The 72,089-nt window shown below is 38.6% G+C and overlaps 1 protein-coding gene across 3 annotated transcripts; it reads right to left on the bottom strand.

The window, feature by feature from the left end:
- Positions 1-17,684: 17,684 nt before the first annotated feature.
- Positions 17,685-70,272, bottom strand: LOC120539373. Of its 3 annotated transcripts, XM_039769375.1 has the most exons (16): positions 70,104-70,272; positions 66,646-66,702; positions 62,390-62,446; positions 52,841-52,870; positions 51,530-51,586; positions 48,584-48,613; positions 47,796-47,852; positions 38,399-38,428; positions 37,362-37,394; positions 36,182-36,211; positions 32,887-32,925; positions 30,637-30,669; positions 29,806-29,826; positions 20,832-20,864; positions 20,540-20,580; positions 17,685-17,816 (listed from the first exon to the last, which is right to left on the bottom strand). In XM_039769375.1, exons 1-15 carry the CDS (start codon positions 70,255-70,257, stop codon positions 20,543-20,545), a joined length of 699 nt encoding a protein of 232 aa, XP_039625309.1. In that variant the 5' UTR covers positions 70,258-70,272; the 3' UTR covers positions 17,685-17,816; positions 20,540-20,542. The 3 variants fall into 3 exon arrangements, with proteins under 3 accessions (XP_039625309.1, XP_039625310.1, XP_039625311.1); XM_039769376.1 differs by lacking the exon at positions 62,390-62,446; XM_039769377.1 differs by lacking the exons at positions 47,796-47,852; positions 48,584-48,613.
- Between the last annotated feature and the right edge of the window lie 1,817 nt (positions 70,273-72,089).

Raw genomic sequence — 72,089 nt, 5'->3', positions numbered from 1 at the left:
TGGAAGGGTAGATTGAGATCAGTTTGGTTGTAGCGAGTCAGGTGCCATAACATATTCCGACACCAGTTACAGTAGCTCACTCACAAAGGCACACTCATTGCAGCTTTTGTTTGCATCCTCATTTGCTGCAGTCACTGAAAGACAACAAACTGACACACACCTCGTAATAAAAAGGCAAGAGAGTCTGAACACTTAAGTCATCATCGCTATGTCCATGTGACCATACCATGTGCTCGAATCAAATACTTTCAAAATGTCAAGCAAGCCTTACAGCTGTTTCTTTCATAAACTGGTTCAATACAAGTAATCATTTATTTCAGCATTGGCACCAAGGAGCCAAATCCTTAGATGGCTGTGAAGAAGTAGGGCAGTAAGAGAGGCAGCCCAGCCACAGAGATATCATCTTCATCTGCTACAAGCGTCTATTTTCATTTGTGACCCATTTTGTAACATTGCCATTTATTAATGCCTTTGGCCTGCTGAGAACTTTCTACTGCTGTTTTAATTTCAAGTTGCTTTATTTGTCTCTCCTCACTATTATGTACACTTTTTGTCCATTTCTTGCATATGATGTGTTTATCTCTGACTACATTTCCCAGTAGCTAAAATTACCTGGTGGGTGTAATGAAATTAGCAGCTCCAAAAATGTCAAGCCAATCTGATAAGTGGACCAGGAAATGAACCTGGCTTTTTGGACAATCCAAAAGAGTAATCAAAACAGGCAGAAAGTCTAAACTGGAAGGAGCAAAAATGTAGCACATAAACTGAAAAGTGCAAAATCATTGTCAAAAACAAGCAGAGGTCTTGGCTAACTATTAATCCTTTCTGTAGCTAAATAAATCGATATCCGAAAAAATGTCTTGTTTGCTTTTAAATACTTAACAGTATAAACGTGTAGGCAAGACATGCCGTGTCGCCATTTCAATGTTGATTGTCCAGTGACATCCTGTGGGTACCCAGCAGACCATAAGTTTATCTACTTTGTATATATAACACGTTTTATTTATTAACATGTTGACAGCCGCAATATAAATTGTTCCTGACACCAATGTAAATTCAAGGTATTACTTTAAAATACTAATTAAATGCATTTTGTTATTTGCCAAAACTTGCAAACAAAAATGTACTTTCTCTAAAAAAAAAAAAATTCTATTTGAGTTACCTCATAGTTGGTACATGAAGCAGAAACGTCTTTGTGAGCTGCGTGATAACTCGGCAGGGTCTAACGAGAAGGACCTTCCTCAGTTTGCTGCACTCAGATGTCAGAGTTTCCATTTGAACTTCAAAGTGGTGAGATGCTAATTGCTGAGAGATATTTAAATGGTTGTGCTTCCACGGATTTCAATTATTTTTTGTGAAATAATAAGTGTTATCCAAAATATGGTGTAATAGATTAAGGCGCTTCTCGCACCCTTGTACCCTCAGACTATACGTCAGACACCAGGTAAAAGTCCAATGATGGTATTTATTATAATAATAAAGTGCACAAAGCACGCTCCTCTCCACAATTCTCAATACTCCAATAATAATAATAAACCAATCCTCCACTCCCAGACGCTTAGCCACCCTGCCTCCCAACTCAGCTCATCGTCTGGGAGCTCCCACAGTCCTTTTATATTCCCTGACCCGGAGGTGTTCCTGTTCAACAGTCCACAAGTCCTTATTCCTTCCGGGTCAGGGTAAATAGTCCTTTTCTTCAACCCGGGAGCACGTCGTTTCTTCCTGTCATGTGACCGTGACGCACTCCCGGGTTATAGGGTACATAAGAGCCTACAAGCCCCCCTACAGCGATGCCTGGTGGCCCCCAAGGTATCCAGCAGGGCTGTGTACAAACACTACATAGTCCATGATGCCCTGCTGGAACTCGGGCATGATCATGCTGTCGGGAGAGCTCCTCCTGGCGGCCTGGGGTTGAGGGCCGGAGTGAAATGCCGGCAATCCACCACAATGGCTAATAAGAAAAATGGAAAAGTGAAATATTCAGTTCTATGACGCCATGTGGATTTTTCTTTCTTATTTCAGATGGTCACTATCCTCTGATTACATCTGTTACCCATATGATCCTCTATTTGGCGCTACACCCTCAAAGACGATTTACAAGAGAACTTGTCCGTTATGTCCATCCATACAGGGTGGTCCAGATCGAATTATGCAATTTTCATTATGCTATAACTTATTAAGTTTATTACTCCGAGCCTGTTTCACACTAAATGGAGGACAAGTGGGACATTATATGGAAAATCACTGAATTAATTCAATGTAAGTCCATTTTCGTTACAAGATATTTTAAACAATTCTTTTGTCTTGCATTATTTTCCTGCATTGCATTAAAAGTTGCACAATTAGATCTGGACCACCCTATAGATTGCCTGTTGTGAGTTAACATGTTTTTAGCAGTCAACATGTGCATATCTTCATTTTGATTTTATTTCACGTTATGACAGTCATGTTTTTTCATTGCCATTTTGAATCTTGTTGTTTTTGTTGTTGTTCACCTGTTGCTAGGTTACTTCCTGTCATGTGACAGCATGAAGTGTGACCTCATCACTAAGCACTAATTTAAGATGGCAGTAGCCTTGTGATCATTTTGTTGCTGGACTGTATGGGTTCAGTTCTTTTTAGGGTGACTTCAGACTAGGGTTGCCAGATTTCCAAAATCACAGATTGGGAGGGACAGCCACCATTTCGAGCAACCAAAATAAAGATGTTAAGGAACAAAGGAAGCCAAAAAAATAGATCATTTTAATTAAATTATAATTATAGATGTATAAACCTGTATAATCTAAACATATACATATATAAGTACATATATAGAAGAGAACATATATAAAATAGTCACAGAAGTACAGGTATGTTTGATATAACATCTAACGTGTTTTATGTTTCATATAATATGACACAATATATGTAAATAGAATGCAGATTCAACCTGCCTTGTTAGTCGAAAAGTCTTTGTCAGTATCGCTTTACTTTCAAAACGAATTACACACTAGTGCAGTTAGCCATGATGAGCACGAGAAACGTACAATTGTACTCAATTCAAACACTCAGATTCTTCTGACAGTTAAAAATTGAATTAATAAAGCAGTACACCAGGCTGTCTACAAAAATTTAGCTAGCCCCTTTAACTTGATATTCAATATAAAAGTTGAATTAAGAATTTTTTATACGTACAATATTTGTTCAGTCGGGATTTTCAGAGGCAAGGTGGGACTTGGGATTTGTCTTGACTCAAATCAGGACGTCTGACAACCCTTCTTCAGACACTCTGCTGCATTCCTTTCATTTCAATTCTCTTTTGTTCCCAAAAGCTTGCTTGGTTCTTTCTGCTTCCTGACCCCACACATTATTTTACTTTGAGATCCATTTCAACTGCTTTTCTTCTTCTCATTCTTCTTTTCTCACAGATTTTCAGACTATACATAACATAAATAGGCAATGAAAGAGAAAATCATAGCCAAAAACCCAAAGCTCAAAAAAACAACAAAATCCATCCATCCAGCATCCAACCCGCTATATCCTACAAGGTCACGGGGGTCTGCTGGAGCCAATCCCAGCCCAGCACAGGGTGTGCACCACACACACACACACACGTGCACCAAGCACACGCTAGGGACAATTTAGAATCGTCAATGCACCTAACCTGCATGTCTTTGGACTGTGCGAGGAAACCCACGCAGACACGGGCAGAACATGCAAACCCCACGCAGGGAGGATCCAAGAAGCGAACCCGGGTCTCCTAACTGTGAGGCAGCAGTGCTACCCACTGCGCCACTGTGCCGTCCCCAACAACAAAATTAATCGTCAAAATAACAAGCAAGCCCGGTTCCCTACAAAGATTAGTACTAACCAACCACCCTGCAAAGTTTTGTGTTTCAATCCAGAAACTTAGATGTCATCTTAAACAAATAGTCGGCATTTTGCTGCAGCGCATGATGACTTCTGGTCACGTGATACAAATGGCTTAAAGAACTGTAAGCAATTTGGCTGTGGCCATGAAAAACCACTTTCTTAAAATACAAATGAAAATAACAATATAAATTCAAAATGCAAAGAAAATCATTAAATATTGCGTAAGTGCTCAAAAATTCAGACTGAAATGGTGGTGCGACAATGCAGTCATAATGATAAAATTAGTCATCATTAAGAAAAAACAAAAGACCATGTGTAACATAATGATATTAATATGCATGGAGAAATAAAGACACCTGGCCTTTTCCTAAGGCTTTTCAGCTTGTCTGTGTGTGCATTTATGTTTTATGATTGGTAATTTTCATACATTTTGTGCGCTTTGTCCTGAATTGATTCTGATATCTATGCATCTTTTCTGGAATTTTGAAACTCTGAGATTCTAATTTTAAAGTCACATGTAATGTACAAGGCATTTCTGAAGAACTTGTAACTTATTAGAATTTTGTCTTTTGTGTGGCTGCTGCAGTTTTGTGGCTATCGTTGTTGTGACGTGGGTCCCAGTTGCCAGGGCCATGACTATAAAGGTCAGTTAGGTGACTGGTTAAAGTGTCATACCGGTGGCTTTTCTGTATCCAAATATGCGTCTAAACCTCACATTCAAACTCTTTCTAAGCCTTTTGTTTTTCCCTTCTCTGTTTTTGATGTTTTGCTCTTGGTTCTGACTTCTGATTTTTGATGACTTTTCTTGTTTTTTGAACAGTAAGATTGACTTTCAGTTCCAACCCTGGTTTGCTTTTCAGCTACACGTCTCCCTGGCCCTTTAAAAATATTACTGTTGTCCTGTGGGGCAATGCATTATGGAGTTTTTTTTTTTTTTTCATTAAGTATTTCTAATTGCGTGTCACAGCTTTCAGAGCTGATTCATTTGGAGTTTATCTAAAATAAGGATATTCTGCTTATTACTTATTGAACCAAAGTCACCTAGTTTACTTTATGCTTACTGGCTAAATAGCAGGCAGTGGTCAGATAACACAGGCATGAATAATTGGCAAACCAAAGCTAAAGTCAGAGAGAAAACACAAATGGTCCAAGGCTAAGGTCTTCTCTGAAGCATCATTTAGTTTCTCTTACACTACAGCAGCGTTTCTCAACCTTTGAGTGTTTGCAACTCGAGTTTTCATAACAGTTTTAATCGCGCCCCCCCCCCATAACGTTTTTATGAAAGGAGCCCACTAATACTAATTTGTTCTTTTTTAATTAATGATATATCATAGATGCATATTTTATTATACCCACTTAACTTTTATCGACACTTATCTAACTCTAACTATATTTATTTTTCTAGTATCAGAATGTAGTTTAAGTTCATTTGTTTTGGTTTCAATAGATGTATTTTTCATATTTTCAATTCTTGTTTACTTTTTTTCACATCTTTGCGCCCCCCTTTTTGTTACTTCGTGCCCCCTAGAGGGGCCCGCCCCACAGATTGAGAACCACTGCACTACAGTTTAGCAAAAGGAGCCAGAGTCAGGATGATGGAATTTGTGCTCCACCATCCTATATAGGTGGAGTGTGATCACATAATGTGTCATGTGACTTCCCTTTCACGTGATCAGCAACAGGCATTACAAAGTGGCATCACCCCTTGACAAAACAGCACAAAATAGCAGTTAATAAAATAATAATTATAAAATAATTAATATAATATATATATAATATAATATAATAAATAATATAATAATAATAAAATAATAATTAATAATAAAAATAATAGCAATAAAAAAATAATCAGTCAGTCATTTTCTGACCCGCTCAATCTTGAATTGGGTTCAGGGGTTGTTACAGCCTATCCCAGCCAGCACAGGGGGCAAGGCAGGAATAAACCCTGGACAGGATGCTAGCTCGTCTATAGGTGCACACACACCAGGGCTACGTCTGTATTGCCATTCCACCTAACCTGCAGCATTTGGAGGAAACCTGCACAGACATGGGGAAAACATGCAAACTTCACACAGGGAGGACCCAAGACATGAACCCTATTCTCCTTACTGCGAGGCAGTAGCTCTACCACCGCACCACAAGGCCACTCATAAAAAATAATAAATTAATTTACTGTGTTCAGTTTTGGTCTCCATATTTCAAAAAGGACAAAGCAATGCTAGAGAAAGCCCAGCGAAGTGCGACCAGGCTGATTCCAGGACCGCAAGGTATGAGACTGAACGAGCTGAGACTTTTCAGTTTAAGCAAACAGAGTTACAGACGTGACAAGACTGAAGTGTTTAAAATGATGAAATTAATTAGTGCAGTGGATCCCTGTTGGTTTTCACAAAATCTTAAACAAAAATACGGGTTCACAGTTAGAAACTTGTTATGGATAAATTACATACACATTTTGGAGCATCTTTCTTCACACAAAGAACTGTAGACATGTGGAATAAATTAAAATCTAGTGTGGTAGATAATGAGACTTCAGGGACCTTCAAAACTGTTTTGCACAAACGAGGTGCAAGCTTGTTGGGCAGAATAGCATGTTCTTGTAACAATTGTTTTAATGTTCTAATTAAAAATAAAATGAACATAATAAAACTTACAAGAATACTCTAGGATTCTCAAGGATCTCCAGCCCACCACAGCAGTTTTGTAAGGTAATGTTATACCAGAATCTGCTCTCAAACAAAAGGCACATGGAGAGGAAAACTGGCTAAAGCAGGAAATGATTTGAAATTCATACTAAAAGGAGTCGACAAATGGTCAGGACAATTAGACAGAACAAAGGAAACAAAAATAACAAAGACTATTATGAATGATTCTCTTTTTTATTTGCTTATATGAACATTTTGAACTTGACTTTACCAATCCCCCTTCCTTTTATACCAAAACATTTTCTTGATTGTTCAGGACTGCACTCTAAATTTTTAATCCGTTGTTTATTAAGAGTCCTCCCTTTTTTTCAATTAAATGTTTCCCATAAATGAAGAAGAAAATGTAAAGATCTGTAGTATTGAATGTAGGTTGTCAGCTTCAGCTAAAATATATTGAAGTTGAGCTGAAAGATATTGAAGTGCTGGAAGAAACACAAATTTTTATAAAGTACTCAGTGGAGGGCGTAGTGTTCTTCACGGGTTTAAAAATACAAAACATTATGAAACACAGAAGGAAATCTGACCACAGGCCATACAGCTTAAGATGTCACGAAAAACTGACAGGCATGTTAAAAATGCAACATAAAATAATAGATAATTCTTAAAGCTGCTTAATCCAGTTTAGAATTATAGTAAGTTGGAACTTATCCTGGCAGCCCTGGCCGCAAAGCAGAAAACAGTCCATCTCAGGGTTTACACTCATGTGCACCCACAGGCCATCAGGATATGAGTTAATGAATGGTGATGGGATTGTTCCTGCCTTGCACCCATTGCTTGCTGGGATAGATTCCAGCTTCCCTGTGACCCTGCCCAGGATGAAGCACCTTTGGAAGATGAGTGAATGGATAGATGTAATGGGCTGTGTGAATTTATGTTAAAACGTCAACATGCGGTATACAGCAAGTCTTATTTCACCTATAGCCAGCTCAGCACAGTAACAAAATGACTTCCCATGATCTCACTGGAACGGTGAAGCACCTGAATTTCCCCCACCTCTGAAATATCACCTGAAATTTGACTTCTTACTTGCACAAAAATGGTGACAACTCTAAAGTCAGGTAAGTCACAGCCATGACAGCCATGCAGTGTCCTTGTCATCAGTGCACCGTACGGTGAGGTTAGGGAGAGTGGCTAAATGAGTCAGGTTAGGGTGAGTGGCATTTCAAGTGGGTGATGAATGAAAACGTAGCCATGCAGACATTCAAAACTGTGATGCAGCCTGACTGTATGTGCTGTCAGTGCAATTGGCAAAAGCAAGTTTAATAGGAGAAGTGCAGCCTCAGCTGTTTCTAAGCAGGGAGACACAACAGGAAGATGTCCTGCTGTGAAAGAATGTCATTTGTCACTATTGCAAAAAAAAAAAAAGACAGTGACAGAAGTTAATGTTTCTGTTGCCTCAGTGTGCTGTGCTCCAATGACAGGTTGAACTGGCAAGCCCTTGAAATTTCCTAGTGGGGTCTTGTCAAGTTCAAGTGGACAAGGCTGTTCCAGGTAACAGGCAGTAATTGTCCAGATCTAATGGCACTTGAGTGCATTTTCACATTGCTTTTAGTTTATTGACCACTCATTTGCATCGAACATGTTATAATTCCTGACACTCAAAAGTGTCATAAAGGGAACTCAAGTTTTAAAACAGTATTTCCCAACCTTATTGTTTTTTTCCTTGTAAGTTAGTTGATCAACTTCAATCATCTGAGTGTCAGAGCATGGAGTGAGAGGCAAATCAAGTGTAGTTATTGCATTGGGGGGTCCCCCTTAATGATTCAAGTGTGGTCATCAGAAATGAGGGGGATCATTGGAGTTGCAATAATAGCAACTCATGACCAACCAATGGAAGCCAGGAGCTTAAGTGGTCGAGAAACACTCCCTTAAAACATCCAAATGTGCCCTTTTCAGAGGTCTTCACATACTGAGTAAGTGTCACCCTGGGCAGCCTAGCCACAAAATCAAAACCTGCACAGGCCCAAAAATGTCACATTTTAAGAGAAGCCCCCTGACTCCCCTTCAAAATGTCTCATATTAGGCAGCCACCTGCATTCCTGTGGATCAGCAGCCAAATCCATATACTTCTGTTTCTTCCTCTCATACACTTCCTCTATTGCATCTTCAAATTGAACTGTTAACTTGATAAAATAACAAAAAGCAAAATGAATAGAAAAAGCCAAAGACGAGAATCAAAGAGGAAAACACAGTATTGAAGCTGCAATGACAAGTGCAAATCCTCCATTCATACTGCTGGAACAGTCACACAGCTTCATCATCAGGTGGCCCTGCCCCCTTAGGATCCACATAAAGGGGGCAGGGCAGGTAGTGAGAAAAACTAATACACATTGTATTACCACAATGCAAAATAATTACTAAACAGACCAATAATACTTAAATCTTACTCATCAGGCACAAAACCAAACACAGAATTAATAATACAATAAAAAAAATAATATTTGAAAGACAACACAGAAAGTAAATGGTAAAAAAAATATCTGAGCCAGGGATGAAGCCCTGCCTGATACATAACTACACGCCAAAGATGTCATCTGTCATAATTTTCTCAGGATATTTTTAATTATGTTTTAATTTATAGTTTCAAAATGTTATTAATTACTGTTTTTGTGCTGCCATTTTATTTTGTCACATGTTTGGCATTGGCACTAAATATTATTTTTATTTCTAGTGAGATCATCAAAATTTGCCAAAGCATGTTTGTTTTTGCAGAGAATTTGCTGAGTTCATCTTTGACCTTGGTTTGCCAGATTTTTCCCTGAAAATATGTTGTGTGTCCAACTTAACCCTTTCGGCCCTGGATTTTCTGTTTTTATGGGAAAAATTATTTCGTGAAATAGTCTAAATTTGGAGTGTCTAGGAAGCTCAAAAATGAAAAAAAAAAAAAGATCACTATTATTATACAATAGCTGCCAAATACTAGTTGTTTCAATTCCGTGTTTTGCAGACTGAATGCTAGTCTCTCCACTCTGCGCTAATAGTAGCACGCCTGGTTTCAATGGCTGTAACCATACCTGTACTTTACAATAACAGCTGCATATATTTACTAGTAATAGGATGTTAGGGCCGAAAGGGTTAAACTGTTTTTTCCCAGCGTCCCACGATGCCTTGCAAGGCCAGCATTATATCACAGAGCTGTACCAGCCATGTTGGATGGGGATAGTACTACACAAGCTTGTAATCTGTCCACTTTGTGTACTTATATATACAGAACTTTCATGCATGCATACTATAGTGTAAGCATACTCCACCTCACACTTTATGGCACTGCCCAATCTACTTGAATAATTTACATTGTATATGCACATGTATGATGTCACTATCTGATCTGCACTTCAGCTCGATTTCCACCCTGCATTGTTTTCTCAAAAAAAAAGGAAAGAAAAAACTTACAGTATTTTCATTTGAGAGGTATATTAGCTGATCAGATGGGGGCATCACTGAGCCCCAGATCCCAAACACAATCTGACAAACACAGTCCCAGGTTCAAACACAATTATTTATTTTATTACTCCCCCCCCCCCACCACCACCTTCTGTCTCTGTATAATACAACACAATACCAAAATGTATCTTCACTCTTCACTTTTCAGCTTCTTCCTGTTGAGTGTCATCCAGCTCCTCTTCCAACTCCAACTCCATTGTACTGAAGTAGAGGTGCTTCCTTTATCCAGGACCTGGGAGTACTTCCAGTTCCACGATACTGTCTCTCGGAAGCACTTCCTTTAAGGTGGAAGTCCCACAACCTAGGGGCCGCCCGCTGGCCACGCCTACGGGACCTAACAGGCCTGCAATAGCAGGCCCAAAGAAATATGCTGAGGGATTAGCTTGCTACTGTACATAACCACCTCTTTGTGCCTCCTTGTGTTCCTTGTAAGTTTTATTGATCTTTTGCCATTTCCACTTACTTTTTCTAGTGTTGATGTTTGGCTCCTGTTATTGAGTGTTGTTGTGCTCTTAATGTCTCGGTTGACCTTTGGTTTCCTTTCCAACTTATGCCAGTCTCCTGATCTGTCTCTTCATTAATTTACTTTCTTGTATAGCTTAACAATACTCTTGAATGTTGGTATCCTGGCAGCTTCAGACATAAAGTCAGTTCATCATAGGACTTGTTAACTCCATTACTTATACTAGGCTAGTATGGAGTCAACAATGACCTCACCTTCAATTCTCTGTGAAACAAATGAAAAACTTAAGAAGAGAGCAGTGAGACACCAGGAGAACTTGCAAAACCTCACATACACTCAAATGAGCTGTGAGGCAGACATGACTATACAGAGGTGCTAAAGAAAATATTATTCCTTTTTCCTTAGTCTGTTTATGCCATTATTCTGTGATCCGACTTGATTTATGTGTTTAATGCTTAATATATTTAATTATTTCTTAACTATTAATATGTTCCTTGGCTGTTAAAAATGTCAATTGTTATGAAAGGCTATGTGGCGTAATAGCTAAAGTACTGGATTTTAAATCTCAAAAAATGTATTGCTGTACTTCTTGCCTCTGATTCATTGTCAGGCCTGCCCAGGCTCCTGCTGTGGACAGCTTTATTATGTCTGTGGAACTGATCATCCATACAAGCCCACCGGGGGCTAAACCAGGGAGATTTTGGGAGAGGGATGCAGAAGAAGCCAGCTGGTTCACACGTCTCTTTGCTTTCTTTTTAATATAAAACTCATCGACCCCCATTCGGCACCAAAGTCATCTCAAATGATGTTGAAGAGCATCACGCTTGACTATTTCTGCCTTTCAAAAAGGCAGCATGTTACATTCCTGCATTAAACAGGCCTTACCTTCTTGGGACTCCAACAATGTGTTCTTTTTTTCACAGCATGTACAGTTCTTTGAGATGTCATTCCAAAAAGATACTGTATAAAAATTATAGTATCTGTTATTACATTAGATTAGATCAGGTTAGGTTAGGTTAGGTTAGATTCCATTAAATAAAGTGTATTAATCCCAAGGGACAATTTAGAAACATAAAAAGCAAGGATGCAGACTCATAGGACAAACAATACAATCAATCAATAGAAACATAAATAGATAAATAAAAAAATGTATGCTTTGCAGAAATTAGAAAGTGAGTTTAGAAAGAGTAAGCATTTTATTTGTCGAGAGGAAGCATTGAATTGCTTGATTGCAGCAGACAAAAAAGACAGAAAAGATACCTCTTAGCACACCGTGATGGAAGAGCCTGTGACTAAAAGTGCTCCAAGACAGCGCCTCCTGAAGGAGATGGAGGGGATTCTTCATGATGGCCTCCAATTTTGTCAAAGTGTGGCCTTTCACAACAAGCAAACACTTTAAAAAGCAAACATAATGACCACACGGCCACAGGGTGTGTGATTATGGATATAAGGAGAGCAAATTTTGATGGAGCTTTAAAATGAGACTGGTGTTCAGGCAAAGAAAATATGAATAAAGTCAGTATTTGCAAAGTCAGTACCCTATAGATGATTACAAATTAATTAAATGCAGAAATGATTTTTTGCCAGATATCTTCAACCAAGTTAACTTACAAGATCGGGACATATTCCAACTGTTTCAACATTTTTATTATATTGGAACTCAGACGGGTTAATCGCTTGTTCAGGGTCATACAGCTAGTCAGTGACGGGAACTGAACCAGCATCCTCAACGTCCAGCTTCTTCGGCTAATTACGCCTAGAAGATGAAAAATGTAAGAGATGGGCTTTCAGGTTTGACTTGTACATGGAGTGATTGGTTGAAGTGTACGTGATTGAGTACTTGCCTAGTGTTTGAGGTCAGGCAGGCAGAAGCATTGGTTGTTGTTATATTAAACTTACGGATCATCATAGCACCATGCATGTAAGAATTTCATGGTACCCTATGAAATTATTAACCATCATTAACTGGGAGCTTACAGTATGGAACTGTTCCAGCAGTCTTATGGCCTACATTCCTGTGTCTTAGCCAGCAGCGCACTTGAAGATCTTTCTGGAGTTCATATTCTAGTTGAAGCATAAATTTGGGAAACTTTAATACTGAAAAAGATGACCAGGCTGTGCCACTGTGTCTCTTGTCATTTCCTGCATTGGAACTCTGCATCTGAAAAGCTGAAGAATCTTCTTAATCAAGGAATCATACATCACTCCAAACTGCATGATCTCACTAGCTGCACAGCTCAGCCAACATTACTGCTCCTAGCACTTTTTCCCATAATTAAATTTCTTGAAGTAATGAAGTCGGACACATCTAGTTCAAAGTATGTTTCCCTAAGCAAATGTAAAACTGAAATGTTAGCAATTAGTTCAGTTTTAATTCCCTCACAAGGCTTTGCAGCTTTTATCAATATGAAGCCTCTCTCTACTCATAATCGCAAAATTTCCTGCAAACTCTGCACTGGCTAGCATTTTTACCCATGATGCAGAATGATGTGCTCAGACGCTGGTCAAGCCGGCAGTCCCAAAGTGCAATACCAGCTTTGCGCCAACGAGTCTGACAAACTGACCTTCGTGGCTCCCTTTTCTGCTTTTGTTTTGACTTCTGAAAGGTCATTCCAAGCGAGAGCTGCTTGTTCCTGAACTTCTGTCGCCGTCTGCTCGGGTGACGGTTGTAGGGTCATGCACTTTGCTGTTCTTTATTTCTTCTGTCTCATTTACATTTGTTTTTGTATGCCATTATCTCAACTGCTAAAGTTAAATAATTCTACTTACGCTTTAATTATGACCAACCTTCTCACAATGCAGCCATCTACTTTTCCCACTGTGAATGAGTCATTTCTAATTATTTGTATTATGATAAGATTCAGGGTACAAAGCATCTGTGGCAGCTCAGTCAAATGAGGCTGCTGGCCAAAGGCCTCTGAGGTGCACAGCTTTGTCTCTTAGCCGCCACTCTTCATTCCTGTTATGGTGGTTTCACACTGGAAATGAATGATTTCTTACTTAGAAACCTCTATCACTTAGTGACTCTAAATTGTGTAGAACGGCATCCCATCCAGGGTTGGTGGCCACGTTACTGAAACAGGTTTCAGACTTACAGCTCTGTGATAGAATAAGTGGGTTTAGAGAGCAGAGATCCTTTTATGGAATAAATGATGGTGTTGTGTTTAGTGCTGCCGCCTCACAGCACCTATGACCTGGGTTCAGTTATCAGGCTCTATGTGACGATTAATGTTAAGCTATGCTTGAAGTTCTCTCAGGTTTCAGGAAGTGGGCGCAGAGCTGAGCAAGTGGCATAGAAGGGTAGGGAGTACATCGGGTAAGCTGATATGTGTTTTCTATTAATTCAAATGAATTGATCTCTTTTAATACGTTTCTTGTTTATCATGGCTCTGAAGAGTTGGTTAGACGTGTAGGAATTTTAGCACACTCTGTATACATAACAATACAACTACTATTAGTAGTGCTACATCTAATCTTATAGTCATTTGTCTGCCTCCATTTTCCCCATGTACTGTGGATTCTTCCTGCATCCCAAGGACGTTCATATTCATTTTAATTGGTGCCTGACATTGTCGCAGTGGAAATTTCAACCATCGAGTCCTGCCAAGGACTGGTGCTGCATTTACGTTTGGCTTGGGCTTTGTACCCATCTTAAAATAATGGAAAAAGTGGCATCAGAATTAGGAGGCTTAGAAATGTTGACCATTTTTACCAAATTACCCATTTTATTGATGACATCCCTACTGCAGCACCAATGTTTTAGGTGACTGAAGTTAAGTCATTTTTCTTATGCTGTGCTTTAGTATTATATAATGAGCTGCGTGCTGGTATCTTACTAATCAGAGTTACATATCACAAAGATCAAGCACTCCGTGATTTCTTATCTTTTCTATGAATAGTTCATTTAAAGCACAGATTGCCTAACTGCTTTCTGTTGTTATCTTCCTGTCTTTTTCCCCAGCACTTACACCACGCACAATGTATTTCTCCAATTTTCATTTCTAACACACTGTCTTGTTTTCATATAAGCTTGCATATGGAGTGTCTTTCAGTATTGTATAGGCAGTTAATCTGAAGGTGGTGAAACGTTCGGAGTCCCCCAGTGCCAGACAGCATTCATTGCAATAAGTTTCACAACTAGAGGCCAATACCAGGCTGTACCCAAAAGTTCCCTTTAATGAGATGACTTGTGCCTGCTCCCAGTCTGCAAGTTTAAAATATCCCAGCAGCAAATATATGTGCAGCCTGTCAGTGAAGGAAAATTAGGTGTTTGTTATTATCCAGTAGCTTTTAGTACATAGAAATGCAATTTAATATTTTAGTTTCTATACAATCCTCCCACAGCAGAAAACCCACATGAATGAACAGAAAGATCCAGATAGATAGATAGATAGATAGATAGATAGATAGATAGATAGATAGATACAAAGTAGATAGATCCTATTAAATTTTCTGACACCACATTTTGGTTTTGTTTTGGTCTCCATTTCACTGTGTAAATTCACAAGACTTAACAGTATGGTTTAACCAACAGAACATTTTCCTTTATTTTTATTTGGCTATTGGGCATGGTAATATTAGCTTTAAATATATTGCAAAATTCTAAATAAAAGGATGATGCCATTTTTGCAGCACAGTGTCTCCATCACTGCACTGGAATCCATATCTAGACCACAGGGTACACCCCCTGTGCTGGCCTCACCAACACCTCTTCCACTAACAACCTAAGCTTTTCCTGGCTGGTCTCCCATCCAAGTACTGGCCAGGCCTGAACAAGTTTAGCTTCAGGTAGTTGACTTGTTCTGAAGTGCAGGTGGTATGGCTACTGGCTGGAGTTCAATTAGAGATCTGCCTCTCCCCCTCATTCATTGGTTAAGAATGCTGTCTTCAATTCAAATGTATTGTTTTATGCCAATGTAACTTTTCTGTTTATATTTTGTGCTGAGTTTTTCCAGTAATATTAATACCATGCATGTATTTTGCCAATTTGGAGCACACAATTTGATAACCGTCATTCGGACTACGCAATAATTTTTTTCTATGGACGTTTGTCACATCGTTTGTTGTTGTTGAGTTGATCACCTTAGGGTTATCATTCAAACTGCGTCTTCTTTGTGTTTTGTCTTCATGAAAAAAGTGAGATTATAATTTTTTTAGTGCCACTGCCTATTACAAACCAAATGGAGTAAGTAACATATAAAAATATAATTTTTGGATTTTTTTTTTTTTTTATATTTGTATTGTTTGTTTGCTGGCACTGATATGTGTTGTGATTCTTTTTTTTTTCATTTTTTTATAATCTATTTTGTGCCTTAATACATTTGTTTCATATTTATCATTATTCTGGCAACTTTATTTTGTGTTCTGCTTGTTGCCACCTTTTTGTTATATTTTGCAAAACATAGCCATAATCTTTGCATTTGCTATGCTTCTTGCCAGTCACATGACACTGTTATTATGTTTACACTGTTGGATTATTAATAAAGGCTTCGTGTTTTATCATTTTTATTAATTTCTTTTGACTTTATATGACATTTGCGCTGTCATGTTATGTTTTGTTTACTTCCACATTCTGCAGGCATTTTTCTTGTTTTCCAAGCAGCCGTGACTTCTTGTTATTAGATTAGATTAGATAAACCTTATTAGTCCCATGGGGAATTTCAAATGTATACGCAGAGCAGCATTCATATGGCCAACGTGTTTTCTGAATATGACGTTATCTTTGAGCACCTATATTGTGACAATGCCGGGACATCGTCATCCAAGTTTGTGGGCAAAGTATGACAATCATTTGAACAATTACTAAGTGCACTTCTTTTCTGGTTAAAACATGCCAAACGTAACTCTCAACTGCTAACCTTTGGGGGTTGACACTTTGGTTGGCCAGATCTTTTTGTTTCTGATTCAGGCATGGTGTTAAACTTTGTTTTCCTCTTCCATCTCCTGATCATCCACACAAGTAAACTGTGGGCATTTCTGTACAGACACAGGTTAATGTAATAGACTGTGTCATCATTCCCACCTATATAAGATGGTGGCACATAGAGTTCTTCTTCCAAGTCTGAGTGTTTAGGATTTTTGTTTTGTTAGTTTTGATTTTGACTTCTGCTTCACCTTTTCAGCTTAAATTTTTTGTAATTTGTTTTGGGTTAAGACACTACTAGTTTGGTGCCCCAGTTATGAACATTTCCTGATTCTTGACTATGATTCATCCTGCTTCTTTACCTAATTCATCTCCTGGTCTTTTATCACCCTTAATAATAAGTACACACATTTTAAACATCTCCAAAGCGAGCGCTACAATGTGTTACAAGCTGGGTAGTAAGTTAAACCACATCTACAGTATGGTATCAAGTCTGAATGGCAACTTGAAGGTTCCTGTGCAGCTGCTGTAAGTTTCAGCTGAGATTTTTTCCGTAAGTTTGGGTAGATAGCTATTGTCTTTACTCTCAGTTTTTTTTTGTGTGTAGTCAAAGGAAATGAGCACACTAGACAAATAAAATGCAGATCCGTTGTAGGTACTAGAAAGCAAAAGTATGGGTGAGGAAAAAACTTAGGATCACTTATGATCATTGTGAAATATAGGCCTGGACTCCAGCTCTCTTGTCCTTTCCTATGTTTCCCAATAGTCTCACTCCTTTTGGTCATGAGTTCCTGGTGTCAGCCTGTGATATCTTTCTGGTTCCTGAACCCTAAATGGCATCCTTGAGCATAATATACATTTAAAAACAAAATATAATAGATACAAATGTAAAACATAAGCATTTGAAACTTGAATGAAATTAAAATGAGCAGCCCCAGAAGACTATCAAGCTGAAATGGCCATCTTTTTGCATGTCTACTGTCGGCTTAAGAAATGCATGCAAGAGAGGAATGTTATCTTGTCATGTGATGCCTGAAACATAATTTCTGCTCTATAAATACCCTCAGTATCGTCTCCTTCCCGGCATTTGTTTCAGTCACATTCTTCCACCAAACCTATCATCGCCTTTGCAGCTGCCCCTCTTTTCTCATTGAGTGTAGGAGGAATTCCATAGCCAGACTCTCTTTCACCCAAAGGGAACGGCAGTACATTCCACTCCCATCTGTGAAGCGGGCCTGAGGCTCCGATTAAATATTTTTTTCTCCTACCTGGGAGGGAAGGATTTTTTTTTTCTTCTTCAACATGCAGAAAATACTGTAGAATGTCAGTAGCTTACATTATAAAAAAAAGTTTAATGATGTAAGTAAATGCAGAATTTATTCATAGTTTATTAATGTTAAGTTATTTATGGCAGCAGCCAATAGTACATTGTGCTTTCTTTCTTCTATTGCTCGAGGCAGACTCTTCAGATAGGAAGGCCCCCATAAAGCACCTGTGGATGAAATGTGCACGATGAAGTCTTTAACATCTCAAGGACCCACCATAGCTCAATATACTTGCATAATTAATTAATTATTTCCTGTGTTGTCTTGTACAGTGAGGTAAAGTGGTTACCTGATCTGACTTCTATCTGTCTCACTGCCCTTTCTAAAACTGCACTGACTTTGTTTTCTTTTTATTCAGAAGCAGCAAGTCAAAGTGTTTTGTTCTCTGAATGATTTAAGAGGAAGTTTAATAAAATCTAAGACGAGAACAAGCCAGTTTAGTCTGGTGCGGGTTGTCACTTCCTTTGTTACAATGCCTCTAAAAGGCACTTGGCTCTGCCTTAAAACAAAGATGTGAGTGACACAGCACTGCATGAAGTCATGTCATGTGGTTTTAAAGAAATGTCATTATAGATTTTTAAACAGGTTGGATGTGTTTTTGTCCCCTTTTTATTTGTAATCTATCCTCATCTCTCATATTCCAGGTTCTGCCACATCATAAAGACTTGTAAAGCTGGTTAACTGACAAGCTTAAATTAATTTAGTGTTGTCAAACAGACTAATGGACTTGTGCTATTGTCACACAGCTATATTTTCTTTGGCTTGATTCCTGGCCGAGTCACTATCTTCATGAGCTGTGCATGTTCTCCCCATGTCTGTGTGGCATTTCTTTGGGCACTGTGGTATCTTCACGCATTCCAGAAGACATGCACAACAGATTGTCTGTGGCTTTAAATGTGGCCTGGTGTGACTTAACTGTGCCCTGTCTTGGGCAGTTCCTTGCCTGTTCACTGACTCTGTTTGGTTTGGCTCCCTACAACTCTTGCACTGGACTTGATGAGTTTATAAAATTAATGGATGGATGATTTAAGCCCTACTCAGACAAAAGGTGCGGTGAAGTAATCTTTACTGGAGGACAACTATAACTTTTAAGTCCTGCTCTGACAGTTTTAGTTTAAACCAGGAGGTGGAGTATAGTTAGTGCTAGAGGTGGGCCTATACACACCAATATCTCCTGTCCTTGCCTTAAGTTGTTAATGCATGCATCAGTTCAGAACACAATAGCAACCATTATTTATAAAAACAATATGTCCATTCACACCCCTAGGTTTTCACTGTTATTTTTTTTACATCAGTACCCTTTCTAATATCTGAGTTTATTCCCATTGCCCCACTTCCACCCATCCATTTATTTAGCTCACACATCAATACCAGTGTAGTTCTTTTTTCCACTTCAGGTACTTGGTAACACAATTATTACCTCATTCTTACCTCTAGAATTTTTTTTTTTTTAATTAATAGAATTTTTCTAACATATAAATTCGTATGGGTATAGTTTAACCATGGGTTATTTTTTCTGACTTTTTATAGAAGGTAACAGTCTCTGTAATCTTTACTGAGAGGTGAACACACAGTGTGTTATAAATTAAAGTGGCCCTCCAGTAATCGGAGCAGTGGCTGTGAGGCTAGAGATCTGTGCCAGCAATCGGAAGGTTGCTGGTTCGAATCCCATAAATGCCAGAAGTGACTCTACTCCATTGGGCCTCTGAGCAAGACCCTTAACCTGCAATTGCTTCCTCCTAGGTATGATGTTAACCTGCAAGCAGATCCTCCAGCTTGCAGGGAAAACTAGGAGGTTGGCGGCAGGACCGGCACTCCAGCCAACCTTAAAAAAACTTTGCATGGCTCCAGCATAGTGCTGAGGTGCCACCCGTTGCACGACTGCACACGGATCTCAATCTGGGTGGTTCGCTGTGTGGTGGGTGCAGCAACACACTGTAATCAGCGCATGCTCCCAACCTCGATCTCCAGTAGTAATTGCTTTAATCCAATTCTTTGTTTAAAACTCATCCCGTCCGAATAGCACTGAAGTGTGGGTGGGTGTCTGCACATTGAGCCCTGCAATGGGCTTTATTTTTTTTTTTCTAGGATGTGCCCAAGATGACCAACACACTATTAAAGACAAAGTGGTCAAGGAGTGATGGTTACATGAGGCAAATAAAGCAGATTAAATTAAACTATAATCACTGTTTTATACATTAACCAAAAAAGTACTGAATCAGAAGATATAAAGTAGGCTTTCTTCAATCCATCTACAGTCAGAAAACTTTTGGTTTGACAAAAAGTGCACATAGTACTAAAAATGTATCCATCATCACTCCTGAAGAGTTCAATTCCAGGGTCAAGGAGGGCTTTAGCCGATCCAGACAGCATTGGGCGCAAGGCATGAACTAGCTCAGAAGGGGCTCCCATTCATGCCCACGTGAACACTCAATGAAATGGGGCCAATTTTGAGCTATCACCTTACCCAAAATGCATTTCCTTAAGAAAGTTCAGTTTATCTGGAAAGACCACACAACATGGAGAGAACACGTACATTCCACCGAGAGAGACTAACAGGGCTAGGAGTCGATTCCAGCACAATACTACCTGCTCAAGCAGCATTTCGGCTACTTGACTTTCCATTAATATATCTTCAGAGTTTGCTTTCTTCTAGTTAAAGCTACAAAGAGCCTGAATAGCTCCAATGCTATGTAGAACACTGGCCCACCATTGACTATACTCATTCATTCAAGACTCACCTCTACTGTTTCTGGGGACGTTTCAAGTTTGTAGACTGTGGAAAGTAATTGTTAGCAAACTCCGGGAGAACATGCAAACTCCACTCAGATGGCACATCTGCCTGGCCTTAGACTTGGGTCTCCATGTTGTTGGGTGTAAAGTTTCTTACCTTTTAATTGTCCAGATCTTCGATACTTTGAAGAAGTTCATCTAGTGTGAAAATTTGTCGGTAAGTATTTTTTACAATGTCTTTCATATGAATAAATACAAAAAACCTCAGAGAGTTAAGACAATATGCTGCATGCATGTAATTTTAGAAAGGGCTGTTTCAAGAAAAAGAAGTACATTTCTGCCATTGTTCTAGTTGTGCCCTGAAAAGGTCAGCAGGGAATGCAACAAAACTATTAAAAAGACACTTTAAGGAAAAACACAATGAATATGTGCATCATAGTTTAACTTACCCAGCTGCCCAAGTTCATCCATGTTGATATTATCTAAATAAAAAGAAGCATTTATTAGACAATCTGTTGCTGGTAGGTTGCTCCACACTCTCGGGTGAATTGATTGGTGTATTAGAAGGCATGAGCTTACTCCAGGGAGCAGAGACTGTAGCATTATAGTTTTATAAGGGACATTTCTGGTGTTGTTCTTTCAGACAGTGTACAAGAGGCCTGAAGCAGCTTTCTCCATTAGCATTCAAATAACAGAGGAATTATAATAACCATCAAGAAAGCATAAAAATAGCTTAAACCCCATACTTTGTGTTCCCTTAGTTATCAGCAAACTTAAACCATCCTTATGTTTTGACAATCTTCCCATGCTATGCAGAGGACTGGCAGTCCAGTTTCTTTCATTGAATGTATTCCTGTTTCCCTCAGTGTGAGTGGGCCCAAACTCTTCCTGTCCAGACATTCATAATTTAGTAAAGCTCAATTGGTATTTGTATGTGTCTCCAGATGAGGTCACTACAAGAGGCCAAGTGTATTACATGTCTGTGTGTGTGCCCCCCAATATAAGCCAACAGCATCACCAAATGGAAAGGCTTACCCCCATCCTGGACTCTTACCTGTGGACCTTCAAATGAATCACATGAAAGAAAACAAGACAATTTCATGATCATCCATATCTGCAATCCTCCTAGATGGTAACCCATGTATCTTTTATTCCTTAATGTTGAAACTTCCTCTTATTAATATTAAGTCTGTTTAATACAATTATAGTATCTTAGGAAGGAAATGCTGTTGTGTTAGGTTATTTTGCGTCAAACTTACTAGTGCACCAACCGACTGTTCAGTAGTTAACCCATGCGGCTGGCTTTCCACCCCTTAAGATCTGCACCCTGGGCGAACGCCTAATTAACCTTAATGGTGACTCCAGCCCAGTGTAGCACAGAATATAACACAGAAACCAATGGTAATCGGGACACCATTACATGATAGGGCAGCCTCATGTGCCCACCCATGCATACTAAATGTAATAATCTTTTTCATGTAAAAGTGAACCAGAGCAGCCAGAGAGAAAAAAAATATCATACGGACACACACAGAATACATTTTCAAACAGAGAGGGTGATCATATTCGGATTCCAACCAATTTTCCTAGGGCTTTCAGACCGCTGTTCTAAACTCAGAACTAACATGCTCGCTTGGTTTAGTTCTTATTTATTAAATCGATTCCAATATGTATAGAAATGTGCTGACAGTACTCCATCATTATACACAGAAGTGAGGTATGGTGTCCCGCAGGGCTCAGTACTGGGACCTTTACTATATTCACTTTACATGCTTCCACTGGGATCTCTCATTAGGAAACAATGTTAATTTTCACTCGTATGCAGATGACACCCAGTTATACCTTTCATTTAAATCAAATGAAGTTTCTCCAATGTTGTCTTTAATTAGTTTTGTTAGTGAATTAAAGGAGTGGATGGATGAGAACTACTTGTCTTTAAATACCGATAAAACAGAAATGCTAATTGTTGGAGGGAATGACGCTGATCACAACAATATTCTGTCATCTTTTAACTCAGTTGGAATCACCATTAATTTTACTGAATCAGCCCACAATCTAGGAGTTCTCTTTGACTCAAGCATGTTATTGAAAGCACATATTACAAAGTTCTCCAAATCATCTTTCTTCCATCTTAAAAATGTTGGGAAATTAAGGCGCTTTCTAAATTAAACAGGATTCTGAGAAATTAATTCATGCATTTATTTCTAGTAGGATTGACTACTGCAATGCAGTGTTCACTGGATGTTCAAACTGTTCTTTATACAGCCTCCAGTTAATCCAAAATGCTGCTGCAAGAATTATTACAAGAACAAGAAAATATGAACACATAACTCCAGTTCTTAAATCTTTACACTGGCTCCCAGTTAAGTTTAGGGCAGATTTCAAAATCCCCCTTTTAACATATAAAACATTAAATGGCCAAGGTCTGGCTTACTTGTCTGAACTTATCATGACTTACAAACCTGAGCACATTAAGATCTCAAGATGCCGGTCTGCTTAGGATTCCAAGGATTAATAAAATAACAGTGGGAGGTCGAGCTTTTAGTTACAGGGCCCCTAAACTGTGGAATGGTCTTCCTGCTTCCATAAGAGATGCCCCTTCAGTCTCAGCTTTTAAATCCCGGGTGAAGACTCACTACTTCAGTTTAGCATACCCTGACTAGAGCTGCTGATTAACTGCACAGACTGCATCTCTGTTGTTAGTCATTAGCATTAAAACATAAGTAACACGATAGTTATAATTTATTACTAACCCTCACCTATTCTGTTTCTCTTCTCGGTACTCAAATGAGGTACTTGGTGCCACGGCCCTCCTGCAAAGTTGTTTTGCCTGCCTAAGGTAAAGTCATCTCTGATGGAGGATCGCAGGAATCGTGGGGTAGTGGGGTCCTTTCATTGGATTGGCTGGCCCAGCGCTGTTTCAGCTGCGGAATGGCCAAATGGGGGAGGCAGCTTGATGCCTGAGGTCTCCAGGACTAGAAACAAATCCAAATCATATTATGTGATTTCATCTACTGTTAAATTCTGCTCCGTACTTGTAAAATTTTTATTTCTATACTGTATTCAGGATTTGTTCTGTTCTGTGTATTGTATTGACGTCCTTCTTTTTGATACCCACTGCACGCCCAACCTACCTGGAAATGGGTCTCTTTTTGAACTGCCTTTCCCAAGGCTTCTTCCATTTTTTCCCTACAAGTGTTTTTTTGGGAGTTTTTCCTTGCATTCTCAGAGTTCAGCCTGGGGGGCTGTCAAGAGACAGGGCCTGTTAAAGGCCATTGCTGCACTTCTTGTGTGATTTTGGGCTACACAAAAAATAAATTGTATTGTATGCTCTCCTCTTAATTTTCAAATTTCTCTAAACTATCATTGTTTATGTATTTTGTGAAATTATGAGTACACTTTACTGTGGATATATATATATATATATATATATATATATATATATATATATATATATATATATATATATATATATATATATATATAAGGGATGAGTTCTGGGAAATTTTTTTAGTGTGTGAAAGGGTTTGATTTGTGTTGAATTTACTCTGCCCCCTAAGATGATCAAAGTAGCACATCAGACTGATCCAGAAAATAAGAAGGAAACTGTAGATCTGAAACGAATGCATTTGCACTATGAGAATACATCTTATTCTATTCTGGCATTTAAATCAGTTTAAACTCATCTGCATTTAAATTATACCCCATGATCAACTTGGTGCCTTGGTACCAGCATGATTTCCCTCTGAGCTCAAGTCGCTGCCCTCTCCAGTTAGACAAAGATGAAATGTTTGGTCCTAAACTGTTACTTAGGACATGACTCTCACCTCAGCCTGCTTCCCCTCTAGTAATTTTACTGTAACTTTGAAAACTACTTTAACCAGCAATGGAAATGTTTAAGAAGTGTACATCCTTTTTTTCCAATTGGAGACTGACTAGGCTAAAGCAAGGATAAGAAACAAAAACCCAATTATAATTGTAGACATTTGAAACATGAGGGAAATTGAAAGTCTGAAAGCAGAGCAAAGGCCAAGACCTTTAAACACTAAGAGATGGTAAATCACTTTACATTATGAACCTACATTTTCATACTTTTTAAATCTATCTATCTATCTAGGAGACTGCCTTGTGTCAGTAGCCTCCAGTGTCACAGTGCTAGCCATCTACTGTCTTTCATACCTCGGTGTTTTAGAGACCAAAAGTGCTACATCAAGCGGCTATTGCCAGTCAACCAGAGACAAATAATGAGTAATAATTTGCATTGGAAACGTGTTTCAGTTCATCTTTATGCCATACTTCATCATATTGGCCCAAGCTCCATTTCTGACATGCACTTAGCTCACTGTTTTATTGGGTTGGATTAGGCTAACGGCACAACTTGGTGCCATCTCAGTTTCACATTAAGGCTAAAAGGCACTTTCTGATGTGCTTTTGTGTTCAGCCTGATGCCCTCTCTAGTCACACACAGCCTGATGATCATTTTTTTATTTGCTATGCCTTTGAACGTAGCTCACTTCATCCTATAGTAAAACTGCAATAAAGGACAATTTCCGGTATGATTTAGAACTCCTTTTTGGCCTCCCCATTTGTCAACATACTGAGAGACGTTCTGCTTCTAATCTCAGAATGGTGCCACACAGTCACACTATTGGAATGAAAAAATCCTGATATGCAAGTGAACTCAATCATTAAGACTGAAAGACATTTTTTTTCCAATATTCATCAGAGATCCCTTTACCATCCCTACTAGCCTGTGTTTAGCAATGTGCCATCTCTCATCACATTGTCCTCATCGATCATTCCAGGTATACGCCCTCGGCTCAATTTGCGTCTTGTATGTTCATAAATGAATGAAAGATCATTTCCAGCATAACTCCAAGATCAAGGTGATGTCCTCTGTGGTTAGGATCATTTTAGATTTGCTTGTTAGCTCAGCTTACAGTCCACTCCAGCCGTAGCCTGCCTAAATGTTATTCACGATGTGCAGTTCAAATTAAATTAGCCCTGTATCAGCCATTTCCCAATTGCCAACCCACTTATTCTGTGGCCCTTTCTGGTCATTTTGGACTGACAGATCATTTCAGACATGCTTTCTTTCTGCCTCTTTTGTTCACACATGAAATGCCATACAGTTCACCTGTGGATCTTTCACCATCACATCATTAATCAGCACCCCATCATCCCATGAATGTCTTCTACGCTCCTAAAATGGGAGCATCTCATTCTACAGCTCAGTATACAGTACGTTCTTATACAATATAGAAGGACAAAAAGTGCTGGCTATTACATAATCTTAAGGGTTGGCAGGCCTGTATGCAAGTGATACGGTAATATGTTTCCGCATTGATAGCAGGAAGTGCCACTCATTTAGGGCTGCCACTCACTTCCTTGTGCCTTTTATTTCTCCTAAGATACATTTTGTTCTTATTTTTGGGGTATTAGTTCTTCTTACCAACTTAGAGAAGTGTAGTCAAACAAGTGAGTCCAAAGAGAATCTGAGAAATGACACAGAGGTGTTGCTACTCGGTAGCCCTGTCTGACCTCCCAACAGCAGAACAATTTATCAGAGGCGACAGAAGCTCTGGTGCTGGCTTATCAGCAGAGCACAGGGCATCTCACCATTAATAAAATGTTCTTTGACGTCTTTATCTTTGCAGCAGAGAGTTTTTCCTATAATTATGAGAATGAGGAGCACAGAACACCAGCAAAGTCAAGTGACAAGTGAGAGCACTTTGTGCTGTACCCCGGCACGTGGGAAGGCTTCCAAATCATTACTGGTTATCATTAATTAAATTAAACTTGGTTGCCTTCCATATTTAGAGTGTCAGAAGACGGGGTGGAGCGACATGGCATGGCAAGGCGGCACAGTGGTTACCATGGTCACCTCAGGATGCCTCTGGTTACATAAACAAGACACAATGAGGAGGCTTCTAGCTCCCTCTGCCAGTGAAACTGTGTAGGGTTACTGGTTATTTCTTTAAGCAGCAAAATGGCATGGATGAGTCTCAGAGAATTTTTGGTTAATGTTATATAACTGAAACACAAGTGCTTTCCACATTTAAAATGGGAGAAAAGGAGCTGGGTCAGCATGAACTGGCAAGGCTGCTCAGTAGCTAGGACTGCTACTTTATAGTTCCAGAGTGCTGGGTTCAAGTCACAGTCTTTGAGAACTTCTTATGTTTCTGCACATTCGCTCTCCATCTGTAACTCCAGTTTTTCTCCCACTAATGTCTTGGCAACTCTAGAACATAAGAAATTTGACAAACGAGAAGAGACCATTCAGTTGATCGGTCTTGATTGTTTCATCCAAGCACTTCTTTCTGGTTCAACTACATGTGTATCATAAAGGAGGCAACCTCTGAACTGATTTAGTAGTTTATGTTGCCACAACTCTAAACTGGCCCAGTGCAGGTGTGACCATGCCATGGATCAGTCCTTCACCCGCAGCTTGGTTTTGGGCTTTGTGCCCATTGCCATTTCACTGTTACAGTTGCTTCTGAAACTGATCAAGTGAGTTCAGTATGCATTGAAGCAGGTTGATGAAGCCAAGGATTTCTGGATAATGTTGTTAAAAAGAGGTCCCTAAACTTGGTTTTCTTGGACAAATGAGGCTCCTTTTTTTGCATTTCAACAAGTTTCCGCAGTCACACATAGGCCTAAGGCCATAATTACCCTTTGTGAAACATTTAGAATGTTTAGTTTTAGCCCACTAGTAAAAGAACAAGACACAGACAGATGACACACGAAAAGATTATAACTGTGAAGTGGCACTGGTAGAACCGGGAAATTCCCCAGGAGGAGCTGGAAGAGGCTACAGTGGGCAGGCTTGTCCAAGCCAGCACACTGCCATCGTATCCCTCATCAAGATAAGTGGATTAAATGAAGCATCCCACCAATCTGTCGTGGATAAGCTGGTGCAGAGAAAGGAATTGGCCAACGTGTTAGTCACAGTCAAGCACACTAGAGAGAACCAAACATCTAAAGTCTGTTCAAGTATTACAGCAGACAGAGCAAGGCATCTATGAAAGAAAAGTATTAAAAGGAAAGAATTTATAATAATCATAATAACATTAATAATACATTATGTACTGGCACCACAAACAAGTAGACTCAAATAAACTATATTATTAAGTACACTCTCACCACGGTACTAGAAAATGGCACATATAAACTATACTGGGACAGAACTATACTGACAGACAAAACTGTCCATCATAAAAGACCAGACATAACACTGGCACACAAACAAAATAAAACAATATTTTTGACATTACAGTATCAAACAGTCACAACTTACAACTGTTTATGGAGAATGGACAAAAACATCATTGTGCCCATTGCTGTAGCCACTGCTGGTGTCATCGCACATGCACTACACAAAAGCCTACAGGCATTACATATAAAACAATACACATATATAAAACGGGGCGGCACGGTAGCACTGCTGCCTCACTGTAAGGAGACATGGGTTTGCTTTCCGCGACCTCCCTGCGTTGAGTTTGCATGTTCTCCCCGTGTCTGCGTGGGTTTCCTCCCACAGTCCAAAGACATGCAGGTTAGGTATGTTGGCGATCCTAAATTGTCCCTAGTGTGTGCTTGGTGTGTGTGTGTGTGGGTGTGTGGGCTGGCACCCTGCCCGGGATTTGTTCCCACCTTGTTAGGATATAGTGGGTTGGAAAATGATTGACTGACTGACTGACATATATAAAACAATAAAACAATCCACATATATAAAACTACAGAAAGCAACCATTATAACACATATCACATAGTAAGGAATTTCCTCAACACAAACAAAATTCCTTAAAACATCCACGTATACATGCCACATAGCACAGCCTATGACACTATGGCGTCAGGTAAACAGTCTGTCCTTCAACGTTAGCCAAACAGGGGAGATGCGAAGAATTGAACGCACACCTCTGTTCATTAACGGTACTGCAGTGGAGAGCATTGAGTGTTTCAAATACCTGGAAATCAACATCAGGAGTGACTTAAGATGGTCCACACACCCAGACATTCTGGTGAGAAAGACAAGGCAGCACCTTCATCATCTCAGACTACTGAAGAAATTCAGGGGGTCAAAAAGACTCCTGAAGTTCTTCTAGCATACGGTTGTTGAACGTGTCACTGCCAGGTGATAAAATGCCTTGTAAATGACCAGAAAGCCCTGCAGAGAGTTATGCATTCAGCTGAACACATCACTACTAGGCCTGTATACAAAAAAAATTGCACTACCAAAGTAGCCAGGATCATGAAGGTCTCCTCTCACTCTTTGTACAGCCAGTTTAAATGGTTAAGATCTTTCAGGTGCCTGCATTGCCTCAAGTCAAAAACAAAAAGATAGAGAAAGAGCTTCACTTCCCAGGTGATAAAAATAAGAAATGCTCATCTTGTCAGGCATTCCTCAAAATTGTAAAAATAGTCATCTGTTTAACTGTTATGTAACAATTATTATACATCTATCTGCACCTTTGAATATTTTATATCTATTGGTAATGTATATGTGTTAATTTAATGGCACAATACAGGCTGATTAGTGAGCTGCATTTCAATGTATACTCTTGTGACAAATACATAAAATCTTCAATCTTGAGTTGGCCTGATATAGGAGATACAGTAACAATGGACTATCCCAGATATACATAGAATAACAGCAATAATAATAACAATAGTAGGAATTGAAGCTCCACTCTAATAAAGTCAAACCAGTTTTTTAACCATAGTTGGTTCAGTTTAGCAATGGGCAGCACTGTGGCACAGCGGTTAGCACTGCTGCTTTGCAGCTCCTTTAGGTCAATCTTGATTCCCAGTCTATTCATTATCTGTGTGAAACATAAATATGTTGTCATTGTGATTTTTATCCTCTCTCTTCTCAAAAGTCACGCGTCTTAGTTTGATTGCTGACTCCAGCGAGGAATGTTATGTGATAGTGCTCCTTATAAAGAACTGACATGGCTTTTCAGGGATGGTTTGTGCCTTGCATCTGTTGTTTAGGCTCTAATTTTACATGATCCTGTAATGGAAAAATAGGCAATTGTTCCAATGTCATGTTTTAGGAGCAGAGAAAGCCAGTGCAGTTCTGCTATGGTTAATAAATCTGTTTCATGTATGGGTCATAGCCCACATCTGGTTGTTGCCATGTTGAGTTTGCATGTTCTCTCCATGTATGTGTGTGTGGTTTTTTTTCTGGGCATTGCGTTTTCTTTTCTATGTGTTTTTCATTGCTTATTAGACTGATTGGTGATCCCAAAGTGGATCTATGTGAACAAGTGTGCCCTGCAATGGATTGAGAACTGGTTCCTGCCTTGTGCTCAGTGCTTCCACTGTAGGGTCGAGCCCAACTGGCTTAAGCCAGTTTCAGATTGTTATGTAAGGTATAAATCAGGTGATCCAAACCAGAGCATTCTTTTCAATACTTACCTCTTTCTCCTTTCACTGAATCTGTAGTAAAGACAAAGAAAACAAGGAAATATTTCAGCAAAGTAGGTTGTCAGTATCCTAACAGAAGGAGGACAGAGTTAACCTTGCTTTATGTGTTATGCCTGAGCTTGACTAGTAAGAGGAGATTTTAACTAGATCTGAAGGTGTACCATATATATTGTATTGTGCCATTCATTTCAAGTATATGTCAGTTTCAGATTAGTAAACTGATTCCACGTCTCTACAATGTATCAAAGGGAGAAAGTTCAAAAGCAACCCCCTAGCCTGTATTATATGGTGCCAGTATATTCAGATTTTAACTCGTATCTTGCTCTGGTGAGAATGTGGGTCCTCCAGTGGTCTTGGCACCCTATTTGGAACTGGTTCCAGCTTTCTGCTGAATGTTAACTCCTACTCTCCTACAAATGTAGATATCTTCGTCTAAGAATTAATCTTGTATCCCAAAGTCAAGTTCAGTTCATTTCTAATGTCAGGATCAATAGTTAGACTCACGACTCGATTAGGTCAGCCAGTCCTATATTCCAATGTTTCTTTATCTATTTCTCTCTTCCTCAAATTCAGCCTCTCTATTCACAAGGAAAACTCTGCAACACTTTCTTATTATGGTTACCTACCCCTTTAATATAACTGCATCAATTGATGAGGTGCGTGACGCTATCTAAAGCCAGAGAAGAGCCTCTTGTTTGTCCTGTCATTGCTCTACCTGTTCTCTCTCAAACATCTGGCCACTTAAAAGTATTTACGTTAGACAAGGATCACAGGCCTGAATGCAGGAATAAAAAATGCATTTGATCAAAACGTAAAATATACCTGAATGATCAAATTCGTTTGCAGCCAAGTTTTCTGAAACAAGAAGAACATGTAATCTTATTAGCAGCTCTAGCACATGGCAGTAAGAAAGTCAATACATCGAACACTTAGGTGGAAATAATGAACAGCTGATTAATACCATACTGGACATCTCATAATATTTTGGAGTGTGGAGCTTTTCATTAATGAGCATAACTACACCCATATGAACTAGGACCCCATCAGCTTGAAGAAACACATTTCATATTGCCTAAACCCTTCTGTGATGTAGCCACACTAAGTGTGCAGTGTACCCTTAGGCTTCGGTATGTCATGAGGGAGCTGCACACTTGGCTATCTCAAATGACCAACAGATGGCGTTTACGATGCATCCGTATTTAGGGCTACAATTGCTTCCTGTGTAATAGTACATATAATGTAAAGAAACTGGTAAGCGTAAGGAATATATGTGTTTACAGGACACAGTCAATTAAAATTTTACGTTTGGTTTACATGACCTGTTTTCTTGGGTGTTTAAACAGTAAGTTCATTATTTTTCAAATCAAAGTTATTTCTTCACAAACATGGTATGTACACATTTGCCCCACACAACCTGTGCTCTAAAGTTAAGTATTTTCTTTAAACTTTAAAAAATACATAGCTAGTCCTGACATTTTATGCTCACCCTATAGGGCACAGGGCTCCAATGAAAAATAAAATAAGTAGCTAATTATGCATTTCTGGTCTGTGCTTTTCTTAGTCAAGGTTATGTAGCACAAGCCAGTAAAGAGTTACAAAAAGCCCAGTACCGTTTACTCCCACAGTAATCTAAAATAAAAAAAGCACTTCGATATCAGGAATGCATCACGTACAAGGCATTATGCTAATCAAAATGGGGCTAATGTATTGTTTTTATTATATTTGGAAATGTTTGTGTACTGTCCCTTTAATTGTAGATATACTCCATCATCTTTGTGAGTGGTTTTCCAAGAGGCGGGGCTACAATGATGTCACTGCTGCTGAGACCTCCCCCTGGCTATATATTTAGTGAACAAAATGCTATAGTATCCTGAACTAGGAGTTTCCAGGTATGCCACTTAAAACACTTCCAAAAATAACCACTAGAGGGTGAAATCCCATCATAAACCCAAACTAGATGCACATGGGCCTTGAAGAACTGATATAAAAAAAATTGTTCTCCACAAAAAACAGTTTCCAATCAAACTGAATCTCTGTGGAGCACAAAGGCAGAATGGAATTGCCTGTAACATGAAGGCAATCCAAGACAAGCAATTCCCAAAACAGATTCCAACAGAGAGTTCAAAAACCAAAGCAGAACGTCAAAAATCCAGAAATCCAATAAACACAAAAGATCAATAAATACAAGTAAACTCACCAAGTCCCAAGCGCATTCACAATGAACCACCAGGAACTATGAAAGGCAGTTCCTGGCGATGACTGACGGGTGGCACCACCTTCTAGGGGACCACCCACAGAAGACATGGATCATAACTCAAGCATTGATACAGATACATAAAACGTAAAGAATACAAATAAGGCAAAAATGTACAACGAAAACACAAAAGAAGCATTTGCACCCTAGCCAGGGGAGGAAGCCTAGTGGAGATATGACACTCTGGAGCGGTTCATTGAAGTTCATTGGAGAATATTAATGCGTTACTTTTTTCCTGGCTATTGACTATTTTCTGCTCTGTTTCTTGTTTTTTATCTGAAAGTGTGTTTTTAAATGTGGTTACCTTTAATTGCATTGTTTTTGCTATGGTTTAAGCATTTTTTTGTGATTTCCCTTTTTTCTATAAATTCTTTCATTAATAAAACATCAGTGATTTGATTTCTCCATGCACTTTCCATGGTTCTTCCTCTTGTGAGGCATGTTTGAGAGTCTAAAACTTTTTTGAACTTTTCAACCACTTTCTGCATGTTGAGGCCTAGACAGACTGAAGCCTTCTGCTCGCAGTTGGGGACCTGGCTGGATTAGGGTGAGGATTTTCCACACAAGCCAATGGGAAGACCTGCTTTGGTGGCTCATTTTAAGGCCTCACGCCATTTCATAGCTCATTTGGGACTCAATTCACAACAGTGATCTTTTTATCAAGTGCCTGAGGCCTGCCGTTTTCATTCCAGTGCACCATAGTATTTCAGTTAAGCTTCTGGCAGGTGACTGTGTTATAATGGAGTGATTGCTTCATGCTGGCTGCCAATAGCAGCAAAACCTATTATTCAACATATTGCTAGTGTAAAAAGGCTCACCTAAATTTCCACCTTCATTAGCTTCTAGAGCGAGATTGCCTGTGAAAAGAAGAAACAGTGCTTTGAGTAACATGGCAGCTTTTGATATAAAAGGACATTACCTTCAGCAAAACCTTCCATCTTCCATTCTACATGCAGGTGCATGCCATGTAGTTGTCTTGCCTCTTTCTGACTTGGAGCCGAGTTGAATTCTCCAAAGAAACCATCCCTCTGAGAAAGCAACAACACTTAAGTGCACTTTGGTGCAATGTATTCTTAGCTAAAGGAAGAGAGACTCGAATAAAGTTGAGGCTTCCACAACTATAGGAAGGGAGATGCTGCTAAGAAAGAGTTGGAGCTACACTAAGCAATCTGTGGATATATTTTTAACAGTTGCTTTATCCGTTTGAGGATCACAGAGGCCAGAGAACTGGGTGCATGAAGGGAAACAACCCTGGACAGAGCAGCAGTCCATCATGAGGCAATATTTATAACATTTACATCAACACTGCCAATGTCTAACAACTGTACTAGATTTAAATTCAGCCTTACGACTGAGTGAATTATCACTGTAGGAGAACCTGATGTAAATAATTTTACTGTGTACTGTCACACACGTGCGAGTAGGAGGCAGCTAAAGGGCTTAAGTAATGGTAATACCAAATCCAACCAGGGGGCAGTGGGGTGCAGTGACTGTCTTTCTCAGTTCCCTGCAGACATTTCCCGAGAAATCCTGCCAGGTTCTGGCACCTCCGAAGACGTCACTTCTGGTTCCAGCCCCATAGAGGACGTCACTTCCAGTCCAGAAGACGTCACTTCTGGTTCCGGTCCCTTAGATGATGTCACTTCCTATACAGGCCTTTAAAGCCGCCATCTTACCAGCAATGAATCAGTTCTGTTCTGCTGTCTTGTGAAAAACTCTGTTCTTTTCAAGAAGCCTTTTGCAGACAGGGATATTATACGGGTGGCTGTCCCAAATCTTTTCACAATGACTGGTCTGTGTTTCTATCACAGTACATGTTATGAATAGAGGCCATGTTCTGCATCAGGACTTTTCTTTTACCTTTCTTGATTTCTCCATCTGCTAAAGATGTTATGGCAGTGAATGTCTACACTGTGTAAGAATTAAAGCAGCACCACCTTTGTCAGAGGTGAGAATAAAACTTAAACAGGATATTCAACTTAAAATCTCCCTCCCTGTCTCTCACCTGGACCTGTCTGGACGCTGGCCTTAAGTGTGACGTCCTTTGCAGCTACTGACAAATGATACAACAGTGAGGTTTCACTTTATCTTTTCCCATAGGAAAATGTTACTACTCAAAGGTTGATCTTTGATGGCTCATGAGACCTAAAAGAGATTCTCGTTTATGTTTCATTTAAGAATCAACTTTGTCATTAATGTGTCTCCTAAAATTACTTAGGAGAAATAGCTTTAGACAGAAAGGAGACACAACTGAGGTTAAAGAAGTCCAAACTGATAATGGGGGTTCAAATGTGTGGTATACTTTGTAGTCTCTCTTTAATATTCTTCAAGACTTCACATTGTTTTACTAATTATTGGACTGATGCCTTTATCAAAGGTGACTTACAACATTTGAGACACCATTAGTTACATTTCTTTTGTTGGAAAGCAGACAGATGAAGTGACTTGCTTGTGGTCACCTGGTGTCAGTAGTGGGATTTGAATCCACAACTCAGGGTCTGATCTCTACCATCTTACCGACTGCCACAATGCCTAGCTTTTCTTCTAGCCTAAGTATGATCTAATTGGAGCCCAGCAATATGAAATTACAGCAAGTAATAGTTTTATTCAGAAGCAAGGCCTACAGCTATGTAATCATAGTAAAGTATTTTATTACCACAACTGTTCATACATTTTACCATATATTACTGAACACACAATGTAAATATCTTCAAATTGCAAACAAAATGTTAAGACACTACTTGGAAGATCTGAGCTCATTGTCTGACTTTGCTGAGATCTCTGCTGAAACTCAAAAAGGAGACATTTGTGAGAACACTGGAGTATTTTATTTCTCAGGAGAACAATCTGAGAACATGAAAGAAAAGAAAACGTCTCCAAGTTTATTTATTTCTGCGCTAATTACTGTCTAGAAGAAACCAACAAGACATTAAGGAGATGTCTTTTTTGAGTTTTCCTTCCTACGGGATGTGCCCATTGTTTTCTAGACCGCTGACTATAATTTCCGTTGATGGTCATTCCACTTTGTTTACTGGTTACACTCTTATTAAGGTTAGCCATCTTACAACTTTTTAAACGTCATGTAGAAGTGTGAGAAGGCAGAGTGGAATTTCAACATTTGGAATCTAACTGCACTGACTAAATTGCAATATATTTTCATGATTTACAGAGTGTGATGGACGGCCAGCGTTTCAGTCTGGCCGGGACGTCCCTCAACAAAGAAAAGGAGGAAAAGTAGCCTTTTCAGGGCACTGCATCCCCCTGGACTCTAGATGACAGATTCCCTGGACGGAAATGGTTCCCTGGATTCCCTCAGGGCATCATGGGACATTGGAATCTGTTTCGTCAGCCCTGTTGGATGCCGTGGGTGCCGCCAGGGGGATCTCACCAAGAACCTGGGGACTATTATTGGTACAACAACCTGGAAGTACTTCGAAGTCACGAGGATGGAAGCTGCAGTACTTCCGGGATACTTGAAGAAGTAGGATGTGGCATTTGACCCAGAGAAGGAACACTTCCTGCTCAAGGACTATTTAAAGGACTGGTTGAAACCCAGCAAGCTGAGCCAGAGTTGGGTGGTAGAGTGATGAGGCTGCTGGGTGGAGAGGAGGATTATTTTTTATTATTGATTATTGAATTTGTGAATTGTGGAGTGTGCGGTGCTTTGTGCACTATAACTGAAGAATATTATTAAAGAAATTATTCTTGGTATTTTAAACGTGTGTTTTGGACGTCTGTCTGGTGGGTTCAACGGGGCAACAGCGACCCCTAGCGTCCACAAGAGGAAACCTCCAGGTTTCAAAGAGAAGTTATTCCTAACTCTATAGCGACCATTTTTAAACACAACAGCAGACACAAATATTGATGACCACATATTAATGAAACTGGTCCAGATGTTAAAATTTAACAATTTAGGAGATGGCTGTTGCTGTACTTGTAATATCATACACTAATATCATGGTTTAATTACGCAATTCCAACAATATCAAATGCACCTCTAAATGTGTTTTCAATCCCGGTGTCTATATGATTAAAAGTGTTTTTGGGAGAGTTGAATAATTTATTTTGCATGCTGCATTCCTACTGAGGAGATCAAGCTGTTTGTCTACTTACCCAGTGAGAGGTCCTCATTTTCAACCTCATCTAAAAATACAAACAAGCTTTCAGAATGCAATTTGTAATTGGTAATTGTTATTATCAAATATATGAGCACAAATTCACTTAGTCATTTTGTCTGTATGATAAAATCACACAATGATAGGGAGATGTAACTACACTGAACACAAATCATAGATAATATTAAATGGGTTAATGAAGTATAAATCAGAACTTATTTTGATAATACAATGCTTTTAAAATGACACACCTTCTCCTCAATTACTTATAATGGATTTCGATATCCTGGCTCATTTAGGCCCATTGTAAATGACCTTTTTTTTGCTTTACTAGCCCATTTAAGGGTAACAAGTTGGTTACCAGCTTTGTCTCACAACTCCAGCATACAGGGCTGACATATCAGGCCAATCTCTAACTGTGTGCATGTCAACATGACATTTCCAGTCACTCCAGTTCACCTTACACAAGCCAAAGGCCAGTAGGTTAGACTGAATGACGACACTAAGTAACTCTTAATCTCAGACTCGCCCCAGGGGTCTTCTGCTGAGAAGCGAAACTGAGAGTGAGTCTTGCCACTGTGGAGATTATAGATGGCAGTGCTTTACTTCTTACTGGGTGGTACCAATGCAGAATTTAAAGTCACTTGTTTGTCATAATGGAGATGATTAACTTGAAAATTGCTCCGGGGGTGCTGCACAATGGGTGATACTGTACAAAAAAACAATTTCTCCTTGGGGATTAATACAACAACAACAACAACATTTATTTATATAGCACATTTTCATACAAACAGTAGCTCAAAGTGCTTTACATAATAAAGAATAGAAAAAAGACACAATAAGAAAACAAAATAAATCAACATTAATTAACATCGAATAAGAGTAAGGTTCAATGGCCAGGGGAGACAGAAAAAACAAAAAAACTCCAGACGGCTGGAGAAAAAAATAAAATCTGTAGGGATTCCAGACCATGAGACCGCCCAGTCCCCTCTGGGCATTCTACCTAACATAAATGAAACAGTAATACCTATAATAAAGTATATCAAATCAAAATCAAAAATATGTGGATGATTGCAAAGTGGTTTGATAGTGTTTTCTTCATAATAAAGAAGACTAGTTAGGATTTTAGCTCACAAATGTTGTATTAAATATGACATCACTTAGGCAGTAGATCTTACCATCGATATTCTGATCATCTAAATACGCTGTATCTGAAATTATAAAAAATATTTGTTTAAATTGTAAAAAAATTCCATTTGCGTTATTCAGTCCGAAAACCAGAGCAAATTTTAATTTCATGTTTTCTGTAACTGCATACCAAAGGCCTATGGACATAAAGGCTGTGAAAAATTATAGGCTATTAATCTGCGATAAATCATGTTAGTGACCAGCAGTCTTGGGGCCTTTGACTATCCATGCTCTAGTCGTTTTGACACACACATTTCATCTGCACAAGAACATTTCACAAAATTCTTGATACAAGTTCACTTCACTAGTGCCCCACTTTGAACAACAGTAAACAATATCAAAATTTCCATGAAAAAAAATTCTAACTATTTGTGTCATATAACCCATTTTGAGTCATATAATTTCAACACCTTAAACATAATTTGGCTAAAATATTGGTAAATAAACCATGTCTAGAAAATCATCTCAAGAATAAAACTAGAGCACATTGTTCAGGCTGAATCTCCGTTGAAGCTTATTGTATCAGGGATTCTCTGATCTCTATTCTCCCATGAGATTAAAGTTTTTCTTGTTCGTCACTCTAAACCGGGATGAGCAAGTTGGCCCAGGAGTATTTTGTTCCAACCCAGTTGCTTAATTAGAAAACAATCCTTGTCAGTAAGAGATCTTAATTAATATCATGGCTTGCCAGTGTTAAGTCTGCAGTATCAGATCATTCTTATATTGTAGATATTTTCCCCCTCTAAGGATTTCATCCAAATGCGTAGGTTTTAGCCCCTCACTTTTTTCACTTCAGTTTTCTTGTAAGTATTTTATTAAACCAAATAATGCATGATGAATACACACGGGTATAAATAGAAACAAGTTGGATGAAGATGTTTTGCTGATGCTGTACCCTTTGAAACTTCTGCTCTATCACACCATGAACTAATGAAGCCATTGGGTTATACAGTAGCTCTGTATATTGGCTCGCATATCACCATTTTTGTTAAACAGCTAGATAGGATGAAACTCTGTAACTACATACCTCTCTCCTCAAGGTCTTGTGCATCAAGATCTGAAAAACAAAAAGATAAAATCATTACTATCGTGCTAAAATTAAAACGACTGATTTATGGTTTAGATCTAACGTGTCCAAAGGTGATATCCGCACCAACGTCAGGTGTACAAGAGCAGGTGTTACCAGAGCTCTGCAGTTGAAGTGCTAAGAAAGTGACACTACCTGCTAAGGTTATTTTCTTATTTGGTTGGTAGCAGTTGGTATAGCAGTTAGAGTTTGAATTCTGGCTCTGTTACTGCCAGCATGGAGTTTGCATGCCCCCTCTTTGTCTTTGTCCAGGTATTCCTGACATTTTTTTTCCACACATCCCAAAAACATCCATGTTTGGGTAATTGACAAATTGAAAATTTCTCAGTATGATTGTAACTGCAAGAAACCCTGTCTTGCACATCCCTTATGGCCTCTGGTCCTATTTTGAACTGAAATAAATTTAACATATTCAGAAAATGGTTTCATTTGCTATGTCTCCATTTATAATCATTAACTTTGGCACCCACACAAATTCTATGGTTGAATTAAATGATATTACTGGCATCATTGAATGAGACCATTTATTATCGATACATAATATTAATTTTCACTCATTATTAATACTGTCAGCTTTAATAACTTATACAATACATATTCAATTATGTTGTTGGTTAACTGCTTTAAGTCTGTCAGGGCTGATGTCAACTTTTGTCAAAAGGAGGAATTGACGATGTAATTCACTGTAAACTGTGACAAAACCAACCGTTATGTTTTAGTTGGACTCTCGTTGCTAGTAGGAAAGTTAGATTCATTGGCTTAACCGAGATTCCCTGCACTCGTGTGAGTAGCAAGGCGCAAACAACGGCAAAAATGGCACTGACATCTAGTAAGAGATCAAAGTGAATGCGTAAAGCAAAATACTCCGGCAAAGACATTTTGCCTATTATCTCTGAACTGGACTATGACTTGTTGGACTCAGATTTTGAAACAAAGTGATCGAAAATGAATATGAGGTTCCAGTTTCAGCTGATTGGTCCCCAGCTAATCGTTGTACTGACAATGTTCGCCAGGGAGGACTGCCACTTAACAGATTGCAATGCACTGCGACCGTGTCCCAGCCATGCAAAGACAGCCTAGCAGCAAGCCTGCCACACATTCTTGTCAAATTGGCAGCCACGGCATGCAGCAACAGATGTTTTATGTTGATTTCTGTGTGAAATGACTGCTTTTCAGAAACTATGTTTTTGGAAAAAATATTCAGCCCTCAAAGAGTTAAAGAAATTAAACACTGCATTGAAGGAAATCGTTTATCTTTTAACCCAAAGAAAACTGAAGTTCTTTCATTTTGTTGGAAATTTTGTAGAAGTAATGCAGTTCTAAATTCTAAGGACGCAAACTTAATGTTGCTCAGTTTGTTTGTGAATGTCTGTGTTTTGTTTTGTTTTATGTTCCTGCTAAATTACCATTAAATCTTTGCATTCCCCAACTTCACGATGACACAAGTAACACACAACTGATATATGCATTATGTCAAACAGGGCTGATTCATGTAATCCTTTACTGGCGTGAACGTCATGTCTCACAGAGCTACACAGTAGTTAAGTCAGCAGGGATCATAACAGTAAATGTATGTCTGTTGGCTGTCATGAGAGCTTAGAATGGACTTTAGGAATCCACTTTCTAACAGGAAATGGATCGGTTTCCATTCATCATAATAATAATATTAAAGGTTGTGAACCCACGGATGTATGGTCAGGGGAGGCAGGTTAGGCAGAGCCTTATCTGTCATTATGAAAAGTAAAAAAACTAATAATGATAACATAAAATAAATGTGTCCACGGGTCTTCGCTATAAATTTGTTTTTTGTATGATTCCATTAATTTTGGTCATTTTTATATTCAAAATTGCTTATTTTGTGCATTTTCCTGTTCAAATAGAGGAGAGAAACACGAGTTCCGTCAGCAACAAGCCTCACCTCACCTCAGACTGCGCTGTCCCACACACAGTGTGTTGATGCTTCCAATTGGCGCATGCCTGTTGCTGTCATTCTGTATGTCACCAATATAATGTTTGCAGATATGTTTATTATACACCCTGACTTTCCACATTCTGGCTAATATCTTTAATGAATGTGTGTGACCTATTTAGTCCTGCTGATTGGACATAAAACCACAGTGAAATGGCACAAGGTGAGGCAGACAGTACCATGCCACACTGAAGGGGGGCGCATGTGAGCCCAACAGGTGCTCGTTGCTGCTGTTCTTCTACATAGAGGCGCCAATAAGTTAGTGATATCAGAAAGTCAAGTGCACTGGAGTGGTCCATTTATTTTTAGTTTTTGTTCTGACAGACTGCCAAAATAGAAGATTAAGATTTTAAAACTAAAGGAAAATAAGGAGGACTTTTACAAGAAAATGACCAAGATATTCATGGAGAAGGATAGGTGCATTGACTTCATTTACAAATTGAGGTAAGACTATAAACGGTTTACAATTTTATAAAAAATGGGATTAGACTAAGAACAAAAACAATCCAATATTTAAAAACTCAATTTTGTCCTTAAATAAAATATTCTTTTGTTTTTCTTGTTATCTTTTTCTTCAGGGGTGCCCACACTTTTTCGGCTTGTGAACTACTTTTAAAATGACCAGGTCGAAATGATCTACCTACATTAAAATGCAATATATATATATATATATATATATATACTGTATATATATACTGAGTATACTTTATACATAAAATGTACGTTGTCGTACCTTGCATAACTGAATAACCTTTATGGCACAATAACAATTCAATACATTTATGGTCACTACAGTATTTGGATTTAATAATCGTCATGTGGGAAAAGGCTGACTGGCATAAATAAGTAGAGCCGAATAATGCAGTCAAAGAGCGTTTGAATTCAGCGGAGTGAAAAATGACGGCTGTCCGATTAACTGTGATTTAAGTGCCTTCTCCTTTCTCTTTCTCAGATCGCATTTTGGAAGGACATCAGTTTCGTAGTTTTTATGAACAGTTCGAAAGTGCCTTTCCACATTTTCCTTCTTTGGAATAGCAATGATAGATTGACAGATCAGACAAACGCACTTCGATTGTGACATTGTGAGAAAAAAAACCCTCTTCCAATTCCACATCCAGCCCACACCCTCCCCAAACATTTTTTTTAAATCCCTTCTTTAGTTGATATAAATTGGAAGGCTAACTAGATCACAGCCGGAGTTTTGCAGTAGCTCGCGCGTTTGATTGTGCGTGTGGGATGACCAGTGTGTTAGAAGAGAAGAGATCTTAGACTGGCAAATGCCATAGGGAGGATATATGATAGACTAACGTTTAAAAATTTTTTTTTTTTTAATGCAATGCGATCTACCTGCACTACCTTTGCAATCTACCGGTCGATCACAATCAACGCATTGGGCACCCCTGCTTTTATTGAACAGTCTCTATTAAAATTGCTCAATTAATGTCAAAATTGAAATTAGTTTTTTTTCTTTGTACACTACTCAATACTTTCGTTTGTATTGAATGAGTATGAATTGTGGAATTGCAACATCAAATTTAGAACGAATGGAGGGTGAGGAGGAAATGGGCTCTCTCTCGTCGCTAAAAAATGTAACATGCTTTCTTAGCCAAATATGTATACCTATGTGTGTGTAAAAAATGCTGATGAGATATAAAACATAACCAGCAGTCAATGTGCATGCTGGCTGCCAATTGAATAGTGAATAAGCCACTTTTTTGGATTCATATATTTGTAAATCTGACTCTGAAGGAGTCTGTGCCTCACCGGCCATGAACCTCACCACATGCCACTGTGTGAACCTGTGATTCCAACGATGCTGGCAATTCCCCAATTCTAAGACTTTAATTACTGGGCTATAAATTCTGGAGTGGCCTAACAACAACAGGGCCATTGATCGCAGTGTTAAAACATGTCTAAACACCTCTATTCTTTAGCAAAGAGTAAACTACCTAAATGCGTTAAGATTTAATTATTATTTGCATATTGTACCACTTTATTAGGCAGAGGGCACAAACGTTTGCAAATGTATTGTTTGAAACTTGCAGTTCTATGAAAACTGTTAAATTACTTTACCAATTCTTATACTGGAGGTCTTTAAACAAAAAAATATTAAACTAAATTAAAGATGTGCTTGGTGTTGTTTTTTTGATGTTAAATTATCCTCCCAAATAAAAATGGCTGGAAAAAAACAATTGAACAGCACAGTTCTGTAGTGGCGTCTCCAAAAATCAGCTTTGTGAATCAGAGACTTGACATTGGCCAGCAGAGAAATCTTGTGGTAGTCATCAGACAAGCTTGTATGTCTTAATTTTTGGATAATTCCTTATTTTTAAAGTAGACCAATCAGCTTTTCAACAAAGTATATGCAAATTTGACCAAACACTATTTTGTTACGGTCATGTGGAGGACGGTGGCCAGCCTGATTTCTTACATAACCATAAAGGCCACCCAATTATGCCAACAGAAAACCATGCTTGCTGGAAAGTTTCAGCTCCTATATATATTTCTGTAAAGCACAGTTCTTATGCAGCAGTACATAAGGATACACTGAGGAATGCAGCTGAAGATCTGTTCATTTTAGCACTGCCTGCTTTTCCCAAATACTGTAAGATGGCCGTTTATTCATTGAGTATTTCTAGGCGTAGCTTTCCTTAGAGTCATGGCCACTGCATTTAATTTTTCTTGTCAGTTATTACCAAGCTTCTTTTAACTTCACCTGTTTGTTATCTGGTACAAATCTTGTAATTGATATTTAACCCACTTCCTATTCTCCAAATGACTTGAAATGTTACACACTTACTCACTTCCGATGACAATACATGGATCAATAATCAGTTTCACTAATTGATCAATTAATCCATGTTAATTAAGAAATTAAATTTTCATATGAAGCATAGTTAAAGATTGAACCAATAGATGGCGCTAGTAACAGATAGAAATATTAAAGGAAGTGTTAAAATATTGATTACAAAATTATGCTAAAACAAACCCAAGACTAAAAAGTTGAAAATAATATATATATATCTATACTAATAAACGGCAAAGCCCTCACTCACTCACTCACTCACTCACTCACTCATTCTCTCACTCACTGACTCACTGACTCACTCACTCACTGACTCATCACTAATTCTCCAACTTCCCGTGTGGGTGGAAGGCTGAAATTTGGTAGGGTTATTCCTTACAGCTTCCTTACAAAAGTTGGGCAGGTTTCATATCGAAATTCTACACGTAATGGTCATAACTGGAAGCTGTTTTTCTCCATTTACTGTAATGGAGATGAGCTTGAAACCCGTGGGGGCGGAGTTTCGTGTGACATCATCACGCCTTCCACGTATTCACGCAGTACGTAGAAAACCAGGAAGAGGCCCAAAAAGCGCTGAAGAAAACATGCATTATATAATTGAGAAGGCAGCGAAACAATAAGAAGCGAGCAAGTGACATATACAACCATATTGATGAGTTCTGCTACTTCGGAAACAAAGCACGATGTAAACCTACACTTTAAATTAAGTTCATAGACAGGCTGCCGCAGGCGTTTGTAATTTAGTGCCTGCCCATATAAGGCCGTCCGTCAGCGGCAATCCAATAGCAAACTACCACGGGTAAATATTCACGGGTGAAGGACTGTGCTTATGCAGAGGAAGATGAGATGGTCAGGGTGGTGTTTGACACAAACTCAGCGAAACTGCGAGAGAAGGTTTTAAGTGCCGGGACTTCGGTAACATTAGATACAGCCACGGACATAGCACGAGATGGCACCAGCACAGCTGGGAACCTTCGATGCATGTACACCGAGCGGCTCATGTGAACTGACGCAGTGCACAGCCAAAAAGGAACAGTTCCAAAGAGCGCTGAACAAAAAACAAATTACACAATTGAAAAGGCAGCAAAAAAATATGAAGCGTCTGATACATACAAGCATATTCATAAATGCAGCTACTGTGGAAACAAAGCACACAGTGGAAAAAGTCAATGTCCCGCTAAAGGAAGACAGTGTAAAAAACCTGTGCATGCAGTGTGTCGGGTCTCAGATAAAGAAGAAGACGAGCTGTTTATTGATGCAGTAAGAAACGAATCGATAAATGAAACCTGTCATCTTTACAACGATTGACAAACACGGAATGTAACTTGAACACAATACATCCTACAAATATGAACCTGATTGAAAGAAATAATGATAATCAAATCCTTGATGACAGCAACACTCAGTAAAACTCACAAAACAATTACTGTATTTCATAGCTTCTTTAACACACTACGTCTCCGCTGCGATACGCGGGTATATATATATATGTATATATGTACCCCGATCTACATACTCGAATATTGGATACTTTATTCGCCATCAATGATTGTTTTGGTAAAGCCATACTCAGTGTATTCATTAGATGAACGGTAAAAAAGTAAGAGCGAGAAGAGGATGACTTATTGAGGCATGCAGGCTGTAGTGTGCGTCAACTCTATCTGAATTACGCGATCACATTTTAAAAAATATATCTTTTCAAGTTCTATTTAGTCCATATGTGTCAAACTCAAGGGCCGCGGGCCACATCCGTGTAATTATATCCGCCCGAGATCATTTTATATACTGTATTATTGTTATTAATGGCCCGGGTATATGAAGCGCTGGTAACACAATAAACTACAGATCCCATAATGCAGCGCTTCAGCTGCCTTGCATGTTTGGTAGCACATATCTGTGTGAGAAGCTCTTCTCAGTGATAAAGACTAACAAAACAGCACACAGGAGTCGCCTCACTGATGAGCACCTGCAATCCATCCTGAGAATCTCCACAACACAGAACCTCACACCAAACAGAAACAAACCTGTGGCCAAAAAAGATGCCAGGCGTCCAGCTCTAAAATGACATATGAGCAAAGACAACTGAATGATTTGATTTGTTATTGCTGAAAAGAACACATTTTATTTATATTTACAGGTTTTGTTATGCAGCATGTTCATATTTGAATTTGTATAATTTTGACAGGATATATTTTTATGGAGAGCAAAATCTTTTGGGATATTTAAAATCTAAGTTTATTTTTTATATAAAATTACATAAGAGTAAAGAAATTTGAATGTTTGTTCTTTCAACGTTTACTTTATTTCTAACTTGTATAATTTAGACAGGATATATTTTTATGGAGAGCAAAATATTATAAGTTGTTTAAGGTTTAAGTTGATTTATTCAGGAATAATATTCCTGTCTGTTTTTACCATTCCTACCAAAGATATTTCTGTCGACTAAATAAAAAATCCTTCTATCTAAAATTTAAATAGAACTTGAACAAATACGATAGTTCATAATATCCACGCAGACTTGCACGTAAGAGCGGGAGTCATCCGTTTTAACAAGCAGCGTATTGCACTGATACGAAATAGCTGTGTGTGTATATATGTAGATATGTATGTATATGTATATATATGTTTATATATGTATGTGTGTATGTATATATATATATGTATTTGTGTGTATATATGTGTGTGTATATATGTAGATATGTATGTATATGTATGTATATATGTGTGTGTGTATATATATGTGTATATGTATAGATATGTATATATATATGTTTATGTGTGTGTGTGTAAATATATATATATATTTATATATATATATATATATATATATATATATATATATATATATATATATATGACAGCAACACTCATCACTCACAACAGTGACAAAACAATTACATTGACAATCAGGTTACGTTATTATTAAAATGTTTCCTTTTCTTTTTCATTACTTCTTTAACACATTACTTTTCTGCTGCGAAGCGCGGGTATTTTGCTAGTATATATATAAATACTTTTTAAAAACCACGCTTATATTAAGTTAAAAAGTATAGTAAAAAGTAAAAAATAAGCCTCTCATACATCACTCTTAAAGTAAAAGCACGGGTGCTTTTCATAAATCAATAAAATCTTAGCAAAACCGCGCACCCTTTTATCTTACGAGTGATGTATGAGAAACATTTTCACTTTTTACTACACTTTTTAACTTAATATAAGTGTGGTTTTTAGAAAGTATTTTTTTATATATATATATTTTAGTTCCATTTCAACATAAAGCCAATTGTTATGTCTTGGCGAAGGCATACAGAATAAGTGGCATCATTTCATTATTACAGTACAACACGTTTTAGCTCCGACCCGCACTTTCGCTTCACTTCATACATCACTTCTGCAAGCTTGAACGCTTTCCTGGAGAGTTTCATGCACGTAAACGCAGGATACCTAAACAAGCATTTAGTGACCGCTAGATTTTTGGATTTTTGAAACTCCACTTTAAGCAAGCACGAGCCCACAAGTGGGTTATGTTTCTTCATGTATTCACATTCTATGGGAGTATATGTTTCACTCTTCTGAAATATCACTCTCTTGCTATTGCAATTTAGCTGATTTCTTTGTTAAATAATGATCTTTTGATATGTAATGTACTCCCTACACTAAACCTATACTGTATATGAAGGTGTTGTTTTAACTTCTGCATTGTATTTAGGGGTGCTTATTCAAATCTGCCTTAACACAAACTACTAGAACTTGGCTTTTTTATTTACAGATTAAGATACCCTAAGAAAATATATACCACCTTTTTTGATCCCGGCCTGTATGCCTATGAACCTGTTATACCCAAGAAAATGTCCTTAAATTTGATCAAGGATCCTTTACTGTTGTGAAAAGTCTTTCCCAGGTAACAATTGTTCCAATATGTAATCTCAGCATGGTAAGCTCAGCCTGAAGTAAGCAGTCCTCTTAAGAGCACCTAAACCACACGCTGTCTTGTGTCATGGATACCTCACCAAATGAGCAGGTGTCAGTGTATGATACATGCTTCTTGTCCAAAAGTTTAGGATTCCAGATAATTTGTGTATTGGTTGTTGGCGCTGCATTTCAGTCTGTGCAGCACACCGAACCAGTCCTTTGTCAGTCAGTCAGTGTCCAACCTAACACAGGGTCATTAGGGTCTGCCAGAGCCAATCCCAGCCAGCACAGGGCGCACGGCAGGAAACAAATCCCCGGGCAGGGCACCAGCCCACAGCAGGGCACACATACACTCAGACACCAAGGACAATTTAGGACAGCCAATGCACCTAACCTGCATGTCTTTGGACTGTGAGAGGAGACCAGAGTACCCGGAGGAAACCCTCGCAGACACGGAGAGAACATGCAAACTCCACGCAGGGAGGACCCGAGAAGCGAACTCCGGTCTCCTAACTGCGAGGCAGCAGCGCTACCCACTGCACCACCGTGCCGCCCCCAAGTCCTTTGTGTTTCATGAAATTAAATTGTTGTTGTGGGGTATGTACATAGATTTATCAATGTTTAGGAAACAAACAACAAGAAAATTGAAATACCTCGCTTTCCATTTGCTTGCAGCTCCTTCGTGTTATCTGTTTCTGCTGAAATGACTCCTGTGATAAGCAAAAGCAGTCTTAGCAGCAGCAGGTAGACTAATCTTGTACCATTATGTTATTTGTTGCTTTATACAATTCTTTGTTGTCATATTGATAGTGATATACACAGAATAACTTTTAACATCTTTCTGTTCCATCCTTCCATCAACTTACATTTCATAGCTTGTTTTGAAGTAGCTGAAAATCTAAGGCAGTGAATTTTAAATCAGGACCAAAAAACAAGACAATTTTATACTCTTCAGTTGACCCTGCAGACTTTGCTGTTTATTAAGCATTCTAATGTATAAATAAGCATAAAGCCTTACAATTCAAGTACACTACTTTAAATTCCTTCCATTGATTCCTTTTGTAGTTTAAAAGCTTTGTAACCGTTTCTCGTTATATTTTCTTTTTTTTACCACTCAAATTCTTAACATTTTCAGCTTTAGTTTGCATGGCGCCACTCTTCCAAGTCTGTATCTCTCTACTTTTTAAAGACCTTTTAACGCACTCACTTTCAGACTTTCACACAACAAGAAGATCATCAGCCCTTTCTTCCAACTTATTTTGTAAAATAAGTCCACGTGCTGCAGCACAATAAAGGGACTTGCTGTGCAAATTTTGCATATTTTAGAAACATTAAAACTGATAGGCAATGTAATGCAAATTTTTTTAAAAAGGTAGAACAAGTTATTAAATTATCCTTTTTGTTTAACAGTTAGATAGTAATCAGCACTTTAACCACAAACCTCTCTCCTTAGAGCCTTGAGCTGCCATATCTGAAATAACAGAAAGAATAATAGTCATTGGAATAAAATAAAAAGATCACTATCTTATTTAAAATAGCTTTAAATACAAGTAAAGTATATCCGCAGCTATTATCAGTTATGTAGTAAGATGTGTTAGAAGAGTTTTGAGCGTGCCGGTCTAAGAAATCGATGGGCTAATGTTATTTTGTGTCATTCTCATAGTCACAATCTGCAGCTATGTCACCTACACAGACACAATGCTTTTGTAAACTGTATAAAAGTCAAAGTTAGCTGAGATCATAAAATATGCTGCTCTGGTACTCATTTTTGTTCATTTTCTAATGACAGTCAGGTTCAGTTCGACTGAAACATAATGATACTCATCTTTAGTTAATTGTTTCAATAAATTTAATAGTGGATGGGACTGAACAGAATCATCTCCAGACAGAGGAGCAGCTTCAGCGACAGACTGCTGTTACTGTCCTGCTCCACTGACACACTGAGGAGATCGTCCTCCCTCACACTATGCGACTCTTCAATTCCACTCGAGGTAAACGTTAACATTACATAAAGTTATTGTCTGTTTTTACCTGCATTTTTATCACCCTTTAATTTAATATTGTTTTTTATCCGTATGCTGCTGTTCCCCTTGGGATTAATAAAGTATCTATCTATCTATCTATCTATCTATCGTTCTATCTATTTATCTATCTATCTATCTATCTATCGTTCTATCTAAACCATTTATTCACTGAAAAATGCACTTCTTTCAGCCTGATTGTTATACTGTATAGTTTTATCAGCTCCAGTTATTAATGCCTCAAATTGTATCAATTCATTCCTTTTCCAGCACCAGTTATTTCATTACGGGGTCATGGCTGTATTGGGCATAAGGCCGAAAGCAAACCTGGACTGAATGCTAGTCCATTACAGGGCTTACTCACTCTGGGATAATTTAGAGTTGCCAGTCCATTCCGAATGCAGCTTTCTGGGATGGGGAAGGAAAGAGGATCACTGAAGAAAATGCCATGCAGCCATGGGGCCAAAAACAAAATCCACGCAGTCAGCTTGGATTTGAGCCCAGGGATCTGGAGCACTTCAACCTGTGCCACCATGCTGATTTTTTTAATACCTTGACTAGCAAAGCTTTGTTTTGTCCACATTAATAATTGCACATACTTCAATGCTATATCTTGCTCTTCAAAACACGGATAAAACAGCCTTGATTAGTGTATAATGGTATAAATTAAAGCACTTGAAAGTGTTTCTTCACACTTAATTCAAATTGCTGAAACAAGCATCATAATAATAAGCTGGGATGCACAGTGTGATCATGTTACTCCATTGGCTGCTAGTTTACCTCAGAACTGATTTCAAGCTCTCCCCACCTACTTAACTTATAAAACATTAAGCAGTGAAATGCCACTCTGGGTTATTAAAACTATTACATTTCTGCTAGCGTTTTCTGGAAACTCATGATGCTGACATAATCAGTCAGTCATTATCCAAGCCGTTATATCCTAACACAGGGTCATGGAGGTCTGCTGGAGCCAATCCCAGCCAACACAGGGCGCAAGACAGTAGCAAATCCCTGGGCAGTGCGCCAGCCCACTGCAGGGTACAACACACACAATTTTGGATCGCCAATGCACCTAACCTGCATGTTTTTGGACTGTGAGAGGTAACTGGAGGAAACCCACGCAGACACAGGGAGAACATGCAAACTCCACGCAGGGAGTACCCAGAAAGTGAACCCAGGTCTCCTAACTGCGAGGCAGCAGCGCTACCACTGCGCCATCGTGCTGCCCTGCTGACATAATTTCAAACGTAAAGCAAATTTCTCCAACCAGTAAAGGCTTTGGAATTATCTGACTACACATCACTACAGCAAGTAAGGATGCCTACCTGCCCTGCTTTTTGTTTCTATGCTTCCAGAAAGTCCAAGCAGTCACTCAGGCACCACCTTGACTAGCTCTTTCAGAATTACAATTTATGCCAGACTCGATGTACCCACATGGGATTTTTATTTCTATCTATATAATGTAACATTATAATGTGTGTGTCTCTCTTATTTGTCTTACAGCTGTCAAGCTATGGCATTTCAGCTGCTTTAGTTGGTAAGCAATGGCATTTCCCACATGTATCTTCCTGTGTCAGTCCCTAGCTGGTGTAATAAAATATCTTACGTAGAGGACGGTGTTTTTACTCAAGCTTTGTCTGGGACAATTCTTCACTATAAACCTTAAAGAAAGTATAAGACTTTAGCTTTTTTTTTAGTTTCCAATGACCCAAGAGTGATTGACGTCATTTCATTAAAGCTTTGTCAACACTAATTTGAATCAGTTTACACTCAGTAAAGTATCTCTCCGTCTAATTCGGTATCCTGGATTGGCCTTTTATCACCACCACAAAATTTGCTCAAAAGGGTAACGTGGACAACTCCAAATGGAGAGCACTCCTTTCAACTAAGAATATTCATCCATCCATCCATCTATTATCCAACCCGCTATATCCTAACTACGGGGTCACGGGGGTCTGCTGGAGCCAATCCCAGCCAACATAGGGGGCAAGGTAGGAAACAAACCCCGGGCAGGGTGCCAACCCACCACAGAGATTAAGAATATGAACCTACAAAATAACAGGCATCTAGCATTATGGACCCCACGCTTTATTGGCTAAGTACAAATCAAGATATGTCTAATAACACAGACACTGAGCTACCAGCATATACTCATGTTTTTTTTTTTTATTATTTGATACTTTATGTGATTGCTTTCATTTCTGTCTAAGCTGGTGGCTTTGTACGTTCCAGTCTATGTAGCTCACTGAAACAGTCCTTTATAAATGCTTTTGTGGTTGAAGCAAACAGATTGATGACCGTGATAAATTTTGTCACTTTCCATCAGACAAGCCTTTTTTTAAGTTAAAAAAAAAAACTAATCATACCTCGCTTTCCATTTGCTTGCAGCTCTGCTTTTTCATTTGATTCCGCTGATGCGTCTCCTACAACAGATACAAGGTAATGTCAGCAGCGGCCCTTCAAATGCTCGGGTTGCTTTACTTTGTAAAATTCTTTGCTGTCACTGTGTAAGGGTGTATAATAAATGGATGCTTTGATCTGAACTCTTCCAAAAATGTTTTTAATTGCTTTGCACAACATTTAGCCCTTTTTATTTAGCAGGAATCTTAAAAAGCTATTTGGGTTATTAAGTAATACTGGATAAAATTAGAATTGACCTCTCCAATGGACGTGCTGTTTTAATCTGTATAATGCATTCCAGGCCTTCCATCCATTCACGCATTTTCTGTGGGAAACGAAGCCTAGCACAGCAGCCAGTGCCATCTCAACGTATGAGCACAAGGGGCAGTGGCCCTAGGAGCATAGGGGCCCACGATGTTTCTGATGCCTATGTTTGTTTCTGTTTTGCTATTAAAACAAGGGCCCCAGTGCTCTACTTTGCCTATGATACTGTTAAGACAGCCCTGACAGCAGCATCATGGGACTAGTCCATCACAGGGCACACTCGCTCACACGGCCACCATTCTCACTCGTATGGGGCCAGTTTAGTGTCATCGGTTAACCTGCTATGCATGTTTTTGGGGTGAGCGATGAAAACTGGTGGTATTTTATCACTGGACCCGTGGGTGTGTGAGGTGGGCTTTCAGTGAAATGGCATCCTGGCCTGGTTACTGATGCAACTGGCTACCTGTGACTATGGTAGTGACAAAATGGGTATAGAAAGGGGAGTGATGATTTCATTTAAAGCGCTGTACAGTTTGCCTTACAGTGTTAGGTGGTATATTTGGACTTAAATAACATGATTGCATTTGTATCCAGAGCCTCAGTGATGAGCAAGTTAACCTCTTGATTTCAGTGATTATTCTAAAGTATGCAAAGCTTCAAAATGAAATGCTCCCTCAATTTCTTTTTTACGCAAACCCTTTTTTTCTTACCATTTATATTTTAAATTAACAGTTGTACTAATGTGTTTATGCTTTTTTTTCCCCACAGGGCAGTTTTTCCAATGATATTTCAAAACACTATCTACTCACTCATTATCAGACCATTAGATGTAAGAATAATCTTTCTTTGTTTCTTTTAATCCACTTGAGGCAGCTCAGTAAAGAGGCTACTGTATGAACTTTGCATCTTTTCCACGTATTTAAAATAAAATGCAAAGTATGTCAAAGAGTCAGGTGTCATGGAAATGAGTTAAATCTGTATAACAGATAAAGATTAACTTTGTAAACACAAACCTCTCTCTTCAAGGCCTTGTGTGTCGTGATCTGAAAAAAAAAAGAAACAAGAATAATTGGTGGTCAAAAACAAAGAGCGGCATCTGATTGAAACCCCTGTCTGCACAGAGGCTGCATGTGGCGTCCATGCCTAACTTGATTTTCACCAACGTCCTGAAGTGTAGGTGAAGTCAGTTGGTGAATTTAAAGTGTAATGTGATCTGCGATGGACTATCCAGGGTTTATTTCCTATCTTGTGTCCAGTAAAGCCAGGATAGCCTACCAGTTACGCATGATATGGCAGAATAAGAAAGCTCATATAATGGATCGATTGAATGTAGTATCAGACTTAGAGAAAACACCATCCATCCATCCATCCATTATCCAACCGGCTATATCCTAACTCAAGGGTCACGGGGGTCTGTTGGAGCCAATCCCAGCCAACACAGGGCGCAAGGCAGGAAACAAAACCCGGGCAGGGCGCCAACCCACTGCAAGAAAACACCATGCACTCTTAAAAGTAAAGGTGCCACAGTGGTTGTTCAGAGCAATGTCATCGGGAAACCAAAAAGATCCATCCACATGAAGGTTCAGAAAGAACCTTTTATTTATTTAGATCCATAACAGGCTCCATAAACTAAATAACCAAATAGATGGTAACGGATTTGTGAAATTCCAATAAGACATGATTTTAAAAGGATTCTTGCTGCATACAATAACACAAGCTAAGTCCAGGTTTTCATAATTTGATAATGTCCTGCTAGGTAGCCTACATACATTAAAGATTTCAAGTTTTACTTCTACATATTAAGAAGTTTTTTTTGTTGTTTTTTTTTAATTAATTTTATTGTAATTGTTCTATACAAATCAATCAATTTTTACAAAAAATAGGATTGAGAACAAGTCAACCCCTGCCCCTGAGAGAGAGAGCATGGCCAACGGGGTAAAGCTTAAGGCTTGTAAACATACCTACATTGATGAGTTTGACAGGGCAATAGAGATGAACGGAGAAGAAAAAGAAATGTAGAAATAATTGCTTCCTCTGTGCTTTGAGAGCTTATTCTAAAATATTACTGATTAGATCCTGCCAGGTTTTGAAAAAAATCTGTACAGATCCTCTAACTGAGTATTTGATTTTTTCCAATTTCAAATAGTATAAAACATCGGTTTCCCACTGACTTAAAAGAGTAGAGTTTGGATTCTTCCAGTTTATCAGAATGAGTCTGCGTGCCAAGAGTGTAGTGAATGCAATCACAATGTGTTTGTCTTTCTCCACTTTAAAGCCATCTGGAAGAACCCCAAACACAGCTGTTAGTGGGTTAGGAGGGATTGTGACACCAAGGCTGTCTGAGAGGTAATTAAAAATTTTGGTCCAGAATGATGTTAATTTGGTGCATATTAGGAAGTTTTTCAAAGCACAAAGCGCTAAATTCATATCCAGAGAATCCTTCCCAGAGTGAAATGGTGCTTTGTCAAGCAACAGTTCTATGAGGAACCATATAACCTAGTAAAGAATCTTAATATGCCATTGAAGAACCTTTATTTTTAAAGGTGTGTGTCCACACTCTTAAGAAGAAAGGTGCCAAAGTGGTTCTTCAGAATAGTGCCAAAGGAGATCTAGTTTTGGCTGCCACAAAAACTATCTGCATGACAGTTCCAGAAAGAACCTTCATTTATTTAGACCAATAACAGGCGGTGCAGAGTTACTAACAGATATGTGAATTAACAATGGGGCCCTGATTGTACAAGGACTCTTCTGCTTATAATAACACAGGCTAAGCTCGGATTTTCATGATCTGTTGTATCCTGCTGGGTAGACTAAATACATATTAAAAATTTTTGCCTTATCTACATATTAGGGACCTTTTCAAAGTCTAAAGAAGCAATTTCACATGCAAAGAACCTTTCCCAGAATTAAATGGTTCTCTGTCAAATAATGGAGCTGTGAGGAACCACACAAACCAGTAAAATGCCATTTAAGAACCAGCATTTGTAAGAGTCCACAATGGGTATGGTTTTTGGTGTTGTTCACCTTGGGCTGATTAGCTACGTTTTGACTGTTTGTGTTGTCACATTCTTTATGAAAAGCATGGCTCTACCTGATTGTCTTGTTTGTTCTATAGACAAAGGTGACCTACCAAAACTATGGCTCATGGGCCAAAATTGTGTCCTTTGGACCTTGTTTCTTCCAAAAATGACGAGCGTGGCTGATTTTCTTCATACTACGAGTATGTTTATTTCCTTTGCAAATCATTTAAGTACACTCTGGGTGAATATATACGATCTGCTTCTCTGAGTAGTCATAAAATGAATCGCCAGGCATGTAAAAAAATACAGAAGGCAGACCAAAGGAATCAGTGGAACACTGCAAAACACCAATGGCCAATGTCAAAACTCTTTTGCTGAAGTTAAAGAAAAGGCAGTGCATCTCATTTGCACAGGAAGTGAGGTGATCCTCATCTTAACCCGAAACATGATCACAGTATTTTAGAGTTACTGGGGAAGACATAAAAGAGAAAAGGTAATGAACTAAGTGAGCCAACATCCGGTGCCTCCTGGGAAAGTTCTGTTTAGCAACTACAGTCTTGGTGCCCTAAATTAACCTTAAAACATATTTGTCTTGTGTTTTAGACATGGCTTATTTCTTAGTGCAATGAGCTGTCTGCATTCTGCGCAATGCATATTGGTGAATTCAACACCTTGCTACTTTAAAAACATATGTAGGTTCATAGTCCGGTAAAATTTTTAATCATCTATTTGACATGATCATCAGAGGAGTATCTAGAACAGGGGTCTCCAACTCCAGTCTCCTGGAGAGCTACTGTGGCTGCAAGTTTTTGTTGTAAGTCTTTTCTTAATTAGTGACCAGTTTTTGCTGCTAACTAACTTCTTTTGCCTTACTTTTAATTGACTTTTCTTGAGACTCTGACCACTGAATTGATTATTTTTTCCTTAAATGGCACCTACACATAAATTTGATGTGAAGTGAGCCAACAGATGACCAACTAAGTTGGGGAATCCAATCAACTTCACTTCATTTAGTTTCTTAACTTGAAGCCAATTCTCGTTGCTAATTAAACCGGTTATTTAAATCTATGGTGCTTATTCCGCCATGGCAGACATTTCTAAAACTGTTGATTTTCTTTTTTAAGAGCACTGTCAAAATGTTTTGTGGACCTGAGTAGATCAACGTTACTGAGGAGGCCTTCACCTTTCTTTATTTTCAGTTATTGTGTGATGGACGCAGGTTGTTGTTTATGTGTTGGGTACATTTTGTGTCTTAATATTGTTTGGTTGCTGATTAAGGAAAAAAGAAATAATTAAGGGGCCTGATTCTTAAGTTGTGCATCAATTAAAATTAAAGCAAAGAGTTAATTAGCAGCAAAAATCTGGCCATTGATTAAGAAAAGGGTTAGAATAAAAACCTGCAGCCACAGTAGCTCTCCAGGACAGGAGTTAGAGACCCCTGATTTAGAACATATGCTAAGACGGACAGAAGCATTATACTGGGGAACCTTTTTTCCTGGTTTTTGATTACTTTTACTGGTGAATTGCCTAGCAGGGCTGTCTTAACATATGGGCACAATTGGCACTGGCATTGGGCCCAGGAAGATAGGGGCCCACGATGTTTCTGTTTTGCTATCAAAAGAGGGGCCCCAGCACATTACTTTGCCCTGGGGCTGATGATGCTGTTCAGACGGCCTTGAGCTCAATCTATATATATAATTCACTAAGGCAAGACACCCATGGAAAGCAGGCCGGAAGGGGCGTGGATTCACTAAGCAGCCGACAAGTAAGACACCTATGGCGCACGCAGGAAGGAGCCACTCCCACCAACTCCAAGACCATTGGATACAACGACAACTCGCAGAGCCACGCCCACCGACTTGGACGCGACGACACGGAAAAAATGGTGTATTCGTCTGTCGTAGAGGCCACATGTACCTCCGAGCGACGTTGACTGTTCATAGAGGCATGTTTCTTGCGGAGGTGAGTTGCCATATGCAGCGTGTAAAACAGTTTGCGAGGGGTATCCCATGGGATCCTTAAAACAATCCTTTACAACTGAGGTTAAAACACAATGAAGTAAGCAGTCTTTAAAAACTCTAAAAAAGACTTTAAAAAAGTCTTTTAAAAAAAAAGTTTTCGGTTACGACGCACGACCGCGTGCACCATGGCAAACTGTTTTACACGCTACATACAGCAATTCGCGCTACTACCGTGGTCGGGTGTCTTGGTGAATTATATATAGAAAAGCAGCCAAAACCGCACAGAGCAATGAAAAGTCTACATGAGTCAAAGGTGCATGTGGACTGTGCAAAGACGACAACGACTCAAGTGACGAGTTGGAGGTGGGCACATGAGCAGGCAGGGCGCGATGGCGGTGCGCCAGTTTTCAGTCACAGGATTGTGTGTTGGTTCGTTCCGTGCATTGTTACAATGTTGCTTTTCTTGCTGATTTATTAAATTACCAATTTTTAAAATGTTAATTTTCTCCCTGTGCTTAAAAATCATTAAAAAACCGGCCTGATTATGCGGCGTATGGTATGCCGCGGGTTGGCTAGTAGAGAATAAACTTATCTTATCTTAATTGTTTAGATCTACCATCTTCCATATATCTGTTTCTTGGCTGCATTGAGTGCAAAACAAGGATACCATTCCAGCACAACCTACACCTCTCAGTTTAGAATCACCAGTGGACCGATTTGTCTTCTCAAGAAAACATTTAACTCTGGCAATCCTAAACTCCATGGTTGGCTCTTTCTTTCCTCCTCATTTTGGATGTGTATTTATCTTCTTTGTGTAGTAGCAGTCTGTCCTTGCATTCATCCAAACTGTAACCTGCTTAATAATTTCAGGTTGGAGGGCCAGTGCCTATCCCAAAAGATCTGGACAAAGACCACTTTTATTTAAAATAAAAAAAAAAAAAACTTTCTATGGGTCTTACTAGATTTTAGCTGGTCACCATTATGGGGTAAATATATTTTCAGATGGTTTTGCTGGGAGACTAGTCCTGTTAGTATCTTATTAAATGAGCAGAGCACGCCAAGCATCATTCAGCATGTCTAGCACATTTGTTGTGTCCTGGACCAAGATCTGAACTTTATTTTCCAATTTGTTTCTAAGTAACAGTAAAAGGAAAGTGATAACTGAGAAGGGATAATTAAATTTGTATTTGCAACATATACATTTATTGGCTCAATGGCCCACTTTATAATGCTAAAGGTAAAAGTGCTTGATCAGTATGCCACGATAATGCTAATGCTGAAGTACCAAGGAGATGGCCCCTCATTTTACTGGAAATACAAAGAGTCAGCGCTCTTGTCTTCTTGACTATTCGAGCGCAATATGATGTCTGCATGTTCTCCTTTCTGAGCTTACATCTGAGGGTTTTCATTTCTCTGTAGTCTGAAAGACATGCACGTTAGGCTGGTCAGTGACTTCAAATGGACGTATAAGCTTATGTGCTCTTGAACAGACTGGCACCTCCTCTGAGCTGCGTTCATTGCTGTTGGAATGGCTTTGACCCAAATTTGGTTTTAGAATATAAAAGTTAAGTAAATGGATGGTTAAATGAATGCATTGCACCATCTGTTGGAATAACTTGAACAGTGCATTGAAGCAGAGTACTTCACTTCGTCTCGAGTACCTACGCTCATTTTTATAGTTTTGGAAGCGGTGCAGCCCATCGGTGATTATCTTCAGTGTGCGAGTTCGTCTTAGGGAGGAGGCAGCGGTAGGCGCCGACACCAAACTAGTCGTCACGCCCATCTAACCAGGGCAGATCTACATGATTTAGATTTTTCTTTTTTTCTAACAATTATCCCGTTCCTTTCTTGGGATTTGTTGTTCTTTGTTCTTTCTCTTTCAATTCGAGGCAGATTGCACTGAAAAAAGTATAGCATTGATGTTGTTCATTCAACGTAAATTTACTCTTTCAAGCAACTTAAGATTAGTCATTTAGTGTTGTAGCTTGAAATATTTGGTTTCAGATCTCAATCAAAGTAAAAAAAATAGTTTGCACCAAAGTAAGTTATGGTGGAGGGGATAAACATAAAAATCCTATTTCAGTTAACCTAATATTTTAGGGTGTTTGTGTGCTGTGTGGGAGGGGCCCTTTGTTTTTATTCTTCAGGTCGAACTTTCCAGCGTGCTGGCTTTCCAACTGGAGTGGACGTGGCTATACAGGTCTGGTCATTTTCAGCAGCAGACTTTTATAACAGAGGATTTCTGGTAAGTAACCCTGTTTCTCAACTGTTAATTTTCAGTATAAGAACTCATAATAAAACATACTTTCAAGAAAGCTGTAGAAACGTTTAATCATTTTTTGTTGTATATTTAAAATTTACACTGCAAAGTGCTTGTGTATTTGCACTAGATTTTTAAATAAGTACACCATTGGAATGTGTTATGTTCATAATATTTCTAATAGCATAAAAACAGATTATGACCAATAAGTCATTTTAAATTGCAACAACTTAAAAAAAGATTTACTTCAGTATAAAACATGTGAATTGCACCCAATCACTCTAAATGATTTGCCTCAACTTAAAAATTGTGGGTTCAATAAGATAAAAAGAATTATATTGGTTCAGATTGAAAATATTAAGTGTGAATCATTACCTTAATTATTTTAAGTTGAATGGAGGTTATACTGTTTTCAGTGTGGATGCATATGTAGGGTTGGTAGTGATCATTAATCATGACATATTCTTTACGTTTTGTATTATGACAGACTAATGACAGGATGCTTTTTTCTCAGACACTTATATCCTTACCATTCCAATTCCCTTCACAAGCCAATTAGACTCATTTCAGTGTAGCTGCCTAAAATTTCATTGGAAATTTAGCTGCGAAAGTCACATTTTTAAGCTCTCAATTTTTTTTGTATAATAACACAATTTTGCCTAATAATGTCTACATTTTTGTTTTAACTCTTGAGCCTTTTCGTGTTTTTGTTATTTAGACTGATTCCATAACGTACGCCAGCTATCTTATCATGATATCTTTCTCCTTTGTCAGAAATTCCTTTCCATTTCTAGAAAGAATAACAGAATGCAGTGCAGGGAATTCGACACTTGCAATTTCTTCACTTTTTTAAAAATATTGCATTAAAAGCAATGACCATTTTGATGTGGTCGACACGGTAGCGCAGTTGTCAACGATCTTTGACTTAAATCCCCCACTCCCTGCTGTTTTCTTGTTCATGCAGGTTTTGTTCATTGGTAAAAACTGGCCTCAGGGTGAGTGCGACAGTTAGCGTGAGTGGACCTGCCTTGCACCTAGTGCTGTCTGGATTGGCTCTCACCTTCACTTCACTTTGATTATGAAACAGACAATGTCACATTGTAAAATGACACTTTATGATGAACATACATACAACTGAAAAAAACGCCCATTTAACTGATTTCACAATACGGGTTGTTTAATGGCACTTTATAATTCTTTACTGGATTGTATGCTTCCTCATAGAAACGGTTGCTTCACAAGACAACATTTCATTCTGAGAGGTTTCTTTGCATACAAAGTTTATTCTTTCTGATTTAAAACAAATTCTAATATGTAAATAAAGCTGAAATCTTTAATATTTGGCACAGGGCCATCTTAACTTATCACTACAATGGGCACCGGCCTCAGGAGCAATGGCAGCCCCTCAATGTTTCTGATGCCTATGTATGTTTCTGTTTTGCTATCAAAACAAGGGCCCCAGCACCCTACTTTGCCCGGGGGCCTATGATGCAGTTAAGATGGCCCTGGTTTGGTAGGCTACCTAGCAGGACACTAACAGATTAAGAAAACCTGAACTTAACCTGTGTTATTGTATACAGCAAGGGTCCATTTTAAATCAGGACTTACTGGCATTTCACAAATCTGTTGCCATCATGAGGTTATTTATTGAATGGAGCCTTTAAGTAAATAAAAAAATGGTTCTAATATGGCATCACTCTGAAGAACTCGACTATTTTTAAGAGTGTTGTTGTTCTTTCCATTTTTATTATAAAATCTCTGTTAATTGCTTTCTGGTTATTAAAAAATTAACAATTTTCACAATCAAATGAGTACAAATTAAGCAAAAAAATCAGAAATGTACATTCCTGTATGGAGGAATATTTTGAATAAAATAAATAAATAAATAAAAGTACTGGGAAATGTGACAATAAATAATGACATGGAATGTGAGTATATAAATAATTTAATGTGGAACGAAATGTTTTGTTGCTTATTTATTATTTATGTATTTTTTTAACTGTTTCTTCATTTATTTATTTCAGTGACCACCCATGCAAAATAAAATAAGCTCTGGAATGAAAACTGTCACTTTCACTCGTTAAAGTTGAGTGGGTGGGATCTTTCGAGTGCTGCTTTTTGATTGGGTGAATCATTTGCATGTGCTTTGCTTGATTTGGGAATCCAATGGTTCATGTGTATGCTCAAAGTTGGGCACGTCGGATACAAGTGCAAGAAAAAGTTGTCCAAAATTGTAAAAAGGGACATGTTAATTCAAGAGACTCTAAATTACTTATTCATCATTACTTGGATTATACCTTTATCCAAAGCGACTTTCAACAATTTTGACTTACAATTGATTACATTGCCTTAGTTTTTTTCTAACTGGAGCCCAGGCAGGTGAAGTGACTTGCTCATGCTTACACGGTGTTTCTAAGGGGATTTGATCCCAGAACCTCAGGGTTTGAAGTTCAAAGCCTTAACCACTACACCCCACTGCTAGGTGGGCACAAGCACAGTGAAGTGACTTGCTCATGGTCACATAGTGTCAGTCAGGAGATTTGAACCCAGAAACTCAGGGTTTAACCACACCACACCACACCACACTGCTATGCCTCATTAGGATTTTGCATTTGAAGTATTTGCTGTAAAAGTGGCAGTCGATTGCCGAACATTGCCACCCTAATGACGATTCACCAATCAAAAAACAGTCCTCGAAAGAACACGACCTCTCACCTTTGACAAGTGAAAGTGACAGTTTTCATTTCATGACTTATTTCATGTTTTGTGTGGTGTCACTGAAATAAATAAACAAAGAAATAATTAAACAAATGCATAAAGAAATAAGCAGTATTTTATGACACATTTAAATGTAAAACTCAGATTGCTTGTTGTTGTTATTTATTTATTGTCACATTTCACAGCACTTTTATTTATTTGCATATTTATTTGTTTAATTTTGCCCAAAATATTCCTTCATACTCCTGGGCCTGATGTCACAACCGCAGAAGCAAGCATCTGAGAGAGCAGACTGGCAGCTCCACCGAGCTGTCTGACTACACAACTTCAATGAACAACAAGATCGACATTAAATTAAGATATACAGTTGGAACCTCCTCACAATTTCTTTAAGCTTTTCCTAACCTAAAGAGCAGACTGTTCAGATTACTGTTTCAATGATAAGCAATAAGCAAAAAATTCTCCATTCACATTTCCACCTTTTAAGCTCAAAACATGATAAATTACTAGTAAACAAGTTTTTTATATATCTTGTAATTCTTTAAATATTTACTATTGCATTTTTGGGCTGATTTCTGTAAGAATAACAAAAGCATTCTGTACCTCGCTTTTCACTTGTCTGGATCCTTTCTTCACTTTCCGTGTTCTCTACAGAGGATCCTGCATGGAGTAAAAGTGTTCTCAGTAATATTGCTTTCTATATAACAACAACCTTGCCTCCTATTTGTGGCAGTGTCTATTGGTGACCAGCTCAAAGTGGTCATCCGAGATTTGGGGGATTAAATGGACATTGCTGTCATAAATGTTAGCAAGGTTGAAGCAGGGGTATGAGATAATGAAGGGGACAAACAAAGCCCCTTAAAATGAAACCACCTACATGAAGGTTCAGGACAGCTAAAAGAGCCATGTGGGGTGATGAGAGATAACTGGGGTCCAGAGCCACATGCAAGTGGGACATTTTTGCTGATAAAACACAATGTTTGTATAGAGATTATTGTGAACAATACTTTGATGGAGAACACACAGGCAATGTTGACCAGTGATGGGTCAGAGACAGACTAACAGATGAGGACAGGAGTCTGCTCAGAGCCAGCCTGCTTCATGTGTTTTCTTCAGGGTTTGAGTGCAAGTTGTAAGAAAGATGTAGTAGTCGAGTGTATGACATTCTGAAACCCCTCCATGTGTGTTCTTAGCTGCGGACATCACAGTTCAACTTGAGGACAGCTTTCAGTGTCGAATGCCCCATCATTGCTTGTTGTAGGCGAACAAAGCTATCATTTTATTATATGAAAAGCCTAGCGAATTGCCACATGACATAAAAGCTTGGTTAGCCTTCTGTGCCCAAATCTTTATGTATATTAGAGTTAACTAACAGCACTGCTTGGGTTAGGGGCACCAACCAGTACTGTCCACCAACTAAATTTTGAAAAATAAAATAATAACCTACACAGTCTTCTGCTGTGCAAAAGGGGGATCTGTGCAAAATTTGTCAGAGATATATTCAATGGTGTGGATTTGTATACCAGACAAACACACACACACACACACACACTGTATAGTGTCACACAGGTGCACATGGGAGGCAGCTAAAGGGCTTGGTTGGGGGAAATCCCAAATCTGACTGGGATGTGACAGAGTGCACTGACTCTTTTTCTCATTTTCCTGCAGACCATTCATAGGAAGTTCCACCTGGCCCTGTTGACATCACTTCCGGGTCTGAACCTATAGAGGAAGGCCTTGCCAGCTCCGGCCCCCTTGATAAGCTCGAGCCTATGGCTAAAGACCTTTCCGATCCCAGCCCCTTTGATGTCACTTCCTGCCATGACCTTTAAAAGCCTCCACCTTTTCCCTATTCCCTCAGTTCTGTTTTGGACTCCAGTTTGTGCACATCAGTGCTATCATTTACTTGCAATTTGCAGCCAGGAAACCAAATATATGGATGGCTGTCCCAAACTTTGCTATGGCTCTTTATGGAGTTTGTGACAATATATTACATTTATTAGTCAGACATACTGATCATTTCCAAAGCTGAAGTTTAGGCACTTTCTTCAACTCTCCCATCAGACCTGAAGTAAATCCAGACATCCATTTTCTGAATCTACTAATGACTGACAGGGGAGTGGGGGCACAACATGCATCCCACGAGAAATTATTTGAACAAAGCTAAGTTGGGATGCCAGTCCATTGTGAGGCATATTGATGTGCACACCTATTTGCAAAGTTCCTTATCCATTAAATGTTAACGTCTAACTACATGTTATTTATTTGTTTTTGAAAAGAAAGTCTATACTGCAGCTCCTGCTCGATAGAGTGTGAACTGATGCCCGTTATCAGATTCTGCTGAAGAGGCCTCTGCAATGAGAACTAGTGTTATCTCATTTCTCAGAAAAATGTCATTTCTTCTTGAATGTGACAAGTATAACCCTGTACAGTATCTCAAAGTTTGTTCATTTTAAATCCAACTTATGTATGCATTTGGCAAATTTGAGAAAAGATGAATACTTTTTCTATATACAGTATGATCAGGACCACATATATTAGGACCCACCTTAGAGGGAAATTGTATTTCAGAGAAGCAGGAAACTGCTACTTATAAGCATATGCAGTAAGCACAGAGCGGGTGGCCTGAGGGAGTCTTTGTTCCCCAGTGTGACAAATGGGGGCAGGTGAGCCCAGTGAAGGATTTGGCTATAATGAAGGACAGGCTTCTCTTATGTAACACTCTTGCCAGCAAAACCCTTAGATTTAAAATAGTATCAGAAAGACACAAAACCATGCAAAATTATATATAGAGAGAGCAATAAACAGTTTCTTAAATATACAAGAATACAATACATACTTCTATATAAACTGCTCATGGAGATGAACTTTAGGAATCATCAGCTTCTCAATTTAGTAAATAGATATGGCCAGTTATGGGTGTCTGGGCCTCTAAAAAGTATCAAAAAGATGCTAAAATAGCACCCTGGCCCAGAAGTGACCTGGGCAAGGGCTGTAAAAAATGATACAAATGACCACTTCTTGTCATAGCTCATTCTACCTGAGTTATGAAATGAGCTCTACAGAGAAGGGTAATAAAGGCCACTTTAACAAAGGCCAGGGTCTGAGGTGAATTGAAGTGAAGGCTTACTAGGAAGGAGCTAATGAAACCTTGATATTCTGAAGGAATCAAATTAATGGTCCAAGAAAAGAACAATCTAGATGAGAACAGGCCGTTCAGCGAAACAAAACATGTCAGTCCTTTCCAATTAATTCTTCTAAAATGACATTAAGCCTAGTTTTGAAAGGCACTAAAGTTTACTGTTTACCACACTACTTGGTAGCTTTTCCTAGTGTCTCTTGTTCTCTGTGTGAAGAAACACTAATGTTTGTGCGAAATTTACCCTTAACAAGTTTCCAACTGTGTCCCCGTGTTCTTGATGAGCTCATTTTAAAATACAAGTCTCGATCCACTGTACTAATTCCCTTCATAATTTTAAACACTTCAATCATGTCATCTTTTAATCTTCTTTTGCTTAAACTGTAAAGGCTCAGCTCTTTTAATCTTTCCTCATAATTCATCCCCTGTAGTCCTGGAATCAGTCTAGTCGCTCTTCTCTGGACCTTTTCTATCGCTGCTTAGTCCTTTTTGTACCCTGGAGACCAAAACTGCACACAGTACTCAAGATGAGGCTTCACCAGTGCATTATAAAGGTTGAGCATAACCTCCTTGGACTTGTACTCCACAGATCGTGCTATATATTCTAACATTCTGTTAGCCTTCTTAATGGCTTCTGAACACTGTTGGGAAGTTGATAGCTTGGAGTCCACTATGACTCCTAAATCCTTCTCATAAGGTGTACTCTCGATTTTCAGACCTCCCATTGTATATTCAAAGCTAACATTTTTACTTCCTACATGTAGTACTCTACATTTACTTACATTAAATTTCATCTGTCCAAGCCTGTATGCTGTCCATGTTCCTCTGCAATGATTCAACGAATTTCAGATTTTTTGAAATCCACCTGGCTTTTTATCATCTGCAGATTTAACCAGCTTGTTATTTATATTCCATTCCAAATTATTTATATATATATATATATATATATATACATATATGTATATATATAAAAACACTAGACGAGAACACGCCATTCACCCCAACAAAGCGCGCCACTCCTATATATATATATATATATATATATATATATATATATATATATATATATATATATATATATATATATATATATTATATATTAAATATTAAAAATAGCAGTGGCCCTAGCACTAACCCCTGTGGAACACCACTCTTAGCATCAGCCAGTTCTGATGAGGTTCCTCACACCATTACCCTCCAATTCTGCACCCCTCTGCACACTACACCCTGGACTCCCACTTCTTTTAGTTTGATTCCCAACCTCTCATGCGCAACCGTGTCAATGTTGGCGTGTGTTTCAAAATAAGCAGAATATTACAAGCAGTAAAACAGACTAAAGCCCTGTATTTAAATTTGATTAATTTACTATCATTATACGCTATGTTAACTCCTTTATTCATCACTTTGAAACGTTTTGCATTTAGCAACATTCAGTGCAGAGCTGGTTCCTGCTATGCTCTTCATGTTATTAGGATAAGCTTAGTCGCCTCCAACACTAAAATGGAATCAGGAAGTTTGATAATGGACAGGTGGACTTTTGTATTTGTGTTTAAGGACTAAGTATTCATTTCGTAGGACCGGTAGCCCTTTGCAGATTGGCTTTTTTCTTACACGTACTGAGATCAGCTTTGCTCCCCTACAGCCCTCTCCAGGTCAAGCCAGTATAAAAATGGAAGTATAAACACTTGTGAAAGGAAGAAAGAAGAAAAGCTTGACATACCTTGTCTTCTCGTTTCTTGTAGTCTTCCCCTACCTCCCGACTCCGCCAATAAGGCATCTATAATAGAAATTAGATTTGCTTATATTTTAAAATGAAAAATTATATTACGGTAACGGATGGATGGATGGAGTGACCACTACAATGCCAGTAACCTCAAACTTGGTACTTAAGCTCACTAGTGTCAGATTGGCTGCGCATTAACGTTTTGCAGTATTTTACCTTACTGATAATCAGAAGAATGTCAGCTTATACTAAATCACTCTGCCACCCATTTATATGAATATCTGGAAACATGAAGGTAGGATGTTTCAATCCCTTGCCAATTGTAAAACAGATGATGACTGAAAATCCATATTTTTGATTCCACTTTTTTAGTTACGGGATAAGAGAGATCTGGAGTATATTCTGGCAACATTGTGAAGCAGGAACAAACTCCGGGCAAAAGGCCATACTGTTATAAATCACAATCATTCAAACATACCTACACTCACTCAAATCAACGCAAATAATGGTTAACAAATTACCTAATGTGCATACGGAGTACATAGGGAAAGTCCACTGTATCTCAAAGAGAAGATAAAAACTCTGCACATACATTAGCCAAGAACTGCAACCAAGTCCACAGTGCTGTAAGGCAGAAGCTCAATCACTCTGCCACCCTTCACCCTCATCACCAGTCAAGCTAATACCTCAAAAAACCACTTGGGTGCACAAATTTGGAGGCTCAGCTGGCGAAAAGATAAGAATTTGTGTCCCATGTTGAAAACTGGAAGAGATGACGTTTGTATAAACTCATCGAGCTCTATCAGCCTTTACCAGATTTTCTAATATCATTGTAATGACTAACCACATAGGTATCTACCATGCATGTAGTGAGATCAAATGTCAGAAGTGTTATATTTTTATTCATAGCTTTTACTGTTGGCATCATTTGAAGCGCTGAGCAAGACCCAAAGTCTGCCTAGCATCTAAAATTAGGAATTGTTGTATTGTAATTGGGCACTTAAAGTGGATTTTACCACCAAATGTTCAAAATATAATTAATGTTGTTTTTTTTTTTACTTCTATATATAAATCACCCAGTTGATTAAGTTATTAGAATTGATGGTCGGACAGAAGGATGAACATTCCTGCAAGACCAGAACTGCTACATGTGCTGTTCTTGACACAACCTAAGAAATAAAGCCATGTCCGGAAAATCTGAGTGAGAGTAAAATGTAACCATTTGAGAACATAAGCAGCAAGATGGCCATTAAACATCATAGAAGAAAAACTGCCAGTGTGTATTAAACTATAGTTCTTACATCTCTCCACTTCTCATTTCAAATGCCCAGTCTTTGAAACTACATCCACCTTCTGGTTTACTCCATCTCTCATATCTGACTTTATTTCCTTCTGTCCAGCACCTCTCTTTTTTCTGTACCATCTCTTATTTCCATAATACTGGAAATATCAGATGAAGGTTCCACAGTTGACAGGTTGTATTTCTATCTTTTAATATTTTTTATGTATAATATCAATTGTTTGGTAAGCAGTTTGCAGAAAAAATAAGACAAATAAACTCCTATATAGAAGGTAGATCTTAAAATAAAAATCAATTTAAAGAATGAGGGATTCTGCAGTGGAGCAGACACCATTGTGAATTTACAACGCTTGAGCTGTAGTTTCATTCTGGACTGAGATGAAAGTGTAATGGACTTGGTATATTCTCCCCATATGTTTAAATTCTTCACACGTTTCCACAAACTAATTGGTGACCTTAAATATTGGTCCTATATGTATGAGTATGGACATTTATATGAGCGTACCCTGTTATGACTGACACTGTATTCAGGGCTGGTTTTTACTACATTTGCCTTTTCAGATGCAGTCAGGACGGGCTCATGCAGGGCGATCTTAACAGCATCATAGGCCCCCGGGCAAAGTTGTATGCTGGGGCTCCTGTTTTAATAGCAAAACGAAAACATACATAGACATCAGAAACACTGTGGGGCCCTATGTTCCTGGAGCCCCTGGCCAGTGCCCATTGTGCCTGTATGTTAAGGTGGCCCTGCTCGTGCCACATGACCTCGAATAAGCAGGCTCAAACATGGAGAAATAAATGAGATCATTTAAAGGTTAGCATCATTGACTCCCATTTGTGGATACCTGGGTTCAACCCCTTTGTGTAATTATGCATGTATACCTGTGTATAAACTCTCCCTCAATGACTCATTGCTACTGTTTTGAGTTCTCCGCATGAAGGACTGGTATTTCACCCATCAAATGTTCCTGCCTGATGTCTGTATCTACACATGACAGGCTGCCCTTACCTGTAACTATAATTTTTATTATTAATTCATAAACATATCTGGCTACTACTTGGTGGTACAAAATTTTGAAATATAAACAGAGCGAGAGATGGAGAAGCATGACAATAAACTATATAGCTGATAGCAGCCTTGCATCTAAAAGAATAGATGAGGTCTCAGCAGAAATACACAACACTGCCATTTTAGTATTTATGTTTCGAGATCATATAGCTGAGGTCAAATCTGAAAAGACAGTAAGCCTCATTAAGGATGGGGACTTCAACAATATAGTATATCGATCTCTTTTATTCCCTACTTGCCCTTTCTTCAACTTTCAGCACATTTGTGTAATATAACCAGCTTGTGAGCATCGTTCAAATTACTCACTTACGGAACAACAAAAAAGTGCTTAATGATGTATAAGCTGTCTTTGGAAAGTGAATAAGGAACGCTTCAAGTTCTAGATCAACACTCAGAGGACACCTGAACCAACCAGCCAAGCCTGAAATGAACAGAAGGGCCACCGCCTATTTCTCTTCTGCATTCACAATCACACAGTCTTTTCAACTGTGGGGCTGCATTTTAAGATTTTCTTTTTAAATGAAAACATACTGTAACCACCAGTTAGCTTGACTGAAGTGCACCTTTGTAGTTTCTTCTGTATATTTATTAATGTTTTTTGAATTTGAGGCAGCGTGACCTGTGAGATATCTGACACAAAATTTAAACGTTGCTAGTTCAGTCCCCGCTTCTGGCTCGCTGCATCACCTTTAGTCTTTAGCCTGTGCTCACATTATCAAAAAGTAAAGATAATGCACATGAAAAAATACTTTGCAATGCTGTTCTCTGCATAAAGGCACTATATAAAGCAAGGACGTCTATTTGAAATCCCCTGAATGACAATGTAGGCTTTGATTAAGACAGTAGTCACTATGAAGGTCACTTAATTAAATAAACGCTATTGATTGATATTAATGAACGCATAACTCCCATTAGGCAGATAGTTTCTAATTTATTTAAGTGAAATTGATTGAGTACCACCTTCTAAAAAGAAAACACTGCTGCAAAAATAAGACAATAAAAAAGACTCGGCTCCATGTAAGTTTGCCATACGGAGATCATGCAAAGAGCGGCTCATCCATGTCGCTAAATTAAAGCCCCACTCACCTGAGTCATATCCACAAGCCAAACCAATCAAAAGAATGAGCCACAATCTCATTTTGGCTAACCTGTGTTGAACAGCTGTCCTCCTTAATGAAGTAGCAAACAGGCCTTTAAATAGGAGATGCATAATCATGTGATTTCCATAAACAAACGACATTGTCTTTTTTGCCCATTCTCTTTTTTCCTCGCTCTCCCTGTCTCAACGGTCATCTCTGGTGGCACACAGAGGTGGCATTCTTTGTTGGGACAGTGCTCTCTTTGTGCCTGTGCATCGACACTTCCGGGCGCATGACCCACCAGACCAGAGATACCGCTTAATCTTTTCTTTAATTTTTTAGGATAAACAAAAGTCTAGATGATAAGGCATGGTGATGACTTAATGGGGGGTGCCAAAACTAGCAGAGAGAGCTGACAACATGCAGAATTTGCAGAGGCTTATTGTGCGAATCAACACAATCCTCAATGGTCAGGATGATGATTTTCCTTGCTGAGGACACACTTAATGAAAGGAAGACATTTTAAACAAAGAGAATTTACTGTTCACTGCACAACAAATGTGTCCCATATTCAACTCATAATTACTTAATGAATGTACGACTCTGATTTCCTATAAGCATTCTTGTAAAACATTACTTTAGTGTTTATCTTCTTTTCCCCACTTTTGACGTCAAGAGTTTCAGTACAAACAGCATAAAGCTTTCTGTTGTCTGCACGTAAGACAGCGATGATGGAATTTGAACACACCTGGCTGCAAGTGTAATCCTCGATACTGAATTATTGTGCGACCCGAGTAAATCAACTCCCTTACCTATGGGTAACAACAGTATTTTACGTGCTTTTGTCAAGTGTCTTGCTTTTTCTTCAAAAGATGCTATACAAAATAACATTTATTGACTTGTTTTTTAATAAATTTGTCACAGTACCAAATGCAACTTCTGTATATAAATTTTGTCTTTCAGGAAATGTTTGGCTTATTTCTTATTAGAACAAATTAGAAAATCAAGGAGCACTTCCAGAGGGTAATATTCTCGGCAGAAATGTGTAGCCCTTTCTGGGGTGTAATTCTTTCTTTTTTGTCATTCTCTTATAATCTTTTTTCTTCCTTACATTACAGACACACTGTATTTGGCTGACACAGCAGTTAGCACTGCTGCTTCCATAAATCTACCTCCAGACGAGTCTCTGTGGAGTTTTCATATTCTTCCCATGTCTGCTTGGGATTTTGTTTCTGGGGTATTCAGGTTTCCTCCCACATCCCAAGGACTGGAACAGGACAGTGGTTCTCAAGTTCAGTCCTGTGAGTCCCCATAACTGTGGATTTTTATTCCTATCAATCTGACAGTCAGTGCCCCATTCTTGCTTTTACCTTTTTTCGTGTTAGTGAACTGACCCTTTATTCTCTTATTCTAAAAAATACTGAAATATTTGAACTGTTAAAGGAATACTTCACACAGAGATGATATTTTTGTATATGTTACTTACCCAATTTGGTTTGTAGTGATAGGCAAGAAAATTTTTAATCTAATGTTTTTATGAAGACTGAACATAAATAACAAAGTTTTTGATAGAATGGAGCACAGTGGTGAGCAATGCCAAACAACAGTAAGCTATATACTGTGCGCTCTTTGGAGCTCTTGCTTTTTGTCTGCGTACTGCGTTCACACAGTCAATTCACGTGAGCCAATCAGAGTACATGCATCGAAGGTTCTCCGCTGTGCTTGTACCATCTTGTGCGATCTTGCAATGTCCACGGCTTTATTTAATGTTAGTTCAGACCCAGCACTTAAAAGTTTCTCTCGCACTTTTGCTGAGTTTGTGCCAAACACTATTCTATCCCTGACCATCTCATCTTCGTTTGCATAAGCACAGTCCTTCCCAGCAATTTTAACTCCGTTACAAAGTGATCGAAAGTCTTGTTTATACCCTGCGTCTTCTCATTAAACTTGTATCTCGCGAGGCAGCCAACTACGTGGGAGGCGTTGTGATGGG

This window comes from Polypterus senegalus, chromosome 11 (assembly GCF_016835505.1).
Source record: "Polypterus senegalus isolate Bchr_013 chromosome 11, ASM1683550v1, whole genome shotgun sequence".
Classification (NCBI taxonomy): domain Eukaryota; kingdom Metazoa; phylum Chordata; class Cladistia; order Polypteriformes; family Polypteridae; genus Polypterus; species Polypterus senegalus.
Note: the sequence above shows the minus strand (reverse complement) of the source record. Positions and strands in the feature narration are given on the sequence as shown.

Bases quoted from the DNA above. Each gene is read 5' to 3' on its own strand.
- LOC120539373 (XM_039769375.1), bottom strand. From the start codon at position 70,257: ATGTCGTTTGTTTATGGAAATCACATGATTATGCATCTCCTATTTAAA. The intron at 62,447-66,645 runs GTATGTCAAGCT...TACTCCATGCAG, and splicing joins ACAAGAAACGAGAAGACAAG to GATCCTCTGTAGAGAACACG. The intron at 36,212-37,361 runs GTAAGATCTACT...TTGTATTTTTAG, and splicing joins AGATGATCAGAATATCGATG to ATGAGGTTGAAAATGAGGAC.